This window comes from Triticum urartu, chromosome 3, assembly GCF_003073215.2.
Source record: "Triticum urartu cultivar G1812 chromosome 3, Tu2.1, whole genome shotgun sequence".
NCBI classification, from domain to species: domain Eukaryota; kingdom Viridiplantae; phylum Streptophyta; class Magnoliopsida; order Poales; family Poaceae; genus Triticum; species Triticum urartu.
The window spans coordinates 640,068,889-640,140,977 of NC_053024.1; the positions used below are offsets into that span (position 1 = coordinate 640,068,889).

At 44.5% G+C, this 72,089-nt stretch overlaps 3 protein-coding genes and 1 non-coding gene across 7 annotated transcripts; 1 reads left to right on the plus strand and 3 right to left on the minus strand.

Annotated features, from left to right (window-relative positions):
• Window positions 1-9,753: 9,753 nt before the first annotated feature.
• On the plus strand, window positions 9,754-14,038 carry LOC125545587. Of its 3 annotated transcripts, none has more exons than XM_048709600.1 (3): window positions 9,754-10,333; window positions 11,916-12,036; window positions 12,127-14,038. In XM_048709600.1, exon 3 carries the CDS (start codon window positions 13,261-13,263, stop codon window positions 13,864-13,866), a length of 606 nt encoding a protein of 201 aa, XP_048565557.1. In that variant the 5' UTR covers window positions 9,754-10,333; window positions 11,916-12,036; window positions 12,127-13,260; the 3' UTR covers window positions 13,867-14,038. The 3 variants fall into 3 exon arrangements, with proteins under 3 accessions (XP_048565557.1, XP_048565556.1, XP_048565555.1); XM_048709599.1 differs by having other exon boundaries at window positions 9,755-10,333; window positions 12,116-14,038; XM_048709598.1 differs by lacking the exons at window positions 11,916-12,036; window positions 12,127-14,038 and adding an exon at window positions 10,432-11,631 and having other exon boundaries at window positions 9,897-10,333.
• A 674-nt stretch (window positions 14,039-14,712) lies between these two features.
• On the minus strand, window positions 14,713-14,786 carry TRNAV-CAC. Its single transcript has one exon. It is a non-coding gene; the product is annotated as a tRNA-Val (tRNA).
• A 3,223-nt stretch (window positions 14,787-18,009) lies between these two features.
• Window positions 18,010-38,860, minus strand: LOC125545588 (noroxomaritidine/norcraugsodine reductase-like). Of its 2 annotated transcripts, XM_048709601.1 has the most exons (6): window positions 38,741-38,860; window positions 19,804-19,904; window positions 19,473-19,680; window positions 19,085-19,310; window positions 18,500-18,606; window positions 18,010-18,332 (listed from the first exon to the last, which is right to left on the minus strand). In XM_048709601.1, the coding sequence occupies exons 2-6, from the start codon at window positions 19,887-19,889 to the stop codon at window positions 18,168-18,170; spliced, it is 792 nt and encodes a 263-aa protein (XP_048565558.1). In that variant the 5' UTR covers window positions 19,890-19,904; window positions 38,741-38,860; the 3' UTR covers window positions 18,010-18,167. The 2 variants fall into 2 exon arrangements, with proteins under 2 accessions (XP_048565558.1, XP_048565559.1); XM_048709602.1 differs by lacking the exon at window positions 38,741-38,860 and having other exon boundaries at window positions 19,804-20,091.
• Window positions 36,039-38,867, minus strand: LOC125545589 (noroxomaritidine/norcraugsodine reductase-like). Its single transcript, XM_048709603.1, has 5 exons — window positions 38,630-38,867; window positions 38,325-38,532; window positions 37,632-37,857; window positions 36,981-37,087; window positions 36,039-36,550 (listed from the first exon to the last, which is right to left on the minus strand). Exons 1-5 carry the CDS (start codon window positions 38,713-38,715, stop codon window positions 36,386-36,388), a joined length of 792 nt encoding a protein of 263 aa, XP_048565560.1. The 5' UTR covers window positions 38,716-38,867; the 3' UTR covers window positions 36,039-36,385.
• Window positions 38,868-72,089: the final 33,222 nt, after the last annotated feature.

Here is a 72,089-nt window from a genome sequence, read left to right on the forward strand (position 1 = left end):
CAGTATGGAATTTCTTCATGCGCTTTATACCGATATGACCTAAATGACAGTGCCACAAATAAGTTGCACTTTCATTATCAACTCTGCATCTTTTGGCTTCAACATTATGAATATGTGTATTACTACTATCGAGATTTAATAAGAATAGACCACTCTTCAAGGGTGCATGACCATAAAAGATATTACTCATATAAATAGAACAACCATTATTCTCTGATTTAAATGAATAACCGTCTCGCATTAAACAAGATCCAGATATAATGTTCATGCTCAACGCTGGCACCAAATAACAATTATTTAGGTCTAATATTAATCCCGAAGGTAGATGTAGAGGTAGCGTGCCGACTGCGATCACATCGACTTTGGAACCGTTTCCCACGCGCATCGTCACCTCGTCCTTTGCCAGTGCTCGCTTATTCCGTAGTCCCTGTTTCGAGTTGCAAATATTAGCAACAGAACCAGTATCAAATACCCAGGTGCTACTGCGAGCTCTAGTAAGGTACACATCAATAACATGTATATCACATATACCTTTGTTCACCTTGCCATCCTTCTTATCCGCCAAATACTTGGGGCAGTTCCGCTTCCAGTGACCAGTCTGCTTGCAGTAGAAGCACTCAGTTTCAGGCTTAGGTCCAGACTTGGGTTTCTTCTCTTGAGCAGCAACTGGCTTGCTGTTCTTCTTGAAGTTCCCCTTCTTCTTTCCTTTGCCCTTTTTCTTGAAACTAGTGGTCTTGTTGACCATCAACACTTGATGCTCTTTATTGATTTCTACCTCCGCAGCTTTCAGCATCGCGAAGAGCTCGGAAATAGTCTTGTTCATCCCTTGCATATTATAGTTCATCACGAAGCTCTTGTAGCTTGGTGGCAGTGATTGGAGAATTCTGTCAATGACGCAATCATCTGGAAGATTAACTCCCAATTGAATCAAGTGATTATTATACCCAGACATTTTGAGTATATGCTCACTGACAGAACTGTTCTCCTCCATCTTGCAGCTATAGAACTTATTGGAGACTTCATATCTCTCAATCCGGGCATTTGCTTGAAATATTAACTTCAACTCCTGGAACATCTCATATGCTCCATGACGTTCAAAACGTCGTTGAAGTCCCGATTCTAAGCCGTAAAGCATGGCACACTGAACTATCGAGTAGTCATCAGCTTTGCTCTGCCAGACGTTCATAACATCTGGTGTTGCTCCAGCAGCAGGCCTGGCACCCAGCGGTGCTTCCAGGACGCAATTCTTCTGTGTAGCAATGAGGATAATCCTCAAGTTACGGACCCAGTCCGTGTAATTGCTACCATCATCTTTCAACTTTGCTTTCTCAAGGAACGCATTAAAATTCAATGGAACAACAGCACGAGCCATCTATCTACAAACAAGCATAAACAAGCAAGATACTAATCAGTTACTGAGTTTCATGATAAATTTAAATTCAGTTAATTTACTTAAAGAACTCCCACTTAGATAGACATCCCTCTAATCCTCTAAGTGATCACGTGATCCAAATCAACTAAACCATGTCCGATCATCACGTGAGATGGAGTAGTTTCATTGGTGAACATCATTATGTTGATCATATCTACTATATGATTCACGCTCGACCTTTCGGTCTCCGTGTTCCGAGGCCATATCTGTATATGCTTGGATCGTCAAGTATAACCTGAGTATTCCGCGTGCGCAACTGTTTTGCACCCGTTGTATTTGAACGTAGAGCCTATCACACCCGATCATCACGTGGTGTCTCAGCACAAAGAACTTTCGCAACGGTGCATACTCAGGGAGAACACTTCTTGATAATTTAGTGAGAGATCATCTTATAATGCTACCGTCAATCAAAGCAAGATAAGATGCATAAAAGATAAACATCACATGCAATCAATATAAGTGATATGATATGGCCATCATCATCTTGTGCCTGTGATGTCCATCTCCGAAGCACCGTCATGATCACCATCGTCACCGGCGCGACACCTTGATCTCCATCGTAGCATCGTTGTCGTCTCGCCAATCTTATGCTTCCACGACTATCACTACCGTTTAGTAATAAGGTAAAGCATTACATCGCGATTGCATTGCATATAATAAAGCGACAACCATATGGCTCCTGCCAGTTGCCGATAAATCGGTTACAAAACATGATCATCTCATACAATAAAATTCAGCATCATGCCTTGACCATATCACATCACAACATGCCCTGCAAAAACAAGTTAGACGTCCTCTACTTTGTTGTTGCATGTTTTACGTGGCTGCTACGGGCTTAAGTAAGAACCAATCTCACCTACGCATCAAAACCACAACGATAGTTTGTCAAATAGACTCCGTTTTAACCTTCGCAAGGACTGGGCGTAGCCACACTCGGTTCAACTAAAGTTGGAGAGACAGTCGCCCGCAAGCCATCTATGTGCAAAGCACGTCGAGGGAACCGGTCTCGCGTAAGCGTACGCGTAAGGTCGGTCCGGGTCGTCTCGTCCAACAATACCGCCGAACCGAAGTATGACATGCTGGTAGGCAGTATGACTTGTATCGTCCACAACTCACTTGTGTTCTACTCGTGCATATAACATCAACATAAATAACCTAGGCTCGGATGCCACTGTTGGGTTTCGTAGTAATTTCAAAAAATTTCCTACGCACACGCAAGATCATGTGATGCATAGCAACGAGGGGAAGAGTGTTGTCTACGTACCCAACGCAGATCGACTGCGGAAGCGATGACACGACGTAGAGGAAGTAGTCGTACGTCTTCACGATCCAACCGATCAAGCACCGAAACTACGACACCTCCGAGTTCGAGCACACGTTCAGCTCGATGACAATCCCCGGACTCCGATCCAGCAAAGTGTCGGGGAAGAGTTCCGTCAGCACGACGGCGTGGTGACAATCTTGATGTTCTACAGCAGCAGGGCTTCGCCTAAACTCCGCTACAGTATTATCGAGGTATATGGTGGCAGGGGGCACCGCACACGGCTAAGGAATAGATCACGTGGATCAACTTGTGTGTCTAGAGGTGTTCCCTGCCTCCGTATATAAAGGAGTAGAGGGGGGAGGCTGGCCGGCCAAGGAGGGAGGCGCAGGAGGAGTCCTACTCCTTCCGGGAGTAGGACTCCCCTCCAATCCTATTCCAACTAGGATTCCCCGAGGGGGAAAGAGGGAGAGGGGTGGCCGGCCACCTCTCCTAGTCCTAATAGGACTAGGGGAAGGGGGGAGGCGCGCAGCCCTTGTGGGCAGCCCTTTCACCTTTCCACTAAGGCCCATGTAGGCCCATATGGCTCCCGGGGGGTTCCGGTAACCTCCCGGTAACCCGTAAAATCCCGATTTCACCCGGAACACTTCCGATGTCCAAACATAGGTTTCCAATATATCAATCTTTACGTCTCGACCATTTCGAGACTCCTCGTCATGTCCGTGATCACATCCGGGACTCCGAACAACCTTCGGTACATCAAAATGCATAAACTCATAATGTAACTGTCATCGTAACCTTAAGCGTGCGGACCCTACGGGTTCGAGAACAATGTAGACATGACCGAGACACGTCTCCGGTAAATAACCAATAGCGGGACCTGGATGCCCATATTGGCTCCTACATATTCTACGAAGATCTTTATCGGTCAGACCGCATAACAACATACGTTGTTCCCTTTGTCATCGGTATGTTACTTGCCCGAGATTCGATCGTCGGTATCCAATACCTAGTTCAATCTCGTTATCGGCAAGTCTCTTTACTCGTTCCGTAATACATCATCTCACAACTAACATATTAGTTTTAATGCTTGCAAGGCTTATGTGATGTGTATTACCGAGAGGGCCCAGAGATACCTCTCCGACAATCGGAGTGACAAATCCTAATCTCGATATACGCCAACCCAACATCTACCTTCGGAGACACCTGTAATGCTCCTTTATAATCACCCAGTTACGTTGTGACGTTTGGTAGCACCCAAAGTGTTCCTCCGGCAAACGGGAGTTGCATAATCTCATAGTCATAGGAACATGTATAAGTCATGAAGAAAGCAATAGCAACATACTAAACGATCGTGTGCTAAGCTAATGGAATGGGTCATGTCAATCAGATCATTCAACTAATGATGTGACCTCGTTAATCAAATAACAACTCATTGTTCATGGTTAGGAAACATAACCATCTTTGATTAACGAGCTAGTCAAGTAGAGGCATACTAGTGACACTTTGTTTGTCTATGTATTCACACATGTATTATGTTTCCGGTTAATACAATTCTAGCATGAATAATAAACATTTATCATGATTATAAGGAAATAAATAATAACTTTATTATTGCCTCTAGGGCATATTTCCTTCAGAAGGCACCCCTAGGTGCCTTGGGGGGGAGGGACTCCTCCCTTGGCCGCCGGCCCCCTAGGAGATTGGATCTCCTAGGGCCGGCGCCCCCCCCTTGGCCTCCCTATATATAGTGAGGGAAGGAGGCCCTCTCACCACGCGCCTTGGTGCCTCCCTCTCCCTCTCCAACACCTCCTCCTCCTCCATAGAGCTTAGCGAAGCCCTGCCGGAGTACTGCAGCTCCATCACCACCACGCCGTCGTGCTGCTGTTGGAGCCATCTTCCTCAACCTCTCCTTCCCCCTTGCTGGATCAAGAAGGAGGAGACGTCGCTGCTCCGTACGTGTGTTGAACGCGGAGGTGCCGTCCGTTCGGCGCTAGGATCATCGGTGATTTGGATCACGACGAGTACGAGTCCATCAACCCCGTTCTCTTGAATGCTTCCGCGCGCGATCTACAAGGGTATGTAGATCCACTCCTCCCTCGTTGCTAGATGACTCCATAGATAGATCTTGGTGACACGTAGGAAAATTTTGAATTTATGCTACGTTCCCCAACAGCGTTGTGGTGGGATCGAGAGGGAGGAGGGATCGATGGGATGGGGTTCGGGCGTGGCTTCTCCTGGCGGCATGAGGAGGGAGACGAGGGAAGGGATCGAGGGAGATGGATTAGGTAGCGGCTGGGCCTAGGTTAGATCAGGGGAGAGACTGGGCCTTGGAGGCCGGCCCAGGGAGAGGGAAGTGGCCAGAGGCCTGCTGGAGCTGCGGGAAACCTTGGACCAAATGGGCCGCAGGAGGCCCAAATGGCATGTCTGGGCTCTCTCTCTCCCTCCCTCCTATTTCCTTCTCTTTACAATAACAAAGAAATAAGAGAAAGGAAAAGAGAGAAGAGAAGGTTAGAGGAAGAATTTGGGCATGTGGTTAATTTTCTTGGACTCACAAAAATATGCTCGGTCCGAGAAAATTAGAAAGGCCAGATCGAACGATAAGAATTCAAACTCATTTGAATTTAATTCAAATGGGTTTGAACTAGGACGGGGTTTTAGGAGTATCCAAAAATGTTGAGAATTTTGGTAGAGTTCCGAAAAATGGTAAAAGAATTATTGGCAATGCTAGAGAGTCGAAACTTGTAGAAGAAAAAAAGGCAAGGGATTTAATATGCAAGTGGGTTCATGGGTGATTCCAAAACAATGGAATATTTTATAATATCTCCCTAAATATCGGGAGGGTATGTTATAAAGAGAAACCACCATGTGAGTTCCTTCAGTTTAAATGGATCGAAGATCCATACGGTTTATTTAGTTGAGTTGGAAAGATTAAAGACATGATGACATGATGCAATGCACATGATGCAATGATGAATGCAACAAGCAAAAACAAATCACACAACGAATCTCGGAAACCCTGGAAGGCATCTGAAGCTCCAGTCTTGGGGCGTCACACCTTTGTCATTGGTATGTTACTTGCCCGAGATTCGATCGTCGGTATCATCATACCTAGTTCAATCTCATTACCGACAAGTCTCTTTACTCGTTCCGTAATGCAACATCCCGTAACTAACTCATTAGTCACATTGCTTGCAAGGCTTATAGTGATGTGCATTACCGAGAGGGCCCAGAGATACCTCTACGACAATCGGAGTGACAAATCCCAATCTCGATCTATGCCAACTCAACAAACACCGTCGGAGACACCTGTAGAGCATCTTTATAATCACCCAGTTACGTTGTGACGTTTGATAGCACACTAAGTGTTCCTCGGTATTCGGGAGTTGCGTAATCTCATAGTCATAGGAACATGTATAAGTTACGGAGAAAGCAATAGCAATAAACTAAACGATCATAGTGTTAAGCTAACAGATGGGTTAAGTCAATCACATCGTTCTCTAATGATGTGATCCCGTTCATCAAATGACAACTCATGTCTATGGCTAGGAAACTTAACCATCTTTGATTAACGAGTTAGTCAAGTAGAGGCATACTAGTGACACTCTGTTTGTCCATGTATTCACACATGTACTAAGTTTCCGGTTAATACAATTCTAGCATGAATAATAAACATTTATCATGATATAAGGAAATATAAATAACAACTTTATTATTGCCTCTAGGGCATATTTCCTTCATTACTGAGAGGGCCCAGAGATACCTCTCCGACACTCGGAGTGACAAATCCTAATTTCGATCTATGCCAACTCAACAAACACCTTCGGAGATACCTGTAGAGTATCTTTATAATCACCCAGATACGTTGTAACGTTTGATAGCACACAAGGAATTCCTCCGGTATCCGGGAGTTGGATAATCTCATAGTCGAAGGAATATGTATTTGACATGAAGAAAGCAATAGCAATAAAACTGAACAATCATTATGCTAAGCTAACGAATGGTTCATGTCCATCACATCATTCTCCTAATGATGTGATCCCATTATCAAATGACAACTCATTTCCATGGTTAGCGAACCTTAACCATCTTTGATCAACGAGCTAGTCAAGTAGAGGCTCACTAGGGACATAGTGTTTGTCTATGTACTGACACATGTACTCCCTTCGTCCGAAAATACTTGTCATCAAAATGGATAAAAAGGGATGTATCTAAAACTAAAATACGTCTAGATACATCCCTTTTTGTTCATTTTGATGACAAGTATTTTCGGACGGAGGGAGTATTAAGGTTTCCGATCAATACAATTCTAGCATGAATAATAAACATTTATCATGAATAAGGAAATATAAAATAGCAACTTTATTATTGCCTCCAGGGCATATTTCCTTCGAGAAAGGGTAGCGAGACACGTATATTGCATTGTTGCTACTAAGTATAAAACGGCGGGGTTTATTCATATTGATTGGGTTTACTTTGTCTACATCATGTCATCTTGCTTAAGGCATCACTGTTTGTCATGAACTTAATACCATAGATGCATGATGGATAACGGTTGATTGGTGGAGTAATAGTAGTAGATGCAGGCAGGAGTCGGTCTTCTTGTCTCGTACATGATGCGTATATACATGATCATTGGTAGGAATACGTCATAACTATGCGCTTTTCTATCAATTGCCCAACAGTAATTTGTTTAGCCATTGTATCCTATGTGTTCGAGAGAGAAGCCTCTAGTGAAAACTATGGCCTTCGGGTCCACTTTAATCATATTATAAAATCCAAAAATACCTTACTGCAATTTATTACTTTTTTTTTATTTTGCAATTTGTGTATCTACCACTACAAGATTTAATCCTTGCAAGTAACGAGTTCAAGGAGATTGACAACCCTCTTGCCCGTGTTGGGTGCAAGTATTTATTTTCGTGTGTGCAGGTGTTGTTCATGAGGCTTTGTGTGATTTTCCTATTGGTTCGATAAATCTTGGTTCTCACCGAGGGAAATACTTATCTCTACTCTACATCTCCTTTCCTTTTTGGGGGAAATCCCAAAGCAACTCACAAGTAGCACACGCCCACTCCTCTGCCATCTCCAGCCGCCTCCTTCGGTAGCTGGCCACGAGGCAAGCCGCCGGTGAGCTGCCCCGCCCTCCACTTGCCTCTAATTCCTCCTCATCCTCCTTCTCATCTCCTCCCTGACCTCCCTCCCATCTCTCTCCCCGCCTACGCATGGCACTAGGAGACTGGGCTCTCCCGGAGAACGTAGGCATGACCACGTCCCTTGGGCTCGATCTCGACAAGATCCTGGCGTTGCCGGACCATGGCATTGGTGGCCTGGCCTGCGGATTTGGTAGTGGCCGGTGCTGCATGATGGCGTTTGTCGGGATCCATGGTGGACGGATCGCTGGGCCTGCCGAGGAGGTCGATGCGCCACTGCCTCTGTGCCTCCAAATGTGCATAAATTTTGCATGTCCAGGAGTACATAAATTTGCCCATGTGATAGGTCTAAAAATTTTCATAGTCTTGCCATGTGGACTTTTCAAAGATTTATACACTTTTGTCACGCTTTTTTGGGAAAACAAAATGTTTCTTTTATGAATTTGCCATGTGACCAGATATGAAACTTGCCATGCAGTGAACAAATTTCATAAACTTGCTTTGTGACTAGTACTCCAAAAAATGCATTTTTTCATGATATGTACATTTGCCATCGATGGCATTTTTTTTAGTTTATTGGCATGGCAAATTTTAATTTTCTATTTTACCATGGCAGATTTACCTTTATTGACATGGCAAATTTACCTGAATCGCCATGGCAAAATTTAACTATTATTGAGATGGCAAATTTACATTTTCTTGCCATGGCACATTTGCGTTTAACATACATGTCGAAAATTTGCTATGGAAGATTTAATTTAACGGATCATGGCAAATACAGTAATTGGCCATGTCAACTTTTTATCGTCCTGAACATGGTACAATTGTCTATTTTCTATGGGACGATGGCAAATTTATCTTATGCGTCATGGCATATTTTAGTGCATGGACCATGTCAATTTTTCTAAACTGTGTCCACGGAAAATTTATTTCATATATTTTTAATATACATCAACCATTTTACATTTTCTGGTAATGATTTGTGTTATCCTTACATGCACGGCAAATTTCTTTATACAAGCATGGCAATTTTACTTAAAATACCATGGCAAATTTTAATGTCCAGATGCCATGGAAAAATTTTAGCTCATATTTTTTTGCACTGTTTATTCTAGCTTTTTACACGGTAATTTTTGCCTTGGCAATTTTCCGGATATACTTTTTGCCATGGGAAGAAATTTCCCATGTGAGAATCACTATGGCAATTCTACTTTATTTGTTTGCACCATGGTATATTCATTTTTTGAAGCATGGTAAAGTTATTGTTCAAATTTTACTTTGTTGACCAATGACAAAGTTAATTTTTTGGACCCTAAAAAATTCGTACTTTTAGACCATGGCAGAATTTTCATTTTCGATCATGGCAAATGTACTCTTATTAGTCATAATAAAAATACCGTGCTTCATTTTTTTTTGACTGCAAACATTGTGCTTTATTTCTAGTTTTATTTAATTCACAGTAAAAAGGCATGTAGGGCACTGTGAGGACGGTCGCCCCCCAGTCGAACGAAACGTTCGGTCCAAGGAGGCTAGAAATCTGGCGTTCGTTGCTTATCGATGTCCTAGATATAAGACGTTTCGGCAGTTAAAGTCAAACTGCTAAATCATCCAAAAGGTCTTATATTTAGGAACGGATGTAGTGCCCAGTAATTCAAACTCTAGCAAGTACTACACCCTCCGTTTTAGAATATAAGGTGTATTAACTTTCGTGCGAGTCAACCATTTGAAAGTTTGACCGAGATTGTAGAATAGAATAGAAATATCTGCAATACCTAATAGATAAATAATAAAACTACTTTTTATGATGGCTAAAATGATATAAATTTCATATTGTGGATGTTAATATATTTTCTCAAAACTCGGTCGAACATGCACTTGTTTGACTTTTGAAAAAACAAATACACCTCATATAAAAGAACAGAGGGAGTACATCCATAACAATAAAATTTTGCAAGGACCGAACAGCGAGAGAAACGCAGCGAGCATGACGCACCCGTCAAAGTGGACCAGCATGCAGTGACAAACTGAGCCCAAGATGGCCTAAGAGAGGCTTCCTTACCGGCGGGCCGGGATCGAAGCAAACAGTCTCCAAATCCGACGGGCCCGCCAAGAAATTGGTTTGTAAATAAACTTATAACATACCCTAGATTCTCTTCTCTGTCTCTCATCCGCCGTGCCTGACGGCCGCCACAATCGTCCCCAACGCCTCACGCAAAACCGCGGTAACATATTAGCCGTCCCCGACCTCGCCGTGGCCAGTCATGGCCGGATCCTCCCCGCCTAACCGTACCCGAGCTCGCCGTGGCTCGATCTCGCCCGACCAAGTGAGGCGACGGTATGAACCGACCGGCAGAGGGAGGAAGGGAGGTACCTGCGGTGGTGGTGGCGGCGCCCGGCGACCATCTGGATCTGATTCGGCCGCGTCCGGCTCCTATTCAAGGTCAGGTAGATCTGATTCGACCGCGTCCGACACGGAATCCGGGTCAGGTACGCAATCTTGCCTCCGAATTCGACTACAATTGGGGCTCAAGCCCCAAGCACAACAAAAGATCCAGTCTTTAGGGCTCTATATATACTGCTTGCAGACAGAGGGAGCAGCAGATCGAAAAAAAACCAGGATGTCTAAGCGGCTCCAGGGAGAGGAGAAACACGCAAACTGCGCCCGCAAAAGGTCACGACGTTCTGATCAGAAGCACCTCTATCTGGTACTGGATGACTGGAAAGATGGGTTCAGCATTCACAAGATTGAGGCCGACGACGATGACGCGGACCTTGGCTAGCCACCGGTCCTCCGGTTGGTGTCGCCGGCGCCTGGTTTTCCAATGCGCTTTGCGGTCCTGGGCAGCAACATCGTCATCGTCACCAACCCACGCTGTGGCCAGGCTCCCACACTTTTCTATGATACGAAAAGAACAGGACTCGCCGTCGGCCCTCCACTCCCCGGTCCACTGGTAGGTGACTTCCACACCTCCGTGGCCACTGCGGATATGCTGTATGCGCTGAGTTTTCACCATAGGAATCAGCAGCACTCCTTTGAGGTGATGTCTTGGGAATCTCCAAATCCTCATACCATGAGCTGGTCATGGACAAGTGTGCCCTCACCACCCCCGTTCGAGGAGGATGAATGGATCACCTCCTACGCCGTGCACCCTGATGGACGCACCATCTTCATGTCTGGGGTCAACAAGTACAATCTCAAGCGCCGGACCTTCTCTTTCGACACCGGCTACTGCGAGTGGAGGTTTCATGGTGAATGGGCCTTGCCTTTCCAAGGCCAGGGCTACTATGACAAGACGCTGGACGGATGGGTTGGCCTTCACGAGGATGGCTACATCTGCGCCTGCCAAGTCGCCCCCCGCAGCCGCGCAAGTACCATGCAGCCGGAGTGGAAGATTGTCAAGGGGAAGTTGTTCCACAAGGTCCCGGAGAGGAAACGAGCGGCCTCATATGCCACTCTAACATGCATGGGCAATGCCAGATTTTGCCTTGTGGAGTGTGTGGTACGCGAGGAAGTCGAGTATGAGGACGCCTTAGGTGATTGTGATGGTTGCATGCTCCTTATGACCAAGTTTGGCCTCAAGTACTCTCATAATGGAGAGTTGCAAACCATCAATCGCACCACCAACTCCTATGTGTTGTCCAAGCATATCACCGGGTTTTCTCCTGTAGCGTTCTGGATGTAGGAACTAGCTGGCTGGCTTAGCTGTACGCAATGGATACTATGTCTGTTTCGAGTTTCTGGATGTATATTATGATTTGCATCAATAAAAATTACTTCGTGGCAATCTTGTCGAACCAGTTTATCTTTATTTTTACATGTCTGTCCAGAAAACTCCGAGATATCGATAGGTTTCAGGAACTAAAAAACATGCAAATCATACTAAATGTCGATGGCAGAATTCAAATATATTTTTATTTTCAGCATATAAACAGCAAAAGTAGTTCGTCGCTACAGAAAAGAAATGATAAGTTTACAAACCAACTTGGCCGGTAATTGTGTAGGTCTCTTCAGCTTGATACTTTGTTTCTCTCTAGAACAGATATAGTCTGATCATCTCTTTCAGAACAGATCTGAAGATGATATTGCAGCTAGAGGTTCATTGTCTCCACCAACAAAGAATTTTGGTCGGTTTCCATCCACCTATGAAGCATGAGGTGTCTTTAATTAATCTCCTGCTCCAGGAATCCAGGTATGCCTTGCTTGGCGATTTAATTTGCTTGTGCGGCCTGATTCAAAATTAGGTATATCCCTGCTGATTTTGTGTTCAGTTCAATTGCAGAAAAACGGGAAAGTCTAAAGCATCACTTATTTTGGAACATACGGGCTATATGGCACTTCATCTATCTCGTGATATTGTGGCTGACCTAGTTGTTTGTACATCCTTCATGTTGAATTTTTGAGACCATAAGTTGGTTGTATTAGTGGTGTTGGCCTCAAATGGAACAGAAAAAGGCTAATGAACCATCTCCCTAACATTCATTCTACTTTAAATAATTGTACTGTGAGAAATCCTGGATAATTGATTCAGACATCAACCACCAGACCTTATACCATCATTAAATTTGGCCTGACATTTCCAGGCACATACTGTATCGAAGCACTATATATATAACCACACTACTATGTATGTTGTTGAATATTCACTTGAAAATGATAGAGAAGAAACGTGTGTTAGGTGGTGTGTACAAAGATAGATGTATGGATGTGTAGGCTGTCATTTTATTTCTTGGAATTACAGGCATCGGGAAAAATCTAGCCAGTATCGTAGCATATCACCGTAGTAGCTTGCCTAGATTCATATTCACATGTGTGATTGAGTTTATTGTCGTATAGGATTTCAATATACATTCATAAAATTGTGCAAGGCTACCGCACCACATGCACAAAATGGATTTTGTCCGGGGGCTTAGATAGCTCTAGACAACTGTGCAATAGCAAAGACTACTCTGTAACATTTGATGTTGTGACTTAAACTTATGATGTGTTTGGTCCAAGGTTGTTCTGAGTTCCTTGTAGCTCAAAATAATAAACGGATGTATTCGCTCCATCTTTCTTTTCCTTTTTCAGTTTTAAGAGATGGAATATTTGTGTCCCTTGCAAATACTAATGCTTCTCACCCTTAATTACTAGGCGGTTCACTGTATGTATGGTTGATGCTGATTGTATTCTGCTCAGGGTTTGATACTGGCAGATTCTGACTATTCCATGTAATAGTAGGTAATGGGTCTTCCTCGGCGGGGGGCGGCAGCACAATCTCGTCGGACATTGGGTGAAGGGGCTGCTTGTCCTTGTTGTCAACGGTCGGGAGCACCTCCGTGCCAATCTCATTGCTCTCCTCGATATGCACACAATTCATGGAGTCAAGCACAACACAGAGTTCATGGCTAATTGAAGAGCATGTAGTTAAAACGGCATGACTGTCACTCTTCTCCTCCTCTCAATCCCTCCTATATTTACTCACCCTGCCCACGACTACTTACCCGCCCCCTCTCTTCTCTCACTGACAACCTTCCTCCTCCCCATCGCCATGAGCTCTAGCTCCAGCTCCAACGCCAACCCCTTCCCTTGGGGTATTGGTTGGAGGGCCTTCTTCCTCGGGTGGACGGCTGGTGACCGGACCCAGTTCGAGAACACCATGGAGGTGTGCTCGAACTTCGGCTCCATGCCTGAGATGCAGAAGGAAGCTAATGCAGTGCTCATGAAGGCCACTGCAGAAGAGCTGAAGACGTTGGTTCCTGACCCAACGAAGGGCGTGATGGCAGTTGACATCATTCGCCGGGCCATGAATCAGTCCGTCTCCGACGATGCTAAACAGAGGAAGAAGTGGTGCAAGTACAATACCTACTGGGCTCCTGATGACCGTCGTGCCGCAATGTACTGGGAGACGGCTATCGCGCCACCGGCGGTCATCGACGGGGAGCCTAAGGCGGAGGAGGAAGAAGCGGTGCACAATGCTAGTGAGGGCGCCAGAGTCGGGCCGTCGTACCTGGTAGATCGACCTCGACTCTGCCGAGGATGATGACCCACCGGCCCGCACGGCGATGAAGAAGAAGATGAAGGCCAGCGGCTCGACCAGCCGCTCCGCACGCCGTGAGTCGGCGCGACACGTATGAAAGAACAAATTGTTAACATATTTTTTTTCTAGTTAGTGATATTGGCAATCGATAAAAGATGTATGCAAGTAAACCATGACAAAATATATGCTGTGATACAATTGTTAATGAAAAATATAATGGTGCCATTCACATCTTTTTTAACGTCGTTACTAATTAACTAGTGGTCAAGTACTGTACATACAAGTATGATTATTGATTTTCTACAAGAGTATATGCTTTAGACGAAAGGAGTATATAACATGAATAATTTGAGCAAGTCAATTCTTTAATTCTTGCATATGCCATTAATATAATTTTGTTGGCTTCTTTTTTAGATGAATCATGCATTTAGGAGATTAAATGTGATTAAGTATGATTATTGATTTTCTACAAGAGTATATGCTTTAGACGAAAGGAGTATATAACATGAATAATTTGAGCAAGTCAATTCTTTAATTCTTGCATATGCCATTAATATAATTTTGTTGGCTTCTTTTTTAGATGAATCATGCATTTAGGAGATTAAATGTGATTAAGTATGATTATTGATTTTCTACAAGAGTATATGCTTTAGACGAAAGGAGTATATAACATGAATAATTTGAGCAAGTCAATTCTTTAATTCTTGCATATGCCATTAATATAATTTTGTTGGCTTCTTTTTTAGATGAATCATGCATTTAGGAGATTAAATGTGATTAAGTGGATTAATCTCGAACCAAATTAACGAGCTACTCCTATATGCTTTTTAAAAAACGTTAAAAAAAGGTTGTCTAAGCCCAGGTTCGAACTGGGCACCTTTAGTGTGTGAGACTAACGTGATAAGCAACTACACCACCCAGACAAGTTGTTTTTTTAAGCCAGGTGCTGCTATATTACCAACTGACATACACGCCTGTTGCATGCTTAAACGGTTAAACCAAATAATTACGTTGACTAGATTTTACCCCGCGTATTGCTGCAGGAATTTTTAGTACTGTATAGGAGGATTTATAAAGTGAGAAATAGGGAAACTTATGAAAGGAAATATAAACATATGTCTATTTGAACATTTGAATGGTATAAAAAGTCCGACAAATTAATATATTATAGAGTATCTCCATATTTGCATAACCAAAAGAATGCGTTGCCAACATTAAGAGAACTAACATATATTGGGATGAAAATTTTCTCATAACGATTCAAGATAATATTTGTTAGTAAGCATGTAGTACAGTAGTAGGGCTATAGGCACCATACAGTTAAACTAAATTTCAGAGAGAATGCAAGTATGTTAATAATAGTACTTCATATTTCCTTTCATTTGTATATGCAGGTGATTGTTGTGACAACAGTAGAACCCTACAATTTGGGAAGAACAAAAATGTCAATCACACAATTGTATCACTCGAGTAATAGAACAGAACGAACCATAAAATTCAGAATGGAATACCTGAAAATGAACAAATTACCTGAAAATTATATGATATATGTTGTGAACTTGTGATTCTACAAAATAATCTACCGAGAGCAATAATAGTACAAAATACTAAACTAACATGTGTGAGAGGGGGGAGACGGAGAGATGCGGGATTGCAGTTAGGCACAATATAGCTCGTCAGGTGGACGCCTGGGCGTAGTCTTGGACCATCATAGCTCACACGATGACAGGGATCACCGGGCTTCAGGAGAGGTGAAGATAAAGGGAAGGATCACGAGGCTCTGATCCGGCAGTAGTGCTTGGGTCTCTGATGGTGACGATCGACTTGTGAAAGCTTGGCCGGCCGTGGTGCAATACGAAGAGAAAGAGGTAGAGATAGACGAAACATGGGAAGAACCGATTGGTGTTGTTTCCTTTTCATGAGGGAATAGTTGGAGCTTTATTCGTCCAGGGAGATGAATGAACCTTCGGGGGTTCGTTGATTAGATAAGATTAATAGGGTAATAAGACGGCGGTTCAGGAGATGGCCAATAATATTCCTTCAGTTATGGAAAAAAATAGCGCACACACAGCCTAATCCCTTAAAACTCGTGCAGTTATTGTACTCTTTTCATTTTTTTTTAGTCTGCATATAAGATTTGGTCAAAGTCAAACTTTATAAAGTTTGACCAACTTTGTTGAGAAAAATATCAACATCTACAACACTAAAGCTATATGGTATGAAAATTAATTTCATGATGCATCTGACAATATTGATTTCTTATTGTGAATCTTAATATTTTTTTCTATAAACTTAGCCAAAGTTGATAAAGTTTGATTTTGACCAAATCTTATATGCAAGGCTAAAAAGAAATGGAGGGAGTATGTGCCTTCTTTCTCTCGATTCCTCTCCCTAGCATGATCCACATGCACATGAATAGCACAGTCAGATCCTTCTTTCCCGGGCATGCATTGTTATTTGTGTTGTGCCCCTCATCGCTCCGGATCGAGCTTGCCTGCTCCCTCCCTATGCTCTCATCCGTGCTCCCACTTCATCCTACGGCTGTCCTTTTCCTTTTTTTTCTTTTCTAATCTAATAATCCCTTCCCTGATTTTAAGGAGTGGGGCCGGGTCTTATTTGATTTCAATCAAATCAAGCCACGTATGCGGAAGCACGAATGGGCACACACGCGGGGAGCAGGCAAATCTCGTCTTCAATCAAGGCTAGATTTATTCCTGGCAATAGTGTGCATGCTGCATTAATTCTCTAATTTTCCAGCCCTCTAAATACGGACGTGGCTGGATAGAAGTCTAGTGATAGACATTTTTTTTCCTAATTATTTTCTTGCATCTAGGGTGGAAGGATGCATGTCTCATGAGTGGGTGCATGGATGAGGATGAGGAACTGCTGACGTGGTAGGTTGATGACGTGGACAGTATACATGCTAAGAGAATTGCTAGTAGTGGAAATCAACTTCTTAAAAATGTTAGATAAGTTCTTTACAGTGTTATAAAGGCTTACACCTCAATAGCTTCCCTGGATTATTTAACATACCCCCTAGATTTTATTTACTCTGCATATTTGCTTTTTGTCCTAATTTATGCTTCCCCATCCCATAATGTAAGACGTCTTTTGACACTAGTGTAGTGTTAAAAAATATCTTACATTATGGAATGGAGTAGTACTACTTTACAATATACTCCCTTTATTTTTGTATACAAGGCCACAAACTCATATTACAGGTACCAAAATAGAAATTAATGCCTACTTAAGCCAATGTTGCAAGCTAGTCTTTTCTTCTCGCTTGACGTGTTAATTAATGTGTATTTTTCTCTTCAACGCGAAACAAGACAACCCTCTCACTCATCATTGGTTGATTAATGTGGTACATGAAAACCAATCTTCTCACTCCCACATGCATGCAAGCGGTATTAATGTCCTCGATTGCTAGTACGAAGCAAACCTCATCAATTTTACCTCAATTGATATTAGTGACCTTGTATAGATGCAAATTGTAATTTTGATAGTGGCCTTATATACAAAAATGGAGGGAGTAATAAAGTTTGGCCAAGTTTATAGTAAAAATTTATGAACATTTACAATACGGAATCAATGCCAGTAGATTCATCATCGAATATATATTCACATTATATATATATATATTTGTTATTATAAATTTTAATATTATTTTTATAAACTTTCAAACTTATAAAAGTAAAGTTTCACTTAGGACAAAACTAAAATGCAAAGTAGAAAAAAAGATGGAGTACTAGAGTGGTGAGAAACCTAACTGAAACATATGAGTTGCATCATTGCATAAATAACAGATAAAAAATGGACTTTGGAGCTATTTAAATTTGTGCAATGAATATGCCTCTTCTTTCGCAATATAGTGGTCAAACACAAAAAAAAACGACATTCACGTTCCAACATAACATCAATGTTATAAGGGACCATGGTGCCCGTTGCCTAGATGAGGAGAGCTGAGAGGAGGAGGTACGTAAGAATTTTCATCCATTTTCCAATGAATTTCCGCAAAATACATGTGCACGGATCACAACGTAGATACGTGCCCCTGCGAATTCCGCACGCACGTGCCCCTGCGAATTTTCGCAACATCCAAAATCATGCATCATGTGTGCGTCCACGCCTGCTTAGCTAGTAAAATAGACAAATCTACTTTAGAAATACATTAAAAACTAACAACAATGTAGCAAAATAATTGTACTAGTGGACAACACTCAGGTGCTTGCTAACTACTTGCTACTTTATTACTGAATCTGCATGCACAAGAGTTTAATCGATGAGGCCCTCTTAATAATTAACTACGCACTAATTGTTCGACCACCATCGACAGCGATGACTTGGCCGGTGACGAAAGATGCCGCCGGCATGCAGAGGAACGACACCACTGCGGCCACCTCCTCTGGCTCGCCTGCCCGCCGCATCGGAGTCCTCGCCAACTCGGTCTCTTTAATTTCCGGTGGAAGCTGTTCCACGCACAAATGATCAGTTCTCCAAATGATTTGTTTCTTTGAAAAATGACAGTATAAGAGAATCCTACTATATACGTAAAAAGTCATAACTAATTAGGCTAAATGGTTTTGTTTGTGTATTTTTTGAATGTAATTTTAATGAAGACTCGGTCGGTGCCTACACTGTTTAACATGTCACTCTTGGTCGCGCCCGGGGCGACGCAATTCACTCGGATCTTGTTCTGGGCCCATTCGGTAGCAAGGCTCCTTGTAAGCTGGTTAATTCCTCCTGGTATATTAGAGACAAAAAAGAGATGTCAGTCTTATGCCTCACTTGAAAGTTGGATCGAGTCGTGGTTATGAATACCTTCAGTTAGAGCTTCTTTGAGTTTTTATACAAGTAGTTAGATTGGATAGCTAAAAAGTTATAGTGCGATTTCGTCTCGAAAAAACATTGTCGCTTGAGACAAGGAAAGATTCAAATTTTCAAAATAGTCACTTGACTATCGATATCTAGAAATATTGAGATTGGATTGAACACCTAAAATCATGTGTGTGAATTTGCATCGGAAAGTACACCATTCAATTTTTTGGACTCTACAAACATAGAAATGAAAGCATGGTTGTTGTTTCAGACATTTACCTGATCTTTAAAGTACAAATTAAATCACTATTTTCTGAAACCGTCATTATTTGAAAGTTTCAGTTTTAAAATGGGCGCTATAATAATACTCAAATTTCAAAACAGGAAGACCGGAGGGAGTTACCTTTTGTCATACTGTAAATTGCGAGGCCCGGGAACCCAAGTGTGCCCCCAAGGGAGGATATGTTGACAATGCTCCCTCCTCCAGCGATGGAGGCCCCGAGGAGCAAGGGGTGCGCGAGCTGGCTCAGGTGGAAGCACGACTCTAGGTTGGTTGCCATGAGGTGCGAGTACTCCTCCGATGTCCACTCCACGCCCGGCTTGGCTAGAATCTGCGCCGCGTTGTTCACCTGCATATATACAGTAGGAATGATCCAGCGAAAACACTTAGCCCTTTATGTCCAGACCAACCTCTTTGGATTGGGTGGAATTTTAGAGCCCATTTGCAATCTCAATCCGAAGTTCATCAGATTGAACTGGCAAACTCTGGAGATTTCAGGAAGACGACTTACCAGTATGTCGAGCTTGCCGTCGAAGACTTGCTTGGCCGTCTCCACGAGCTGCTCCCTGTGGGCGCGCAGGGAGACGTCGCAGACGGAGACGGTGACCGGGAGCCCCTTGGCCTCCCACCGGCGGCGGCACTCCTCCAGCTCCGCCGCGCTCCGGGAGCACGTGTGCACCCGCGCCCCGTGCCCCGCCAGCTCCTCCACGATCGCGTGGCTGTTCTCCACCCATCGATAAGCACATGAATATATGCATCGATCGGTCGATCAACGACTATAGTGCAGTAAATTGCATCTTCCTACCTAAGCTAGCCGATTAGATTACAGTATGATCACGTACCCGATCCCTTTGCTGCCGCCGGTGACGAGCGCCGTCGCGCCGGCCAGGCTCCACCTCTCCTCCCTGCTCATGCCACCGGCCGCCATCTCTCTCTCTCTCTCTCTCTCTCTCTCTCTCTCTGCGTGTGTGCGCGTGTTCTGGTACTCTGTGCTGTGGAGTGGGCGAGTGGCGGCGTAGGTAGGGAGAGTTACCTCGCTTCACACGTAGCGTAGGCAGTATGTGGCAGTGTGTGGCAGAAACACATGTTCCACGAGCACCGAGCATCATAGTGTCCAGTCGTATTTGCCTACTCCAGACAGTCAAGCCACACTCCAATTTGTAGACCGATCACTGGTTCACGGTGAATGGGAGATGGATTGGCCATTGGCGGTTGACGATGCATGCAAACGGACGCGGTTGGCGTTTTCTCAAGAATAGCTGCCGTTTCGGATGTCGATTCCATTATTACAGCTTTGACCACTGATGACTTATCCTTGCAAAATTATATACTCCAAAGTTTATTGTTACATGTACTTGTCAGAGCTTTTGGCGGAGTTTGAATCATTGCGTCGCTGTAATCTACTCCCTAAAATTGAGTCATCTATTTTGAAACGAAGGGAGTAGATGATAATTATTGCGCGGTTCTCCGTCCCGGTGGTTTGCGGCTGGAGGCTCCGGTGGTGGTGGGCCCTGATGGTGTACTTTGGGTCTGGGAAAACCTTGGCCAGTCTGGCCGGCCCGGTGGCGGCGACGCCTATAGGCGCCGCTTTCCTTCATGAAGGCGCAACTGAGGGTCCAATCTACCCACCCTGATCCCCGACCGGATGAAAAACTTCAATACTTTACGGATCTGGTGGCAGCGGCGCTTTTCGCGTCGTGATGTTTCTGGAGATGTCGTTAGGGGCACTAGGACTTTGTTGGGAGTGCAGAGGATCTACAAGTGGAGGGGATGGGACCAGTGGTAGCAGGTGGTGTTCGCGAAGAAGGAGCAGCGTTGCATCTGACACGTCGACAACTGCGGGTCTCAGCGGCATGGAGCAGCGGGGTCTCGCTGCTGGGCGTGTGTTGATGGACGAGCGCAGGAAGGTGGCGTTGTCTGGCGTCGTGGTGACGTCGACGGCAGCTAGACTGGGCAAGATTGATGCATCAGTACAACTCTAAAGATGGAGTGGTGGTAGTTGGCGGCGGCGACCTCTGAGAGCGCGCCGGACCGGTGTGTTCCCCATACCCAGCAAATGGCTTGGTTGGGGTCTCAGGTCTTAGATGTTAGGCTTGGTTGCGAGGTCTGTTTCGTATTAGGCCCGAACTATCAACATCTCTTCATCAAATGGATATGAGTAGCGACAGATGTTGCCTAAACGGTGACTTCAGACTTACTGTTGTATTTCTTTGTAAGATCTTTTAAAAATAATTAATAAAATGATAGCATGCATCGTCCAGATGCAGAGGCCGTGGGCCTTTCTCCTTTTTTTAAGAAAGCTCTCTTGACGTGCCTTTTAGGAAAAGCTGTCGTTGCGACTTTATTCAAAATGGCATAAAAATTGCATCATTTGTTAGTTGTGCGAATATTACATCAGGTGGTTCATGTTGTTGCCACAGAATAGCACTAAAACTCTTAGAATTACGAGCTAAAAACTGCGCTAACTTGATTGGCTTCTCTAGGTCAGTGATCGAACTTGACAATAGCAAAACCTCTACAAAAGGAAGGATTCTTCTTCATAAACTGCAGCAGCGACACCGATTGAGTCTCCATAGTTATCCATCGTGTCAATAACATCCATACAGTTAGAGTGTACCAAAAGCTTGTTGCATGCTTGCCCTACTAGGATTAGACCGTTTCTCAATGCTATCGGCTCCGTCATCACGCAAGAGAATTCAAATCTATCTGCAATAAATTAAGTTGTGAATTAATATTAGTTTCCTTATTCACGTATGTTATCCCCCTCCCCCCTCCCCAACATCGAGAGGGTTGAACGATCATCTTAAGGATGTTTCTACATGGAAGATTAGCTCTAGCCGATGTTGTCCTTTTGCCTTCTAGATAAGTATACAAGGTGCCACACATGCTTACTCTATGAGTTTATCTTCCATGGGTAGAAATTGAGGCATGTAAGTAAGTAGGCACACAACTTTTGCACATAATAGCAACATGTACTTTATTTGCATGCTAACCTGATATATTCAATCTTTTATGTACCTTGATCTTGGGTAGTACGTCACGTCATACACAAGGGAAACCCTAGGCCCCCGCGTCGTTGAAGGAAATATGCCCTAGAGGCAATAATAAAGTTATTGTTTATTTCCTTATATCATGATAAATGTTTATTATTCATGCTAGAATTGTATTAACAAGAAACATAATACATGTGTGAATACATAGACAAACAGAGTGTCACTAGTATGCCTCTACTTGACTAGCTCGTTGATCAAAGATGGTTATGTTTCCTAACCATAGACATGAGTTGTCATTTGATTAACGGGATCACATCATTAGGAGAATGATGTGATTGACTTGACCCATTCCGTTAGCTTAGCACACGATCGTTTAGTATGTTGCTATTGCTTTCTTCATGACTTATACATGTTCCTATGACTATGAGATTATGCAACTCCCGTTTACTGGAGAAACACTTTGTGTGCCACCAAACGTCACAACGTAACTGGGTGATTATAAAGGTGCTCTATAGGTGTCTCCGAAGGTACTTGTTGGGTTGGCGTATTTCGAGATTAGGATTTGTCACTCCGATTGTCGGAGAGGTATCTCTGGGCCTACTCGGTAATGCACATCACTATAAGCCTTGCAAGCATTGCAACTAATGAGTTAGTTGCGGGATAATGTATTACGGAACGAGTAAAGAGACTTGCCGGTAACGAGATTGAACTAGGTATTGAGATACCGACGATCGAATCTCGGGCAAGTAACATACCGATGACAAAGGGAACAACGTATGTTGTTATGCGGTTTGACCGATAAAGATCTTCGTATAATATGTAGGAGCCAATATGAGCATCCAGGTTCCGCTATTGGTTATTGACCGGAGACGTGTCTCGGTCATGTCTACATAGTTCTCGAACCCGTAGGGTCCGCACGCTTAAAGTTCGATGACGGTTACATTATGAGTTTATGTGTTTTGATGTACCGAAGGAGTTTGGAGTCCCGGATGAGACCGGGGACATGACGAGGAGTCTCGAAATGGTCGAGACGTAAAGATCGATATATTGGATGACTATTCGGACATCGGAAATGTTCCGAGTGATTCGGGTATTTTCAGGAGTATCGGGGAGTTATGGGAATTCGTATTGGGCCTTAATGGGCCATACGGGAAAGGAGAGAAAGGCCTCAAAGGGTGGCCGCACCAACAAATATCTACTTAATGAAGCACAAGTCTGAAACATTTGAAAAGTTCAAAAACTTCAGAGTGAAGTGGAAAATCATCGTGACAAGAAAATAAAGTTTCTACGATCTGATCGCAGAGACAAATAATTGAGTTACGAGTTTGGTCTTCAATTAAAACAATGTGGAATAGTTTCACAAACTCATGCCATCTGGAACACCACAGCATAATGGTGTGTCCGAACGTCATAACCGTACTATTATTGGATATAGTGCAATCTATGATGTTTCTTACCGATTAACCACTACAGTTTTGAGGTTATGCATTAGAGACAGTTACATTCACATTAAAAAGGGCACCATCGAAATCCGTTGAGACGACGCCTTATGAACTGTGGTTTGGCAAGAAACCAAAGTTGCCGTTTCTTAAAGTTTGGGGTTGCAATGCTTATGTGAAAAAGTTTCATCTTGATAAGCTCAAACCCAAGTCGGAGAAGTGCATCTTCATAGGATACCCAAAAGTAACTGTTGGGTACACCTTCTATCACAGATCCGAACGCAAGATATTTGTTGCTGAGAATGGATCCTTTCTAGAGAAAGAGTTTCTCTCGAAAGAAGTGAGTGGGAGAAAAGTAGAACTTGATGAGGTAACTGTACCTGCTCCCTTATTGGAAAGTAGTTCATCACAGAAATCTGTTTCTGTGACTATTACACCAATTAGTGAGGAAGCTAATGATGGTGATCATGTAACTTCAGATCAAGTTACTACCGAACCTCGTAGGTCAACCAGAGTGAGATCCGCACCAGAGTGGTACGGTAATCCTATTCTGGAGGTCATGTTAATTGACCATGACGAACCTACGAACTATGAGGAAGCGATGATGAGTCCAGATTCCACGAAATGGCTTGAGGCCATGAAATCTGAGATGGGATCCATGTATGAGAACAAAGTGTGGAGTTTAGTTGACTTGCCCGATGATCGGCAAGCCATAGAAAATAAATGGATCTTCAAGAGGAAGACGGACGCAGATAGTAGTGTTACTATATACAAAGCTAGACTTGTCGAAAAAGGTTTTTGACAAAGTTCAAGGTGTTGACTATGATGATATTTTCTCACTTGTAGCGATGCTTAAGTCTGTCCGAATCATGTTAACAAATTGCCGCATTTTATGAAATCCAGCAAATGGATAAACAAAACTGCATTCCTTAAAAGATTTATTAAAGAAGGTTTTGTCAATCCTAAAGGTGCTAACAAAATATGCAAGCTCCAGCGATCCATCAATGGACTGGTGCAAGCATCTCGGAGTTAGAATATACGCTTTGATAAGTTGATCAAAGCATATAGTTTTATACAGACTTACGGTGAAGCCTGTATTATTCAAGAAAGTGAGTGGGAGCACTACATCATTTCTGATAAATATATGTAAATGACATATTGTTGATCGAAAATAATGCAGAATTATTCTGCAAAGCATAAAGGAGTGTTTGAAAGGAGTTTTTCAAAAAAGACCTCGGTGAAGATGCTTACATATTGAGCATCAAGATCTATAGAGATAGATCAAGACGCTTGATAAGTATTTCAATGAGTACATACTTTGACAAGATTTTGAAGTAGTTCAAAATGGAACAGTCAAAGAAAGAGTTCTTGCCTGTGTTACAAGGTGTGAAGTTGAGTAAGACTCAAAACCCAACCACGGCAGAAGATAGAGAGAGAATGAAAGTCATTCCCTATGCCTCAGCCATAGGTTATATAAAGTATGCCATGCTGTGTACCAGACCTATTGTATACCCTGCCCTGAGTTTGGCAAAGGAGTACAATAGTGATCTAGGAGTAGATCACTGGACATTGGTCAAAATTATCCTTAGTGGTATAAGGATATGTTTCTCGATTATGGAAGTGACAAAAGGTTCGTCATAAAGGGTTACGTTGATGCAAATTTTGACACTGATCCAGATGACTCTGAATCTCAATCTAGATACATATTGAAAGTGGGAGCAATTAGCTAGAGTAGCTCTGTGCAGAGCATTGTTGACATAGAAATTTGCAAAATACTGTTGGGTTTCGTAGTAATTTCAAAAAATTTCCTACGCACACGCAAGATCATGTGATGCATAGCAACGAGGGGGAGAGTGTTGTCTACGTACCCAACGCAGACCGACTGCGGAAGCGATGACACGACGTAGAGGAAGTAGTCGTACGTCTTTACGATCCAACCGATCAAGCACCGAAACTACGGCACCTCCGAGTTCGAGCACACGTTCAGCTCGATGACGATCCCCGGACTCCGATCCAGCAAAGTGTTGGGGAAGAGTTTCGTCAGCACGACGGCGTGGTGACGATCTTGATGTACTACAGCAGCAGGGCTTCGCCTAAACTCCGCTACAGTATTATCGAGGAATATGGTGGCAGGGGGCACCGCACACGGCTAAGGAATAGATCACGTGGATCAACTTGTGTGTTCTAGGGTGCCTCTACCTCAGTATATAAAGGAGCCAAGGGGGGAGGGGGCGCCAGCCAGGGAGAGAGGCGCAGGAGGAGTCCTACTCCTTCCGGGAGTAGGACTCCCCCCCCAATCCTATTCCAACTAGGATTCCCAAGGGGGGAAAGAGAGAGAGGGGGGCCGGCCACCTTCTCCTAGTCCTAATAGGACTAGGGGAGGGGGAAGTGGCGCAGCCACCTTGGCCTGCCCCTTTCTCCTTTCCACTAAGGCCCATGAAGGCCCATATGGCTCCCGGGGGGTTCCGGTAACCTCCCGGTAACCCGGTAAAATCCCGATTTCACCCGGAACACTTCCGATGTCCAAACATAGGCTTCCAATATATCAATCTTTACGTCTCGACCATTTCGAGACTCCTCGTCATGTCCGTGATCACATCCGGGACTCCGAACAACCTTCGGTACATCAAAATGCCATAAACTCATAATATAACTATCATCGTAACCTTAAGCGTGCGGACCCTACGGGTTCGAGAACAATGTAGACATGACCGAGAAACGTCTCCGGTCAATAACCAATAGCGGGACCTAGATGCCCATATTGGCTCCTACATATTCTACGAAGATCTTTATTGGTCAGACCGCATAACAACATATGTTGTTCCCTTTGTCATCGGTATGTTACTTGCCCGAGATTCGATCGTCGGTATCCAATACCTAGTTCAATCTCGTTACCGGCAAGTCTCTTTACTCGTTCTGTAATACATCATCTCGCAACTAACTCATTAGTTGCAATGCTTGCAAGGCTTATGTGATGTGCATTACCGAGAGGGCCCAGAGATACCTCTCCGACAATCGGAGTGACAAAACCTAATCTCGAAATACGCCAACCCAACATGTACCTTTGGAGACACCTGTAGTACTCCTTTATAATCACCCAGTTACGTTGTGACGTTTGGTAGTACCCAAAGTGTTCCTCCGGTAAACGGGAGTTGCATAATCTCATAGTTATAGGAACATGTATAAGTCATGATTCTAACACCCATGGATTTGGTGCTGATCATGTTTTGCTCGTGGAAGAGGCTTAGTCAACGGGTCTGCAAACATTCAGATCCGTATGTATCTTGCAAATCTCTATGTCTCCCACCTGGACTAGATCCCGGATGGAATTGAAGCGTCTCTTGATGTGCTTGGTTCTCTTGTGAAATCTGGATTCCTTTGCCAAGGCAATTGCACCAGTATTGTCACAAAAGATTTTCATTGGACCCGGATGCACTAGGTATGACACCTAGATCGGATATGAACTCCTTCATCCAGACTCCTTCATTTGCTGCTTCCGAAGCAGCTATGTACTCCGCTTCACATGTAGATCCCGCTACGACGCTTTGTTTAGAACTGCACCAACTGACAGCTCCACCGTTTAATGTAAACACGTATCCGGTTTGCGATTTAGAATCGTCCGGATCAGTGTCAAAGCTTGCATCAACGTAACCTTTTACGGTGAGCTCTTTGTCACCTCCATAACGAAGAAACATATCCTTAGTCCTTTTCAGGTATTTCAGGATGTTCTTGACCGCTGTCCAGTGATCCACTCCTGGATTACTTTGGTACCTCCCTGCTAAACTATAGCAAGGCACACATCAGGTCTGGTACACAACATTGCATACATGATAGAGCCTATGGCTGAAGCATAGGGAACATCTTTCATATTCTCTCTATCTTCTGCAGTGGTCGGGCATTGAGTCTTACTCAACTTCACACCTTGTAACACAGGCAAGAATCCTTTCTTTGCTTGATCCATTTTGAACTTCTTCAAAATTTGTCAAGGTATGTGCTTTGTGAAAGTCCAATTAAGCGTCTTGATCTATCTCTATAGATCTTAATGCCTAATATGTAAGCAGCTTCACCGAGGTCTTTCATTGAAAAACTTTTATTCAAGTATCCCTTTATGCTATCCAGAAATTCTATATCATTTCCAATTAGCAATATGTCATCCACATATAATATCAGAAATGCTACAGAGCTCCCACTCACTTTCTTGTAATACAGGCTTCTCCAAAAGTGTATAAAACCATATGCTTTGATCACACTATTCAAAACGTTTATTCCAACTCCGAGAGGCTTGCACCAGTCCATAAATGGATCGCTGGAGCTTGCACACTTTGTTAGCTACCTTTGGATCGATAAAACCTTCATGTTGCATCATATACTCTTCTTCCAGAAATCCATTCAGGAATGCAGTCTTTACATCCATTTGCCAAATTTCATAATCATAAAATGCGGCAATTGCTAACATGATTCGGACGGACTTAAGCATCGCTACTGGTGAGAAGGTCTCATCGTAGTCAATCTCCTTGAACTTGTCAAAAACCTTTTGCGCACAAGTCGAGCTTTGTAGACAGTAACATTACCATCAGCGTAGTCTTCTTCTTGAAGATCCATTATTTTCATGCTTGCCGATCATCGGGCAAGTCAACCAAAGTCCACACTTTGTTCTCATACATGGATCCCATCTCAGATTTCATGGCCTTCAAGCCATTTTGCGGAATCTTGGGCTCACCCATCGCTTCTTCATAGTTCCGTAGGTTCATCATGTCTAGTAACATGACTTCCAGAACAGGAATTAACCGTACCACTCTGGTGCGGATCTTTACTCTGGTTGATCTATGAGGTTCAGTAGTAACTTGATCTGAAGTTTCATGATCATCATCATTGTTTCCTCACTAATTGGTGTAGGTGTCACATGAAACCGGTTTTCTGTGATGTACTACTTTCCAATAAGGGAGCAGGTACAGTTACCTCATCAAGTTTTCTACTTTCCTCCCACTCACTTCTTTCGAGAGAAACTCCTTCTCTAGAAAGGATCCATTCTTAGCAACGAATTTCTTGCCTTCGGATCTGTGATAGAAGGTGTACCCAACAGTTTCCTTTGGGTATTCTATGAAGACACATTTCTCCGATTTGGGTTCGAGCTTATCAGGTTGAAGCTTTTTCACATAAGCATGGCAGCCCCAAACTTTAAGAAATGACAACTTTGGTTTCTTGCCAAACCACAGTTCATAAGGCGTCATCTCAACGGATTTTGATGGTGCCCTATTTAACGTGAATGCAGCCGTCTCTAGAGCATAACCCCAAAACGATAGCGGTAAATCAGTAAGAGACATCATAGATCGCACCATATCTAGTAAAGTACGATTACGACGTTCGGACACACCATTACGCTGTGGTGTTCCAGGTGGCGTGAGTTGTGAAAATATTCCGCAGTTTTTCAAATGTACACCAAACTCGTAACTCAAATATTCTCCTCCACGATCAGATCGTAGAAACTTTATTTTCTTGTTACGATGATTTTCAACTTCACTCTGAAATTCTTTGAACTTTTCAAAATGTTTCAGACTTATGTTTCATTAAGTAGAATACCATATCTGCTTAAATCATCTGTGAAGGTGAGAAATACGATATCCGCGAGCCTCATTCATTCGGACCACATACATCGGTATGTATGATTTCCAAAATCTGTTGCTCTCTCCATAGTTACCGGAGAATGGTAGTTTTAGTCATCTTGCCCATGAGGCAGGTTCGCAAGTACCAAGTGATTCATAATCAAGTGGTTCCAAAGTCCATCAGTATGGAGTTTCTTCATGCGCTTTACACCGATATGACCTAAAACGACAGGTGCCACAAATAAGTTGCACTATCATTATCAACTCTGCATCTTTTGGTTTCAACATTATGAATATGTGTATCACTACTATCGAGATTCAACAAAAATAGACCACTCTTCAAGTGTGCATGACCATAAAAGATATTACTCATATAAATAGAACAACCATTATTCTCGGATTTAAATGAATAACCGCCTCGCATCAAACAAGATCCAGATATAATGTTCATGCTCAACGTTGGCACCAAATAACAATTATTTAGGTCTAAAAACTAATCCCGAAGGTATATGTAGACGTAGCGTGCCGATGGCGATCACATCGACTTTGGAACCATTTCCCACGCGCATCGTCACCTCGTCCTTAGCCAGTCTTTGCTTAATCCGTAGTCCCTGTTTCGAGTTGCAAATATTAGCAACAGACCCGGTATCAAATACCCAGCTGCTACTGTGAGCTCTCATAAGGTACATATCAATAACATGTATATCACATATACCTTTGTTCACCTTACCATCCTTCTTATCTGCTAAATACTTGGGGCAGTTCCGCTTCTAGTGACCGGTCTCCTTGCAGTAGAAGCACTCGGTCTCAGGCTTAGGTCCAGACTTGGGTTTCTTCTCTTGAGCAGCAACTTGTTTGTTGTTCTTCTTGAAGTTCCCCTTCTTCTTTCCCTTTGCCCTTTTTCTTTGAAACTAGTCTTTTGACCATCAACACTTGATGCTCCTTCTTGATTTCTACCTCCGCAGCTTTTAGCATTGCGAAGAGCTCGGGAATTGTCTTTTCATCCCTTTGCATATTATAGTTCATCACGAAGCTCTTGTAGCTTGGTGGCAGTGATTGGAGAATTCTGTCAATGACGCTATCATCCAGAAGATTAACTCCAGTTGAATCAAGTGATTGTTATACCCAGACATTTTGAGTATATGCTCACTGACAGAACTATTCTCCTCCATCTTGCAGATAGAACTTATTGGAGACTTCATATCTCTCAATCCGGGCATTTGCTTGAAATATTAACTTCAACTCCTGGAACATCTCATATGCTCCATGACGTTCAAAACGTCGTTGAATCCCGGTTCTAAGCCGTAAAGCATGGCACACTGAACTATCGAGTAGTCATCAGCTTTGCTTCTGCCAGACGTTCATAACATCTGGTGTTGCTCCTGCAGTGCAGGCCTGGCACCAGCGGTGCTTCAGGACGTAATTCTTCTGTGCAGCAATGAGGATAATCCTCAAGTTACGGACCCAGTCCGTGTAATTGCTACCATCATCTTTCAACTTTGCTTTCTCAAGGAACGCATTAAAATTCAACGGAACAACAGCACGAGCCATCTATCTACAACAACATAGACAAGCAAAATACTATCAGGTACTAAGTTCATGATAAATTTAAGTTCAATTAATCATATTACTTAGAACCCCACTTAGATAGACATCCCTCTAATCCTTCTAAGTGATCACGTGATCCCCAAATCAACTAAACCATAACCGATCATCACGTGAAATGGAGTAGTTTTCAATGGTGAACATCACTATGTTGATCATATCTACTATATGATTCACGCTCGACCTTTCAGTCTCAGTGTTCCGAGGCCATATCTGCATATGCTAGGCTCGTCAAGTTTAACCTGAGTATTCTGCGTGTGCAAAACTGGCTTGCACCCGTTGTAGATGGACGTAGAGCTTATCACCCGATCATCACGTGGTGTCTAGGCACGACGAACTTTGGCAACGGTGCATACTCAGGGAGAACACTTTTCATCTTGAAATTTAGTGAGAGATCATCTTATAATGCTACCGTCAACAAAGCAGATAAGATGCATAAAGATAAACATCACATGCAATCAATATAAGTGATATGATATGGCCATCATCATCTTGTGCTGTGTGATCTCCATCTCCGAAGCACCGTCATGATCACCATCGTCACCCGGCGCGACACCTTGATCTCCATCGTAGCATCGTTGTCGTCTCGCCAATTTATGCTCCACGACTATCACTACCGTTTAGTATAAAGTAAAGCATTACATCGGATTGCATTGCATACAATAAAGCGACAACCATATGGCTCCTGCCAGTTGCCGATAACTCGGTTACAAAACATGATCATCTCATACAATAAAATTCAGCATCATGCCTTGACCATATCACATCACAACATGCCCTGCAAAAACAAGTTAGACGTCCTCTACTTTGTTGTTGCATGTTTTACGTGGCTGCTACGGGCTTAAGTAAGAACCAATCTCACCTACGCATCAAAACCACAACGATAGTTTGTCAAATAGACTCCGTTTTAACCTTCGCAAGGACCGGGCGTAGCCATACTTGGTTCAACTAAAGTTGGAGAGACAGTCGCCCGCAAGCCACCTGTGTGCAAAGCACGTCGGGAGAACCGGTCTCGCGTAAGCGTACGCGTAATGTTGGTCCGGGTCGTCTCGTCCAACAATACCGCCGAACCAAAGTATGACATGCTGGTAGGCAGTATGACTTGTATCGTCCACAACTCACTTGTGTTCTACTCGTGCATATAACATCAACATAAATAACCTAGGCTCGGATGCCACTATTGGGTTTCGTAGTAATTTCAAAATTTCCTACGCTCACGCAAGATCATGTGATGCATAGCAACGAGGGGGAGAGTGTTGTCTACGTACCCAACGCAGACCGACTGCGGAAGCGATGACACGACATAGAAGAAGTAGTCGTACGTCTTCACGATCTAACCGATCAAGCACCGAAACTACGGCACCTCCGAGTTCGAGCACACGTTCAGCTCGATGACGATCCCCGGACTCCGATCCAGCAAAGTATCGGGGAAGAGTTCCGTCAGCACGACGGCGTGGTGACGATCTTGATGCACACAGCAGCAGGGCTTCGCCTAAACTCCGCTACAGTATTATCGAGGAATATGGTGGCAGGGGCACCGCACACGGCTAAGGAATAGATCACGGGATCAACTTGTGTGTTCTAGGGTGCCTCTACCTCAGTATATAAAGGAGCCAAGGGGGGGGCGCCGGCCAGGGAGGGGGGCGCAGGAGGAGTCCTACTCCCTTCCGGGAGTAGGATTCCCCCCCAATCCTATTGGAATAGGATTCCAGGGGGAAAAGAGAGAGAGGGGGCCGGCCACCTCTCCTAGTCCTAATAGGACTAGGGGAAGGGGAGGCGCGCAGCCCATGTAGGGCTGCCTCTTCTCTTTTCCACTAAGGCCCATCATGGCCCATTTAGCTCCCGGGGGGTTCCGGTAACCTTCCCGGTACTCCGGTAAAATCCCGATTTCACCCGGAACACTTCCGATATCCAAACATAGGCTTCCAATATATCAATCTTTACGTCTCGACCATTTCGAGACTCCTCGTCATGTCGTGATCACATCGGGACTCCGAACAACCTTCGGTACATCAAAATGCATAACTCATAATATAACTGTCATCGTAACCTTAAGCGTGCGGACCCTACGGGTTCGAGAACAATGTAGACATGTAGACATGACCGAGACACGTCTCGTAATAACCAATAGCGGGACCTGGATGCCCATATTGGCTCCTACATATTCTACGGAGATCTTTATCGGTCAGACCGCATAACAACATACGTTGTTCCCTTTGTCATCGGTATGTTACTTGCCCGAGATTCGATCGTCGGTATCCAATACCTAGTTCAATCTCGTTACCGGCAAGTCTCTTTACTCGTTCCGTAATACATCATCTCACAACTAACATATTAGTTATAATGCTTGCAAGGCTTATGTGATGTGTATTACCGAGAGGGCCCAGAGATACCTCTCCGACAATCGGAGTGACAAATCCTAATCTCGAAATACGCCAACCCAACATCTACCTTTGGAGACACCTGTAATGCTCCTTTATAATCACCCAGTTACGTTGTGACGTTTGGTAGCACCCAAAGTGTTCCTCCGGTAAACGGGAGTTGCATAATCTCATAGTCATAGGAACATGTATAAGTCATGAAGAAAGCAATAGCAACATACTAAACGATCGGGTGCTAAGCTAATGGAATGGGTCATGTCAATCAGATCATTCAACTAATGATGTGACCTCGTTAATCAAAAATAACAACTCATTGTTCATGGTTAGGAAACATAACCATCTTTGATTAACGAGCTAGTCAAGTAGAGGCATACCAGTGACACTTTGTTTGTCTATGTATTCACACATGTATTATGTTTCCGGTTAATACAATTCTAGCATGAATAATAAACATTTATCATGATTATAAGGAAATAAATAATAACTTTATTATTGCCTCTAGGGCATATTTCCTTCAAATACTTACGGATCTGAATGTGGCAGACCCGTTGACTAAATTTCTCTCACAAGCAAAACATGATCACACCTCAGTACTCTTTGGGTGTTAACCACATAGCAATGTTAACTAGATTATTGACTCTAATAAACCCTTTGGGTGTTGGTCACATGTCGATGTGAACTATGGGTGTTAATCACATGGTGATGTGAACTATTGGTATTAAATCACATGCCGATGTGAACTAGATTATTGATTCTAGTGCAAGTGGGAGACTGAAGGAAATATGCCCTAGAGGCAATAATAAAGTTATTATTTATTTCCTTATATCATGATAAATGTTTATTATTCATGCTAGAATTGTATTAACCGGAAACATAATACATGTGTGAATACATAGACAAACAGAGTGTCACTAGTATGCCTTTACTTGACTAGCTCGTTGATCAAAGATGGTTATGTTTCCTAACCATAGACATGAGTTGTCATTTGATTAACGGGATCACATCATTAGGAGAATGATGTGATTGACTTGACCCATTCCGTTAGCTTAGCACACGATCGTTTAGTATGCTGCTATTGCTTTCTTCATGACTTATACATGTTCCTATGACTATGAGATTATGCAACTCCCGTTTACCGGAGAAACACTTTGTGTGCCACCAAACGTCACAACATAACTGGGTGATTATAAAGGTGCTCTACAGGTGTCTCCGAAGGTACTTGTTGGGTTGACGTATTTCGAGATTATGATTTGTCACTCCGATTGTCGGAGAGGTATCTCTGGGCCCACTCGGTAATGCACATCACTATAAGCCTTGCAACTAATGAGTTAGTTGCGGGATAATGTATTACGGAATGAGTAAAGAGACTTCCCGGTAACGAGATTGAACTAGGTATTGAGATACCGACGATCGAATCTCGGGCAAGTAACATACCGATGACAAAGGGAACAACGTATGTTGTTATGCGGTTTGACCCATACAGATCTTCGTAGAATATGTAGGAGCCAATATGAGCATCCATGTTCCGCTATTGGTTATTGACCGGAGACGTGTCTCGGTCATGTCTACATAGTTCTCGAACCCGTAGGGTCCGCACGCTTAAAGTTCGATGATGGTTATATTATGAGTTTATGTGTTTTGATGTACCGAAGGAGTTCGGTGTCCCGGATGAGATCGGGGACATGACGAGGAGTCTCGAAATGGTCGAGACGTAAAGATCGATATATTGGACGACTATATTCGGACATCGGAAAGGTTCCGAGTGATTCGGGTATTTTCAGAAGTACCAGGGAGTTACGGGAATTCGTATTGGGCCTTAATGGGCCATACGGGAAAGAAGAGAAAGGCCTCAAAGGGGGGCCGCACCCCTCCCCATGGGCTGGTCCGAATTGGACTAGGGAGGGGGCGCCCCCTTCCTTCCTTCTCCTTTTCCCTTCCCTTTCCTTCTCTCCTACTCCTACTACTTCGAAGGGATTCTAGTTCTACTAGGAAAGGGGGAATCCTACTCCCGGTGGGAGTAGGACTCCCCTAGGGCGTGCCATAGAGAGGGCCGGCCCCTCCCCTCCTCTACTCCTTTATATACATGGCCAGGGGGCACCCCATAGACACAACAATTGATCTCTTAATCTCTTAGCCATGTGCGGTGTCCCCCTCCATCATAATCCACCTCGATCATAACGTAGCGGTGTTTAGGCGAAGCCCTGCGTTGGTAGAACATCATCATCGTCACCACGCCGTCGTGCTGACGAAACTCTCCCTCAACACTCGGCTGGATCAGAGTTCGAGGGACGTCATCGAGTTGAACGTGTGCAGAACTCGGAGGTGCCGTGCGTTCGGTACTTGATCGGTCATATTGGGGCACGCGCCTCCTTCCCCACGATGGGGATTGGCATGGAATGCTGGTGTGCGCCATTTATGGCCGCCGGGTGGCGTGATGACGAAGAGCATGGAGCTCGATCTTGGGTTTGCCCTTCGACCTGATTTGAAGATGGCGGTCCTCTCCCTCATTCATCGGTCTTCCCTACCGGCCTGGGATGCTCGCGACCTCCTGTTTGTCCGAATCCGGTTGTTGGTTTGGGCATTGGTGTTGGGGGATTTGAATCAGACGAAATCATTAGATATTTTATTTTCGTCGTTGCGCGTAATTCTTTAGCATGGTGGTAGTAATAATTTAAATCTTTTGGGCGACTGGGTGCTCCTACAGTAAGGGCATAGGAAGCTTTTATGCATTGGATGGTCTTGTGGCAAGGACAGCGTTTAAGCTTTCCCATGGAGAATTTTTCTTTTTTTTTGGCATGACAATTCAAAGATTTGTCCTTGATTATATGCCTCTTTATGGTTTAATAGTTATGTGAACCATATATATGTAGGTGCGTATCCGGGGCAAAATTGAATACCCCTGTTAAGATCCAATAGTTGTGTTCAATTGTGCCATGGTTAATTACCTTTTAAGTTTAGGGAAAAAGAATTAATTATATGTATTATACCAAAGATCAATAATTAAGAGGCTTCACTCTATGTGATGAATATCACCACTATATGGTGCTCTATATCGGTTCGGTTCCAAAATGTACACATCTTTATAACTTGTACAACAAAAGTACACAAGGCACAATAACGGCAATGCCAGCATCCAAGATCATGCATCATGGGTGCGGCCACGCTTGCTTGGCTAGTTAAATACGCAAATCTACTTTAGAAATACAATAAAAACTAAAAACAAATCAAAAATGTAGCAAAATAATTATACTAGCGGACAACACTCAGGTCCTTGCTAACTCCTCCTTTTGTCTCATAATATAAGAACGTTTTTCAAGCTAACGGGACGGAGGTAGTACTCACCGGCTACTTTATAAATTGATCAACATGCACACGATTTTATCGGTGAGGTGCCGTTAATTAACTAGGCACTAATTGTTCGACCACCATCGACGGTGATGACCTGCCCAGTGACGAAGGATGCCGCTGGCATGCAGAGGAATGACACCACTGCAGCCACGTCCTCTGGCTCACCTACCCGCCGCATCGGAACCTTCGCCAACTCCTTCTCTAAAATGTCGGGTGCGACCTGTTCCACACACAAATGATCAGTTCTCCAAATTATTAGTTTCTTAGAAAAACCGATACTAAAGAGTTGTGTAGTAGGATTCTGCGAACTCGTCGTCTCTAATCACCAATACTACCTCCGTCTAGATGAATAAGTCATTCGCGTAGTTCTAAATCATCGATTTGAGAAATTAAATATGTGTTATATGTAACAAAAAATATATATTTAGAAACTACATCCGTGTAGAAATCTAGTGATATACTTTTCATGACATACAACATATATTTAATTTCTCAAACCGATGACCTAGAACTATGCGAATGACTTATTAACTTAGACGGAGGTAGTACTATACACGTAAAAAGGTCATAACTCATAACTAATTTGGTTAAATAGTTCTGATTGTGTATTTTCTTTAATGTACTTTTAAAAAGACACGGCTGGTGCATACACTGTTTAACATGTCACTCTTGGTCACGCCCGGGGCAACGCAATTCACTCGAACTTTGTTCTGGGCCCACTCGGTAGCAAGGCTCCGCGTGAGCTGGTTGATCCCTCCTGCATGTCAGGCGGTAAAATTAGAGGCAAAAAACATATGTGAGTTTTATGCCTAAGTTGAAATTTGGATCAAGTTGTGGTTATGGCGATGAGCACCTTCAATTAGAGCTTCTTTGAGTATTTATTTTCACAAATAGTTAGATTGGATAGTTAAAATGTTGTAGTGCGGTCGTCTCGAAAGAACATCATCGTATGAGGCATGCAAAGACTCAAATTTTCAAAATAATCAATTGACTGTTGGTATCTAGAAATATTGAGATTGAACACCTAAAATCATGCATGTGAATTTGTATCGAGAAATACAACATTCATTTTTTGGACCTTACAAATATATTAAATGAAAACATGACCTCTGTTTTGGACATTGACAGGATCTTTAAAGTACGAATTAACCCACTATTTTTTAAACTGTCATCATTTCAAAGTTTCATTTTTAACATGGATGGATGATGTAATTTTGAAGTATCCCTCCGACTATTTATCGAGATAATAATAGTACTGGAATTTCAGAAGTAGGAAAACTGGAGGGAATAGCGCATACTACCTTTTGTGATACCGTAAAGTGCGTAGCCCGGGAACCCAAGCGTGCCCCCAATGGAGGATATGTTGACGATGCTACCTCCTCCGGCGATGGAGGCCCCGAGGAGCAAGGGGTGCGTGAGCTTGCTGAGGTGGAAGCACGGCTCTAGGTTGGTCGACATGAGGTGCGTGTACTCCTCCGATGTGCACTCCACGGCCGCCTTGGCAAGAGCCTGCGCCGCGTTGTTCACCTGAATATGTACAGTAGGAATGGTCAGCCCCGTAAAGTGTAAAACCTATATGAACCTCTTTGGATTGGGTGGAATTTTAGAGCCCAATTGCAGTCTCTGGACGGCTGGCCTGATCTCAATCTAAACTTAATCAGGTTGAACATACGAACTCTGGAGATTTTAGACTAGTCATGGGTAGTAAGATTAGCATATGTTACTACTCTATATTACTATCTTGGAGTAACATATGTGTGGTGTCATGTAACATTTTATTTATTAGGTTGTAGACTCATCTTGTCTTAGTATATTTGATGTTGCAGTAACTAACTATGTTATTACATACTTATATTTTCTCATTAATTACTCGTCACATTCTCCATCTATTTTGCCTAGAGATATGTGATTTTACCATCTATCTATGTTACTCCTATTGTAAGTACTCTCAGAAAGAGGGCCAAGTACAAGTCCATGTAGTTATTATTAGTTACCAGTATGTCGAGCTTGGCGTCGAAGACTTGCTTGACCGTCTCCACGAGCTGCTCCCTCTGTGCGCGCAGGGAGACGTCGCAGACGGAGACGGTGACCGGGAGGCCCCTGGCCTCCCACCGGCGGCGGCACTCCTCCAGCTCCGCCGCGCTCCGGGCGCACGTGTGTACCCGCGCCCCGTGCCCCGCCAGCTCCTCCACGATCGCGTGGCTGCGTTGCATCGATCGACACCATGATGCACAGAAGCACATGAGTATACGTGTACATAGCATGTGTGTACGTAAGAAGGTTATATAGAATTGCGCACCCGATCCCTTTGCTGCCGCCGGTGACGAGCGCCGTCGCGCCGGCCAGGCTCCACCTCGCCTCCCTGCTCATGCCACCGGCCGCCATCTCTCTCTCTCTCTCTCTCTCTCTCAGGTGCGGGTGCGGGTGCGTGTGCGTGTGCGCGTGTTCTGATACCTTGTGTCGTGGGGTAGCAAGAAGATATCCTCGTAAGTCGACTAGGGCCGTACGTAGCGAGAGTGCACTCGCCCCACACGTAACGTAGATCCCTGTGTGTGGCTGTCTGGCTGAGACGCATGTTCCACAAGCAGAGCAGAGTGTCCAGTCGTACGTACGTATTTGCCTACTGTACGCACGCCACAAGGCCCACAACCACACACTGGCACGCACTGCGGCACTGGTACCTAGTACCTCGCAGAACGCAGAGGATAACACGATAAGTCCAGGCAGTGTACGCGTCGTCCTATCACGTTCACATCACGCTCCATTTTCTTTTTTTGAGGGGCACATCACGCTCCATTTTGGAGCTGCACTTAAGCCACCAATGCGTTGTTGTCATATATGTGGGCCGGGCCACATCGTCAGGCAGCGAAGTACTAGCTCTCTACAGGATTGTCTCAAAAACAAAAACAAAAAAGCTCTGTACGCGTCAGGCAGTGAACTCATCTTGTCGTTTTTTTCCCACGAGCTTCTCGAATGTTCAACCTTCATCAAATTTTCCACCGGCATCATGCACATGAGCATCTTGCAAAAAAAGTTCTTTTTTGAAATTTATTTACTACTCCCTTCGTCCCAAAATCCTTGTTTGTCTAAACTAGTAGTGAACTCGTCTTCGGATTTTTGCCGTGAGCTTCTGGAGTGTCCAAACTTCACAAAAAAAAGGTTTTTTCTTTTTCTTTTTGAATTTGTTTATTACAACTCCATTTGTCTCAAAATTTTTGTCTTAGATTTGGCTAAATGCGAATGTGTCTAGCCACATGTTTAAGTGTTAGATCCTTCCATATCGAGATAAATCTAAGATACGATTTTGGGATGGAGGTAATATTTCAAATGATTTTACTGTTCACACCCGGGCTCATATGAGCCCGGGTGCAGAATAGCCGCATCCTTAGACTGATCATGTTCATGTTAAGCTAACATTCAAAATCAAAAATTATTTTATTATTATCTACATGCTTGGAGATGATCAGACATTAAACTTAGGGACGCTGATATGTTCTAGGCATATTTATTAAAAAATTGTTTCCTGTTACAATCATACTATATTGTATAGTTTGGCACCACCTTTTATTATTATTTTGACTAACCTATTAATTCATTGTCGAATGAAGTTTTAGTTTTTTGTTGCTTTCAAACTTTTTAGAAAAACAATTTTCAGGAGAGCAAAAATATCAGAAAAAATATGTCGGTGATTGTCAAGTCCAAAAGGTACAAGGAAGCACCAGAGGGCTGGATGGTGATGCCCGTGAGCCCCACGTGCCCCTAGCTCGCGGCTAGGGGTGCGAGCCAGGGCTGCATGGGTCTCATAAGCACCCTTCCACCACCTATTGACGCCCCTGGTTTTATATTGGCCCAAAACCCTATGTCATATTTATCAAGGAATTTTTCTGCCACCGAACCTCTCTATTCTGCAGGCTCTAATCGATCTACAAATTACAAAAAGGAAGTACCATTTTTCTCAATACGGAATTCTTGCCTGCGATCCATTTTGGAGGTTTTTTCTGCACTCTGTCGGAGGGGGAATTCATCACGGCAACCATCTACATCAACGTTGCTGCCACTACCAACTAGATGACGATCTCTGCCTTGTTTTTCTATACAATGATCACATGAGCTGTCCTACATTGATTTTGATATATCTAGTGTAATCTTTATGATGTGTTCTTTGTGGTGTGATAAATTATCATTTTATGATCAGATTTATCTATGTTATTCATGGATTCATATGAGTGATTTGCTGCATAATTTATAGACTTATATACTCTGTGATTTATTAGTTTTGCACTCGCCATGTTTAAATGAACGATCTTCAAGAGGGAGTTGTGTATGTTAGTTGGGGTTCAATCAAGCAATCTACCACATTGGCAGAAAGTGATAAAGGTTTTTATTGTGTCGTTGCCACTGAGGATAAAAAGATAGGTGTGATAAAGCAATCTACGCATGGTGAAAATAATATAATATCTACATCATGTCATCGGGCTTAATGTAATTTTACTTAATAGTTTAATGCATGCTTGATATCGATATCATTATGGAATATTCACTATATATGTTATTGGATTATTGGAATTACCCTGAAAGAAGAAAAGAAAAGAAAAAAACAAAAAAAAATCAAAACAATGAAGTTTTCTATGAAAAAATGAATTAGTGCCATTGGTATTAACCTTTAAATAAGATGGAAAAAAATATAAAGCAAACAATGGATTTTTTAAAATATGCCAGAATAAACATATGATAGTAGAATTTTTCACAAAAAAATAAGTTTCCTACAAAAACATGAATTAGTGACATTGGTATTATCCTTAAAGAAGAAATAAAAAATAAAATTTAAATAATAAAGCTTTACAAAAAAGAACGAATTAGTAGCAATAGTATTATCCTTTAAGAAGAAACAAAATAAAAAATGTAAAAAATAGTTGCATACAACTTTGCACTGAAATTGTGCTTTTTTTAATATGTGAAAACTAATCATATAACAATGCAATTTTGGATGTATAGTATTTGTGCGTAAATATTTACACTCACCCAACATTTCATAAATACCTTGAAAATAAATATGAAAATAAGTTAATAAAATAAAAAATTGAAAATGAAATCAGATAAAAAACAGAAAAAACAAAAGAAGAGAAAAACAAAGGGAGAAATGGGAAGGTTGGGTCGCACCTAGTAATGGGCTTTGGCCCATTAAGAAATCAACTGGCCCAAACATGTGGTCGGTCAATTTAATAACGATCAACAACATATAAAATCGACTGACCCAAAATTAAATTCCAGGTGACTTACATGTAGCTAAATTGCTTATTTAGAGCGCATAGATGATTGACATAACTAATTAAGGAACACAACTTCGATGTAGATTTATTTACAGAGCATACATGATTGACATAACTAATGATAGAAATCATATGGATTTATTTACAGAGAATACTTACTTAGAAAGACTACTGTGTGTGCATTGAACACGGAAATAACGAGGGGGGGGGGGGACTGCTCGGTGGTGAAATAACAAGGATCGTCGGCGCTAACAGATGTGTGCCCCCGCCTACTGCGTACAAGATGAATATCTCAGTAAGCCGCCCAGCCTACTGCGTGCAGGTTGAGTGGTGCATTTAGCCACACGGTGGTAGGAGCTAGAGTGGTCGAATTGATATAAAAAATATTTACACCAGAAATGCAACATTTCAACATACTAGGAGAGACGGAGCTATGTGTTAAGATGAGGGAGGCAATCCCCCCTTTCCCTAGCTTTGAACTAATTTATGAAAACAACATGGGAGGGCTTAGATGGGAATTTTTTAGCCATTGTTCTCCCCCTCCCCCTCCCCCAAACACTCATGCTTTGTCTTTTGCCAACAGCAGGAAAAGATATCGGGTCTGTTTGGTTTGGCACCCTATGAGCAACCTGCCTAAATATTTGGTGTTGACTTCAATGCTGGTCTCCGTTTGGTTCTCGTCCAATATTTTGGTTTGCCCTAGCCCCAACAACATTCTTAGTTGGTTTCTTAGCCAATATTTTGGTGACTGGCTGGCAGGCGAATCCGCTGCCAGTTATTTTTGTGCGCCAATATTGGCATGGAAAGCACAAGAAGGATCCAAACGAACCCATCGTCTAGCTCCACCACTGCATACTAGTATAGAATTTATGAAAATAATATATCCGTAAGTTTAATTTTTCAAGAACTCTATAATAAAAAGGTTTAATTTTTAATTATCGTTTTGAATGAACCCATAACCATCATAGTCAGTTGGCTTCATTTATCCATTTTGAGTTTCTATTTGTAATCACAGATAAACCTTAAAGGCAAAATCATACTTTGAATTGAGAATGAAAATTATAGTTTAAATTGGAATGATGTGAGGTCAGTGGAGTTCCTACCTCGGTGGCTTGATCTGCCCCGTGCACACGTTACTAGCCCTGCCTCACACTCCTTCGCCCTATGTTTCCCATGTGTCATCGGCTTCTACATCGCTGAACGCTAGGGTTCGCTATCACGGTGTGGTCGATTGGAGACTTCGAGTCATCAAGTCCATCCTCTAGCATACAAGGAAACATATTTTAAGCACGCGATGGAACTTTTCTTGGGAAAGGCGTATACCTAGAACATAGGAAGGAATGAGGGAGCTAGCTATAGATTGTGCAGTCGTACTTTTTGAAGTTAGTCCTTTGACGTGCGTTGCGGCCTACCAATTTTATTTTGCGGGTATAATGAAGTACTGGGCCGATGTACAGGGTGGTCCTAGTCCACCCTCCAACTACGCCACTGCAACCTAGGAACATGGGCATCATATTTCATGTCACTAGGGTTCCTCACCTCCACAGGTTGCGCTAGCGGTGGGAGGGAGGGCACCTCATGCATGTTTAGTTATGTAGTGTCTTCATCAATTCTTTGGTTGTCCACGACTTATGCTTCGACGGTCGCAATGCTGGCATCAAATAAGTTTCCTCCCGATTTTTCATCGAAGTGATGGTTTTCTTAGCTATTGTTGTCGGGTCTGGGAGGTGGTGTCTATGACGTATGCGGTCCTTGGGATCTAAGCGGGCGCTTCGTGTGTCTTCGTGTTAGTATCAAGGTAATGATCTTCTTCTTCCCACTCTTTGTGGTGCTAGTGTTGCAGGCAACTAGCGACTTCGGAGGCAGAAGGCCGACCCTTGTGGATGTGGGTGATGTTCTCCTGGTTGTTTTTGTGGCAACGGCGAGGCTTTTTCCTCCTTTTCTCTCCTTGGGTGTCTCCTTTATGCGACACAATGTTCTCTTGTGGTTCATGTTTCCTCTTAGTCATGGAGATGCTCTCTCTGTCGTCGTTGCAGATCTGACGAAAGGTTTGTGTTCGGACATGGTTTGGCTCTGAGATATTTATCTACACAAGGCTTCTACGATGACGACTTTTTCTCCGAGGTGTTGGTCCAACTGGATCTTAGCATGATGACTTCCCGACTGCAGGATACAACGTCAGGATGGCTTCGACGATGAAGCGACAGCGGCTCCAACTGGACCTTAGCATTTTTTTTCCGATAAAGGGATGAAAGTGCAACTATCCCTGGGTGGTTTTGGTAATTCCTAACAACATATAGCTCATTGAGCTAATACTATTTCAAGATAAATATTTCAGGAAAGCTCAATGATTGGCATGGCATGGATTAGAAATGTGGACTCCTTAAAATACTAAGGACAAAAGATTGGCTCAAGCTCTAAAGCTCAAGACTCTACATTTTACCTTTTAGTGATCCAAGATCACATTGAGTCCATAGGAAAAGCCAATACTATCAAAAGGGGATGAGGTGTTGCTTAATGGGTTACTTGCTCAAAATGCTTAGTGATATGCTCCAAAAACCTCAACCACTTTCATATATCCACATATGTCCCAAACCAAAAGTCAAACTCGGCCCCACCAAAACTTTCTATCTGGCGCCATCGAGTTCAGTTGACATAGCCACTGCCACAAAACCCTAGTCATTTCGGTCTCACCGATAGGGATCTCGGTCTCACCGAGATGGGATTGCAAACTCTCTGTTTCCCTTCGTAACGTTTTGGTCCAACCGAAATGAGCGATCGGTCCCACCGAGTTCGCAATGCAAACTCTCTGTTTCCCCTTCATAACGTTTCGGTCTCACCAAGATGAGCGAGTCGGTCCCACCGAGTTTGCCTGACCAACTCTCTGGTTAGCTTATTACCAAAATCGGTCCCACCGAGTTTGTGTAATTGGTCTCACTGAGATTACGTTATGCCCTAACCCTAATGAAATCGGTCTCACCGAGTTGACATGTTGGTCCCACCGAAAATCTTAACGTTCACATTTTGAACTAAATCGGTCCAACCGAGTTTCATTATTCGGTCCCACCGAGTTTGGTGATTTGTGTGTAATGGTTAGATTTTGTGTGGAGGCTATATATACCCCTCCACCCACTCTTCATTCGTGGAGAGATCCATCAAAACACGCCTACACTTCCATCATACATTTTCTGAGAGAGAACCACCTACTCATGTGTTGAGGTCAAGATATTCCATTCCAACCATATGAATCTTGATCTCTAGCCTTCTCCAAGTTGCTTTCCACTCAAATCATCTTTCCACCAAATCCAAATCAGTGAGAGAGAGTTGAGTGTTGGGAGACTATCATTTGAAGCATAAGAGCAAGGAGTTCATCATCAACACACCGTCTATTACCTTTTGGAGAGTGGTGTCTCCTAGATTGGTTAGGTGTCACTTGGGAGCCTCCGTCAAGATTGTGGAGTTGAACCAAGGAGTTTGTGCTGGAATTTTGTCTATTTTGGGCCTAGTCCAATAGCAGTTTCAGAAATTCCTAATAAATACTAAAGGCCCATGCAGCTCATTAGTGCAAGGCAAGAGGTGGAACTAAAGTTTAGTCCCACATTGCTAGTTCAGTGGGAGTTGGACCTCCTTATAAGGGAGGTTCTTTCCCCACTTGTATGAGCATGAGAACAAGAGGGATATCCACGCGCGCTCCTCCTCCACCGCCCGCCTCGCCACGCCACGCCACGCCTCGTCACGACGCGCCGCGGTTTGCGGCTTGCGGGTTGCAGGAATGAGCCGAGCCGATGTCTAAATTTTTGCCACGCACTACGGGTATACGAAAGGTCACTCAGGAGCTGGAAAGTTTTTGCTGTAGTGGATATTGAATACGAACGCTGCACCCTTCGGCTGTTGTCTATTCGTTTCGTCTCCCGCGTTCCCTTCAGCTCCCGGCGCAGCCTCTCGCCTCCTTCTCTTGCGCCTATAAAAGGGTGGTCGCTCCTCTCAGAGAGACACACCAGAACTTCTCCTTCCTCTCGCCACCGGTTCCAATCTCTGAGTTGTTGCTGTCTTCCTCATCCCAGCTTGCGGCGTGCACCGCGAGTCGGGACTGTAGGCCTCCGAAACTGCACCTCTTTGAGTCCTGTACGGGAGAAGGGTGATAAGGTTTTTGGGGAGCGCTTAGCGCGACTACTGACTTCTTTGTCACGGACGCCCCGGACTCCGACGACTACTTCCCCGATGACGACTACTTTCCCAACATCGACAACCTCCTCAACGACATGGCTGGCAAGGACATCGACCCCAAGTCCAGTACTGCTGCTGCTGCTGTCACGTATGTGTTCTTCTCCTTTCTGTTAGATGCCCTGCCACAGTTTCTCGTACTAGTACTTGCCCTAGATGTGTTAGGTTCTACTCCATATATGCAACTAGCTCTACTTCCTGCTCTAGATATGCTAGGCTACAGTTCATATATGCAGATGTTATTTACCTTCTCTTTGTCAAAACGCATGACTTGTTTTATCTCTACTATATTAGTCATGCTTTATCTAGTATTTCTGTTAATACAATCATTTGGTAAATTGCTCATATTTTCAACAATCCAAAAACCTTATAATAGGAAATTTACCCCAAGTGGTTTTGTAGCTTCCATGAGACTTCCTATGTTTGAGGGTATCCACTATAAGAGGTGGCGTGTGAGAGCAGTCTTATGGTTTCAAACCATGAGTTTCTATGACGCCACAGTTGGCAAGCCTGAAGGGGAGTTTGTGTTGGGGATCGTAGCAGAAATTTAAAATTTTCTACGCATCACCAAGATCAATCTATGGAGTAATCTAGCAACGAGGGGAAGGGGAGTGCATCTACATACCCTTGTAGATCGCTAAGCGGAAGCGTTGCAAGAACGCGGACGAAGGAGTCGTACTCGTAGCGATTCAGATCGTGGTTGATTCCGATCTAAGCACCGAACCACGGTGCCTCCGCGTTCAACACACATGCAGCCCGGTGTCGTCTCCTACGCCTTGATCCAGCAAGGGGAGAAGGAGAGGTTGGGGAAGACTCCGTCCAGCAACAGCACGATGGCGTGGTGGTGGTGGAGGAGTGCGGAACTCCAGCAGGGCTTCGCCAAGCACTACGAGAGACGAGGAGGGAGAGAGGTAGGGCTGCGCCAAGAGGGAGATGATCTCGCGTGTCCATTGCAGCCCCAATACCTCAAGTATATATAGGGGAAGGGGAGGGGCTGCGCCCCCATCTAGGGTTCCCTCCCTAGGGGTGGCGGCAGCCCCAAAACCCATCTAGGGTTGCGACCAAGGGGGAGAGAGGGGGGCGCACCTAGGGTGGGCCTTAAGGCCCATCTGGACCTAGGGTTTGCCCCCTCCCACTCTCCCTTGCGCCTTGGGCCTTGGTGGGAGGCGCCCCAGCCCACCTAGGGGCTGGTCCCTTCCCACTATTGGCCCATGTAGGCCTCCCGGTCTGGTGGCCCCACCTGGTGGACCCCCGGACCCCTCCAGTGGTCCCGGTACACTATCGGTGATGCCAGGAACACTTCCGGTGGCCAAAACCATACTTCCTATATATCAATCTTTACCTCCTGACCATTTCGGAACTCCTCGCGACGTCCGGGATCTCATCAGGGACTCCGAACAACATTCGGTAACCGTGTACATACTTTCCTATAACCCTAGCATCATCGAACCTTAAGTGTGTAGACCCTACAGGTTCGGGAGTCATGCAGACATGGCCGAGACAACTCTCCGGTCAATAACCAACAGCGGGATCTGGATACCCATGTTGGCTCCCACATGCTCCATGATGATCTCATCGGATGAACCACGATGTCAAGGATTCAATCAATCCCGTATACAATTCCCTTTGTCCATCGGTACGATACTTGCCCGAGATTCGATCGTCTATATCCCGATACCTTGTTCAATATCGTTACCGGCAAGTCTCTTTACTCGATCCGTAACACATCATCCCGTGATCAACTCCTTGGTCACATTGTGCACATTATGATGATGTCCTACCGAGTGGGCCCAGAGATACCTCTCCGTTTACACGGAGTGACAAATCCCAGTCTCGATTCGTGCCAACCCAACAGACACTTTCGGAGATACCTGTAGTGAACCTTTATAGCCACCTAGTTACGTTGTGACGTTTGGTACACCCAAAGCATTCCTACGGTATCCGGGAGTTGCACAATCTCATGGTCTAAGGAAATGATACTTGACATTAGAAAAGCTTTAGCATACGAACTACACGATCTTTGTGCTAGGCTTAGGATTGGGTCTTGTCCATCACATCATTCTCCTAATGATGTGATCCCGTTATCAACGACATCCAATGTCCATGGTCAGGAAACCGTAACCATCTATTGATCAACGAGCTAGTCAACTAGAGGCTTACTAGGGACATGGTGTTGTCTATGTATCCACACATGTATCTGAGTTTCCTATCAATACAATTCTAGCATGGATAATAAATGATTATCATGAACAATGAAATATAATATAATAATAACTAATTTATTATTGCCTCTAGGGCATATTTCCAACAGTCTCCCACTTGCACTAGAGTCAATAATCTAGTTCACATCGCCATGTGATTAACACTCATAGGTCACATCGCCATGTGACCAACATCCAAAGAGTTTACTAGACTCAATAATCTAGTTCACATCGCGATGTGATAAACACTCAAAGAGTTCTGGGGTTGATCATGTTATGCTTGTGAGAGAGGTTGTAGTCAACGGGTCTTGCCATATTCAGATCCCTATGTATTTCGTAAAACTTTATATCGTAGATGCTGCTACCACGTTCCACTTGGAGCTATTCCAAATTGTTGCTCCATTATACGTATCCGGTATCTCTACTCGGAGCTATCCGAACAGGTGTTAAACTTGCATCGACATAACTCTTTACGTTGAACTCTTTATCACCTCCATAACTGAGAAACATTTCCTTATTCCTCTAAGGATAATTTTGACCGCTATCTGGTGATCTACTCCTAGAACACCTTTGTACCCTCTTGCCAGACATGTGGCAAGGCACACATTAGGTGCGGTAGTTCAGCATGACATACCGTATAGAGCCTATGACAAGAGCATAGGGGACGACCTTCGTCCTTCTTCTTTCTTCTGCCGTGGTCAAGCTTTGAGTCTTACTCAACTTCACACCTTACAACTCAGGTAAGAACCCCTTCTTTGACTGATCTATTTTGAACTCCTTCAAAAACATGTCAAGGTGTGCGTTCTTTGAAAGTATCATCAGGCGTTTTGATCTATCTCTATAGATCTTGATGCCCAATATGTAAGCAGCTTTATCCAGGTCTTCCTTTGAAAAACACTCTTCAAACAACCGTTTATGCTTTCCAGAAATTCTACATCATTTCGAATCAACAATATGTCATCCACATATACTTATCAGAAATGTTGTAGTGCTCCCACTCACTTTCTTGTAAATACAAGTTCCTAGCAAACATTGTATAAACCTAAAAGCTTTGATCACTCCATCAAAACATATATTCTGATTCCGAGATGCTTGCTCTAGTCCATAGAAGGATTGCTGGAGCCAGCATACCTTTTAGCATCCTTAGGATCGACAAAACCTTTTATTGTATCACATACAACTTTTCTTACGAAAACTTGGTAAGAAAACTTGTTTTGACATCCATCTGTAAGATTTCATAATCGAAAAATACAGCTAATGCTAACATGATTCCGACGGACTTAAGCATCGCTACGGGTGAGAAATTCTCATCGTAGTCAACTCCTTGAACTTGTGAAAAGACTCTTTCCCACAAGTTGAGCTTCATAGACGGTAACATTACCGCCCACGTCCGTCTTCTTCTTAAAGATCCATTTATCTCAATGGCTCGCTGATCATCGGGCAAGTCCACCAAAGTCCATACTTTGTTCTGATATATGGATCCTATCTCGGATTTCATGGCTTCTAACCATTTGTCAGAATACGGGCCCACCATCGCTTCTCCGTAGCTCGTAGGTTCCTTGTTGTCTAACAACATGATATCTAAGACAAGATTACTGCACCACTCAGGAGTAGTACATATCCTTGTCGACCTACAAGGTTCGATAGCAACTTGATCCGAAGCTTCATGATCACTATCATTAACTTCCTATTCAACAGACGTAGGCACCACCGAAAACATCTTTCTGTGTTGCATCACTCTCTGGTTGAAGTAAAGGTTCGACAACCTCATCAAGTTCTATCTTCCTCCCACTCAATTCTTTTGAGAGAAACTCCTTCTCGAGAAAGGACCCGTTCTTAGCGACAGACAATTTGCCCTCGGATCTGAGATAGAAGGTATACCCAACTGTCACCCTTGGGTATCCTATGAAGATATGTTTGTCCGCTTTGGGTTCGAGCTTCTCTGGCTGAAGCCCTAAGCATCGCATCCCCAAACATTAAGAAACGACAACTTTGGTTTCTTGCCAAACTAATGTTCATATGACGTCGTCTCAACGGACTTAGATGGTGTCCTATCTAAAGTGAATGCAGCTGTCTCTAACGCATAACCTCAAAATGAAAACGGTAGATTGGTAAGAGACATCATAGATCGCATCGTATCTCATAGGGTTCGACTACGACGTCCGGACACACCATTACCTTGTGGTGTTCCAGGTGGCTTCAACTATGAAACAATTCCGTAATGTCTTAAGTGATTGCCAAACTCATAACTCAGAATATCCCCTTTTGATCAGATCGTAGGAACATGATCTTATTGTTATGATGATTCTTAACTTCACTCTGAAATCGCTTGAACTTTTCAAACGTTTCAGACTTGTGCTTCATTAAGTAAATATACCTATATCTACCCAAATCATCAGTGAAGATGAGAAAATAGCGATATCCACCGCACGCTTCAATTCTCATTGGATCACACGCATCAGCATGCATGATTTCCAACAAGTCACTTGCCCGTTTCATTGTACCTGAAAACGGGGTCTTAGTCATCCTGCCCATGAGGCATGGCTCGCATGTGTCAAGTGATTCAAAATCAAGTGACTCCAAACATCCATCAACATGGAGTTTCTTCATGCATCTTATGCCAATATGACCTAAGCGGCAGTGCCACAAGAAAGTGGTACTATCATTATTAACTCTACATCTTTTGGCGTGAACATGTGTATTACCACGACCGAGATTCAATGAACCATTCACATAGGGTGCATGACCATGAAAGGTATCATTCATGTAAACATAATAACCATTATTCTCTAACTTAAATGAATGACCGTATTGCAATGAACATGATCTAATCATATTCATGCTCAACGTAGACACCTAATAACATTTATCTAGGTTCAATACTAATCCCGAAGGCAGATGGAGCGTGCGATGGTGATCTCATCAACTTTGGAAACACTTCCAACACACATCGTCACCTCGCCCTTAGCCAGTCTCCGTTTAGTCCGTAGCTTTTGCTTCAAGTCACCAATAATAGCAACTGAACCGGTATCCAATACCCAGGTGCTACCAGGAGTACTAGTAAGGTACACATTAATAACACATATATACTTTGTTGAAGTTGCCAGCCTTCTTATCTACCATGCATTTGGGGTAATTCCGCTACCAGTGACCGTTCCCCTTACAATAGAAGCACTTAGTCTCGGGTTTGGGTTCAACCTTGGGTTCCTTCACTGGAGCGGCAACTGGTTTGCCATCCATGAAGTTTCCCTTCTAGCCCTTGCCCTTCTTGAAACCAGTGGTCTTGTTAAACCGTCAACACTTGATGCTCCTTCTTGATTTCTACCTTTTGCGGTCTTAAGCACCGCGAACAGCTCCGGGATCAACTCCATCCCTTGCATGTCATAGTTCATCACGAAGATCTAGTAGCTTAGTGATAGTGGCTAGAGAACTCTATCAATCACTATCTTATCTGGAAGTTTAACTCCCACTTGATTTAAGTGATTTGTAGCACCCAGACATTCTGAGCACATGCTCACTAGCTGTGCTATTCTCCTCCATCTTGTTGGCAAAAGAACTTGTCAGAGGTCTCATACCTCTCAACACGGGCATGAGCCTGAAATCCCAATTTCAGCTCTTGGAACATCTCATATGTTTCTATGCGTTCAAAACGTCATTGGAATCCCGATTCTAAGCCGTAAAGTATGGTGCACTAAACTTGTTGGGTAACGTAGCATAAATTCAAAATTTTCCTACGTGTCACCAAGATCTATCTATGGAGTCATCTAGCAACGAGGGAGGAGTGGATCTACATACCCTTGTAGATCGCACGCGGAAGCGTTCAAGAGAACGGGGTTGGATGGAGTCGTAACTCGTCGTGATCTCAAATCATCCGATGATCCTAGCGCCGAACGGACGGCACCTCCGCGTTCAACACACGTACGGTCAGTGACATCTCCTCCTTCTTGATCCAGCAAGGGGAAGGAGAGGTTGAGGAAGATGGCTCCAGCAGCAGCACGACGGCGTGGTGTTGATGGAGCTGCAGTACTCCGGCAGGGCTTCGCCTAAGCACTATGGAGGAGGAGGATTGTGTTGAGAGGGAGAGGGAGGCACCAAAGGCGTAGTTCAGAGGCCCTCCTTTCCCCACTATATATAGGGAGTCCAAGGGGGGGGGAGCCGGCCCTAGGAGATCCAATCTCCTAGGGGGGCGGCGGCCAAGGGGGAGTTCCCTTCCTCCCAAAGGCACCTAGGAGGTGCACTTCCCCTCTTAGGACTCTTCCCCTAGGGTTTCCCCACCCTTAGGCGCATGGGCCCTAGGGGGAAGTGGCGCCCCAGCCCACTTTGGGCTGGATCCCTTCCCACTTCAGCCCATGGGGCCCTCCGGGATAGGTGGCCCCACCCGGTGGACCCCCGGGACCCTTCCGGTGGTCCCGGTACAATACCAGTGACCCTGAAACTTGTCCTGATGGCCGAAATAGCACTTCCCATATATAATTCTTTACCTCCGGACCATTCCGAAATTCCTCGTGACGTCCGGGATCTCATACGGTACTCCGAAAAACATTCGGGTTACTGCATATACATATCCCTACAACCCTAGCGTCACCGAACCTTAAGTGTGTAGACCCTATGGGTTCGGGAACCATGTAGACATGACCGAGATGACTCTCCGGCCAATAACCAACAGCGGGATCTGGATACCCATGTTGGCTCCCACATGTTCCACGATGATCTCATCGGATGAACCATGATGTCAAGGACTTAATCAATCCCGTATGCAATTCCCTTTGTCTATCGGTACGATACTTGCCCGAGATTCGATCGTTGGTATCCCGATACCTTGTTCAATCTTGTTACCGGCAAGTCTCTTTACTCGTTCCGTAACACATCATTCCGTGATCAACTCCTTGATCAAATTGTGCACATTATGATGATGTCCTACCGAGTGGGCCCAAGATACCTCTCCGTTTACACGGAGTGACAAATCCCAGTCTCGATTCGTGCCAACCCAACAGACACTTTCGGAGATACCCGTAGTGTACCTTTATAGCCACCCAGTTACGTTGTGACGTTTGGCACACCCAAAGCACTCCTACGATATCCGGGAGTTGCACAATCTCATGGTCTAAGGAAATGATACTTGACATTAGAAAAGCTTTAGCATACGAACTACACGATCTAGTGCTATGCTTAGGATTGGGTCTTGTCCATCACATCATTCTCCTAATGATGTGATCCCGTTATCAACGACATCCAATGTCCATGGTCAGGAAACCGTAACCATCTATTGATCAACGAGCTAGTCAACTAGAGGCTTACTAGGGACATGGTGCTGTCTTTGTATCCACACATGTATCTGAGTTTCCTATCAATACAATTCTAGCATGGATAATAAACGATTATCATGAACAAGGAAATATAATAATAACTAATTTATTATTGCCTCTAGGGCATATTTCCAACAGTCTCCCACTTGCACTAGAGTCAATAATCCAGTTCACATCGATATGTGATTAACACTCAAGGTCACATCCCCATGTGACTAACACCCAAAGAGTTTACTAGAGTTAATAATCTAGTTCACATTACCATGTGATTAACACTCGATGAGTTCTGGGTTTGATCATGTTATGCTTGTGAGAGATGTTATAGTCAACGGGTCTGAATCTTTCAGATCCGTATGTACTTCGCAAATCTCTATGTCATCTTGTAGATGCAGCTACTACGCTATATTTGGAGCCATTTCAAATAACTGTTCTACATGGAGCTATTCTAAATTGTTGCTCCATTATACGTATCCGGTATCTCTACTCAGAGCTATCCGGATAGGTGTTAAGCTTGCATCGACGTAACTCTTTACGTCGAACTCTTTATCACCTCCATAATCGAGAAAATTCCTTAGTCCACTAGTTACTAAGGATAACTTTGACCGCTGTCCTGTGATCCATTCTTAGATCACTCTTGTACCCCTTGACTTACTCATGGCAAGGCACATTTCAGGTGCGGTACACAGCATAGCATACTGTAGAGCCTATGTCTTAAGCATAGGGGACGACCTTCGTCCTTTTTCTCTATTCTGCCGTGGTCGAGCTTTAAGTCTTAACTTCATACCTTACAACTCAGGCAAGAACTCCTTCTTTGATTGATCCATCTTGAACACCTTCAAGATCATGTCAAGGTATGTGCTCATTTGAAAGTACCATTAAGCGTTTTGATCTATCCTTATAGATATTGATGCTCAATGTTCAAGTAGCTTAATCCAGGCTTTCCATTGAAAAACACTTTCCAAATAACCCTATATGCTTTCCAGAAATTCTACGTCATTTCTGATCAACAATATGTCAACAACATATATTTATCAGAAATTCTATAGTGCTCCCACTCACCTTTTTGGAAATACAAGTTTCTCATAAACTTTGTATAAACCCAAAATCTTTGATCATCATCAAAGCATACATTCCAACTCCGAGATGCTTACTCCAGTCCTTAGAAGGATTGCTGGAGCTTTACATACTTATTAGCATCTTTCAAGATTGACAAAACCTTCCGGTTGTATCACATACAACCTTTCCTCAAGAAAATCGTCGAGGAAACAATGTTTTGACATCCTATCTGCAAGATTTCATAAATAATGCAGTAATCGCTAATATAATTCCAACAGACTCTTAGCATCGCTACGAGTGAGAAAGTCTCATCGCAGTCAACTCCTTGAACTTGTCGGAAAACATCTTAACGACAAGTCGAGCTTTCTTAATGGCGACATTTACCATCATTGTCCGTCTTCCTTTTAAAATCCATCTGCACTCAACAGCCTTACGACCATCGAGTTGTTCTGCCAAAGTCTACACTTTGTTTCCATACATGGATCCTCTCTCGGATTTTATGGCCTCGAGCCATTTATCGGAATCCGGGCCCACCATCGCTTCTCCATAGCTCGTAGGTTCATTGTTGTCTAGCAACATGACTTCCAAGACAGGATTACGTACCACTCTGAAGTAGTACACATCCTTGTCATCCCACGAGGTTTGGTAGTGACTTGATCTGAAGTTTCATGATCACTATCATAAGCTTCCACTTCAATTGGTGTAGGTGCCACAGGAACAACTCCCTGTGCCCTGTCACACACTAGTTGAAGAGACGGTTCAATAACCTCATCAAGTCTCCACCATCCTCCCACTCAATTCTTTTGAGAGAAACTTTTCCTCGAGAAAGGACCCGATTCTAGAAACAATCCCTTATTGCTTTCGGATCTGAGACAGGAGGTATACCCAATTGTTTTGGGTGTCCTATGAAGATGCATTTATCCGCTTTGGGTTCGGCTTATCAGCCTGAAACTTTTCACATAAGCGTCGCAGCCCTAAACTTTTAAGAAATGACAGCTTAGGTTTCTCTAAACCATAGTTCATACGGTGTCATCTCATCGGAATTATGTGGTGCCCTACTTAAGGTGAATGTGGTTGTCTCTAATGCCTAACCCATAAACTATTGTGGTAATTCGATAAGAGACATCATGGTATGCATCATATCCAATAGGGTGCAGTTATGATGTTCGGACACACCATCACACTATGGTGTTCCAGGTTGTATCAGTTGTGAAACAATTTCCACAATGCCTTACATTTGTGCCAAACTCGTAATTCAGATATTCATCTCTATGATCATATCATAGATCTTCTATCCTATTGTCACGACGATCTTTCAACTTCACCCTGAAATTACTTGAACCTTTCAATAATTTAGACTCGTGATTCATCAAGTAAATATACTCAACATCTACTCAAATCATATGTGAAGTAAGAACATAACGATATCCACTACATGCCTCAGCACTCATTGGACTGCACACATCAAAATGTATTACTTCCAACAAGTTGCTTTCTAGTTCCATTTTACTGAAAACGAGGCTTTCAGTCATCTTGCCCATGTGGTATGATTTGCATGTCTCAAGTGATTCAAAATCAAGTGAGTCCAAACGGTCCATTTGCATGGAGTTTCTTCATGCATATACACCAATAGACATGGTTCGCATGCCTCAAACTTTTCAAAAACGAGTGAGCCCAAAGATCCATCAACATGGAGCTTCTTCATGCGTTTTATACCGATATGACTTATGTGGCAGTGCCACAAGTAGGTGGTACTATCATTACTATCTTATATCTTTTGGCATGAACATGTGTATCACTATGATCGAGATTCAATGAACCATTCATTTTAGGTGCAAGACCATTGAAGGTATTATTCAAATAAACAGAGTAACCGTTATTATCCTTAAATGAATAACTGTATCAAGATAGACATAATCCAATCATGTCTATGCTCAATGCAAACACCAATCTCGATGGTAGAGGGAGCGTGCGATGCTTGATCATATCAACATTGGAAACACTTCCAATACATATCGTCAGCTCACCTTTAGCTAGTCTCCGTTTATTCCGTAGCTTTTATTTCGAGTTACTAACACTTAGCAACCGAACCGGTATCTAATACCCTGGTGCTACTAGGAGTACTAGTAAAGTACACATCAACATAATGTATATCCAATATACTTCTATCGACCTTGCCAGCCTTCTAATCTACCAAGTATCTAGGGTAATTCTGCTCCAGTGGCTGTTCCCCTTATTACAGAAGCACTTAGTCTCGGGTTCGGGTTCAACCTTGGGTTTCTTCACTAGAGCAACAGCTAATTTGTCATTTCATGAAGCATCCCTTTTTGCCCTTGCCCTTCTTGAAACTAGTGGTTTCACCAACCATCAACAATTGATGCTCCTCCTTGATTTCTACTTTTGTGGTGTCAAACATCGTGAATATCTCAAGGATCATCATATATGTCCCTGATATATTATAGTTCATCACGAAGCTTTAGCAGCTTGGTGGTAATGACTTCGGAGAAACATCACTATCTCATCTGGAAGATCAACTCCCACTTGATTCAAGCGATTGTTGTACTCAGACAATCTGAGCACAAGTTCAACAATTGAGCTTTTCTCCCTAAGTTTGCAGGCTAAGAAAATCATCGGAGGTCTTATACCTCTTGACGTGGGCACGAGCCTGAAATCCCAATTTCAGCCCTCGAAACATCTCATATGTTTCGCGACGTTTCAAAACGTCTTTGGTGCCTCAATTCTAAACCATTTAGCATTACGCACTGAACTATCATGTAGTCATCAAAACGTGTATGTCAGATGTTCGCAACATCCACAGACGACGTTCGAGGTTCAGCACACTGAGCGGTGCATTAAGGACATAAGCCTTCTATGAAGCAATGAGGACAATCCTCAGTTTACGGACCTAGTCCGCATAATTGCTACTATCAACTTTCAACTAAATTTTCTCCAGGAACATATCTAAACAGTAGAACTAAAGCACGAGCTACGACATAATTTGCGAAGACCTTTTGACTATGTTCAGGATAATTAAGTTCATCTTATGAACTCCCACTCAGATAGACATCCCTCTAGTCATCTAAGTGATTACATGATCCGAGTCAACTAGGCCGTGTCCGATCATCACGTGAGACGGACTAGTCAACATCGGTGAACATCTTCATGTTGATCGTATCTGCCATACGACTCATGCTCGACCTTTCGGTCTCTTGTGTTCCGAGGCCATGTCTGTACATGCTAGGCTCGTCAAGTCAACCTAAGTGTTTTGCGTGTGTAAATCTGGCTTACACCCGTTGTATGTGAACGTAAGAATCTATCACACCCGATCATCACGTGGTGCTTCGAAACGACGAACTTTCGCAACGGTGCACAGTTAGGGGGAACACTTTCTTGAAATTTTAATGAGGGATCATCTTATTTACTACCGTCGTTCTAAGCAAACAAGATGCAAAAACATGATAAACATCACATGCAATCAAATAGTGACATGATATGGCCAATATCATATTGCTCCTTTTGATCTCCATCTTCGGGGCTCTATGATCATCAACGTCACCGGCATGACACCATGATCTCCATCATCATGATCTCCATCATCGTGTCTTCTTGAAGTTGTCTCGTCATCTATTACTTCTACTACTATGGCTAACGCTTTAGCAATAAAGTAAAGTAATTACATGACGTTTAAGTTGACACGCAGGTCATAAATAAATAAAGACAACTCCTATGGCTCCTGCCGGTTGTCATACTCATCGACATGCAAGTCGTGATTCCTATTACAAGAACATGATCAATCTCATACATCACATATATCATTCATCACATCCTTTTGGCCATATCACATCACATAGCATACCCTGCAAAAACAAGTTAGACGTCCTCTAATTGTTGTTTGCATGTTTTATGTGGCTGCTATGGGTTTCTAGCAAGAATGTTTCTTACCTACGCAAAAACCACAACATGATATGCCAATTGCTATTTACCCTTCATAAGGACCCTTTTCATCGAATCCGATCCGACTAAAATGGGAGAGACAGACACCCGCCAGCCACCTAATGCAACTGGTGCATGTCAGTCGGTGGAACCGGTCTCACGTAAGCGTACGTGTAAGGTTGGTCCGGGCCGCTTCATCCCACGATGCCGCCGAATCAAGATAAGACTAGTAATGGCAAGCATATTGAACAAAATCAACGCCCACAACTATTTTGTGTTCTACTCGTGCATAGAAACTACGCATAGACCTAGCTCATGATGCCATTGTTGGGGAACGTAGCATAAATTCAAAATTTTCCTACGTGTCACCAAGATCTATCTATGGAGTCATCTAGCAATGAGGGAGGAGTGGATCTACATACCCTTGTAGATCGCGCGCGGAAGCGTTCAAGAGAACGGGGTTGATGGAGTCGTACTCGTCGTGATCCAAATCACCGATGATCCTAGCGCCGAACGGACGGCACCTCCGCGTTCAACACACATACGGAGCAGCGACGTCTCCTCCTTCTTGATCCAGCAAGGGGGAAGGAGAGGTTGAGGAAGATGGCTCCAACAGCAGCACGACGGCGTGGTGGTGATGGAGCTGCAGTACTCCGGCAGGGCTTCGCTAAGCTCTATGGAGGAGGAGGAGGTGTTGGAGAGGGAGAGGGAGGCACCAAGGCGCGTGGTGAGATGGCCTCCTTCCCTCACTATATATAGGGAGGCCAAGGGGGGGCGCCGGCCCTAGGAGATCCAATCTCCTAGGGGGCCGACGGCCAAGGGAGGAGTCCCTCCCCCCCAAGGCACCTAGGGGTGCCTTCCCCTCTTAGGACTCTTCCCCTAGGGTTTCCCCACCCTTAGGTGCATGGGCCCTAGGGGGAAGTGGCGCCCAACCCACTTTGGGCTGGATCCCTTCCCACTTCAGCCCATGGGGCCCTCCGGGATAGGTGGCCCCACCCGGTGGACCCCCGGGACCCTTCCGGTGGTCCCGGTACAATACCGGTGACCCCGAAACTTGTCCCGATGGCCGAAATAGCACTTCCTATATATAATTCTTTACCTCCGGACCATTCCGAAATTCCTCGTGACGTCTGGGATCTCATACCGGACTCCGAAAAACATTCGGGTTACTGCATATACATATCCCTACAACCCTAGCGTCACCGAACCTTAAGTGTGTAGACCCTACGGGTTCGGGAACCATGTAGACATGACCGAGATGACTCTCCGGCCAATAACCAACAGCGGGATCTGGATACCCATGTTGGCTCCCACATGTTCCACGATGATCTCATCGGATGAACCACGATGTCGAGGACTTAATCAATCCCGTATGCAATTCCCTTTGTCTATCGGTACGATACTTGCCCGAGATTCGATCGTTGGTATCCCGATACCTTGTTCAATCTCGTTACCGGCAAGTCTCTTTACTCGTTTCGTAACACATCATTCCGTGATCAACTCCTTGATCACATTGTGCACATTATGATGATGTCCTACCGAGTGGGCCCAGAGATACCTCTCCGTTCACATGGAGTGACAAACCCCAGTCTCGATTCGTGCCAACCCAACAGACACTTTCGGAGATACCCGTAGTGTACCTTTATAGCCACCCAGTTACGTTGTGACGTTTTGCACACCCAAAGCACTCCTACGGTATCCGGGAGTTGCACAATCTCATGGTCTAAGGAAATGATACTTGACATTAGAAAAGCTTTAGCATACGAACTACACGATCTAGTGCTATGCTTAGGATTGGGTCTTGTCCATCACATCATTCTCCTAATGATGTGATCCCGTTATCAACGACATCCAATGTCCATGGTCAGGAAACCGTAACCATCTATTGATCAACAAGCTAGTCAACTAGAGGCTTACTAGGGACTGGTGTTGTCTATGTATCCACACATGTATCTGAGTTTCCTATCAATACAATTCTAGCATGGATAATAAACGATTATCATGAACAAGGAAATATAATAATAACTAATTTATTATTGCCTCTAGGGCATATTTCCAACAAGCGCCGCCTGGACAACTCCGCCCCCACAACCCTCGTGCTCGTCTCCCTCTCCTTCTCTCGCGCCACCGCCATGCCGTGGTCTGCCGCCCTCCAGCCGCGGGACAGTGCTGCCTCCCACCTACCGCCGAGCGTCGCCCCTCCTCTGCCATGGCCTTCTCCTTCAGCGCGCGCCTCTGCCTCCCGCGACCATGGACGTGCACGTGTCCACTCGACCCCGTTGCCTCCGTCTACATCATCGTGCCGCCCATGCTCCTCCTCACCGGTCAACAGCAACAGAGTACCCCGTGCCCTGCCAACTCCCAGCACCACCCCATCGATCCTGCGCTCGGATTCGTGCCGCCCCTCGCCGTCCTCACCCATCTCCGGCCAAACCCGACGCCCATGGACCGGATCCGCCCTTCCCCGTTGTCTCTCCATCTCACCGGAGTCCCAGCGCTGCCGCCGCGAGTACCCAGCGCCGCCTGCTATTGCCGTTCTGCTCGGGAACGAGCGAGCGAGCCTGGCGCACCTACAGCGGCTCCATGGATCGCTCGCCCGGCGCGTGGGCCGTGCCCTTCCCCCTGCATAAGCAGCCTTCGTGCCCCTTTTTTTGCTTTGACTTCCTGCCCGAGTTTCGTTTCCGTCATGAACGTGGGGGAGCAGCTGAATGATATGTCCATTTCGTATCATGCTTTTATATCGATATTTATTGCATTGTTGGCTGTTACTACACATTATCACAATACTTATGCATATTCTCTCTTATTTTATAAGGTTTACATAAAGAGGGAGAATGCCGGCAGCTGGGATTTTGGGCTGGAAAAGGAACAAATATTATAGACCTATTCTGCACAGCTCCAAAAGTCCTGAAACTTCACGAAAGTCATTTTCAGAATATATAAAAAATACTGAGCACAAGAAGTTCCGGAGGGGGGCACACCCTGCCCACGAGGGTGGGGGGCGTGCCCTGATACGTCTTCAACGTATCTATAATTTATGAAGTATTCATGTTATTATATTATCAACCTTGGATGTTTTATATGCATTTATATGCTATTTTATATGGTTTTTGGGACTAGCCTATTAACCTAGAGCCCAGTGCTAGTTTCTGTTTTTTCCTTGTTTTTGAGTTTTACAGAAAAGGAATATCAAACGGAGTCCAATTGACGTGCCAATTTTGGACGATTTTTTATGGACCAAAAGAAGACCCCGGAGTAAAAGAGTTGGGCCAGAAGAGTCCCGGGTTGTCCACGAGGGTGGGGGGCGCGCCCACCCCCTAGGCGTGGGCCCCTGCCTCGTGGACGCCTCGGGCACCTCCTTGACGTGAGACCAACGCCAAAAATTCCTATAAATACAGAAACCTCGGAAAATTAACCTAGATCGGGAGTTCCGCCGCCAGAAGCCTCCGTAGCCACCAAAAACCAAGCTAGGCCCTCTCTGGCACCCTGTCGGAGGGGGGTGTCATCACCGGAGGGCATGGAGGAGGATCCCGGAGGGGCCATCATCACCATGAAGGCCAAGGACCAGAGGGAGAACCTCTCCCCATCTAGGGGGAGGCCATGGAGGAGGAAGCGCAAGGGGGAGAACCTCTCCTCCTCTCTCTCGGTGGCATCGGAGTGCCATCGGGAGGGGAATCATCGCCGCGGTGATCTTCTTCATCAACATCACCATCATCATCATCATCACCCTCATCTCTTTTACGCGGTCCACTCTCTCGCACCCCGCTGTAATCCCTACTTGAACATGGTGCTTTATGCCACATATTACGATCCAATGATGTGTTGCCATCCTATGATGTTTTGAGTAGATATATTTTGTCTTTGGGGTTATTGATGATCTAGATTGGTATGAGTTGTATGTTTTACTTTGATGCTGTCCTATGGTGCCCTCCGCGTCGCGCAAGCGTGAGGGGTTCCCGCTGTAGGGTGTTGCAATACGTTCATGATTCGCTTATAGTGGGTTGTTGAGTGACTGAAACACAAACCCGAGTAAGGGGGTTGTTGCGTATGGGAATAAAGAGGACTTGATGCTTTAATGCTATGGTTGGGTTTTACCTTAACGATCTTTAGTAGTTGCAGATGCTTGCTAGAGTTCCAATCATAAGTGCATATGATCCAAGTAGAGAAAGTATGTTAGCTTATGCCTCTCCCTCATATGAAACTGCAATAGTGATTACCGGTCTTGTTAATGATTGCCTAGGACAATTCCACACACCGATCCACCATTATTCCACACTCGCTATTTATAATATTTAGTAATATATTCTAACTTCATGATAACATCACCTACTTTTATATTTTAGCTCTCCGATATCATACAAAGTTATCCTCTTCATACCCACAACCTAGTTTTATTTCTCTTTGCTAGTTGGAAGCAAATGTTTGGTGTATGTAGAGTCGTATCAGTGGAAGATAGGGCTTGAGAGAATATTGATCTTACCTTTAGCTCCTTGTGGGTTCGACACTCCATACTTATCACTTCCACCTTTGAAAATTGCTACGATGATTCCTTGCACTTGGGGATTATCACGCCCTACCCCCTAGGCGCGCCCCCTGCCTCGTGGGCCCCCTGGTGGCCCTCTGATGCCCATCTTCTGCTATATGGAGTCTTTCGATGAGGAAAAAAATCGTAAGCCAGCTTTCGGGACGAGACTCCGCCGCCAAGAGGCGGAACCTTGGCGGAACCAATCTAAGGCTCCGGCGGAGGTGTTCTACCGGGGAAACTTCCCTCCGGGAGGCGGAAATCATCGCCATCGTCATCACCAACGATCCTCTCATCGGGAGGGGGTCAATCTCCATCAACATCTTCACCAACACCATCTCTTCTCAAATCCTAGTTCATCTCTTGTATCCAATTCTTGTCTCTAAGTCTGGGATTGGTACCTGTGGGTTGCTAGTAGTGTTGATTACTCCTTGTAGTTTATGCTAGTTGGTTTATTTGGTGGAAGATCATATGTTCAGATCCTATATGCATATTAATACCCCTCTGATTATGAAAATGAATATGCTTTGTGAGTAGTTATGTTTGTTCCTGATGACATGGGAGAAGTCTTGCTATTAGTAGTCATGTGAATTTGGTATTCGTTCGATATTTTGATGAGATGTATATTGTCTTTCCTCTAGTGGTGTTATGTGAACGTCGACTACATAATACTTCACCATTATTTGGGTCTAGAGGAAGGAATTGGGAATTAATAAGTAGATGATGGGTTGCTAGAGTGACAGAAGCTTAAACCCTAGTTTATGCATTGCTTCGTAAGTGTAACATCCCAAATTTTCAATTTGGAATGTTATACACTAGATCATCATTGCATATCATATTTTATTTCATTTTGGTTGATCCTAGAAAATCTACGCAACTCAAGGACCCTCAGAGAGAGTTGGGGATTTCGTTATTTTCATATTTGAGTTTTTCTCAAATTTTGAAAATAGGATCATTTGATTTTATTTATTTTATCTTCAATTATTTCTATTATAAAAATATGAGAGAGGGAATAAGATGACTTTCCCAAAATAAAGAAATATTGAGGATTTAATAAAAAATCAAATAAGATTTTATTTTGGTTTTATTTGCTATTTTATTTGAATTTAGGAAAAATGCGCGTTTTTCAAAATTGCATTTAGGCCCCAAATAAATGTTCATCCTGTGCGGCTTGATTTTAGAAGCCGGCGAAAATTTATTTCGGGATTTTTGGAGTCCGTTTAGTATTCCTTTTGTTTTTTTCTGAGCGTAATTATTTAAAAAAAAGTCCGAACCGACTCTGGGCCGTAACCGGCCAGGACTCCGCCTGGCCGGGCCTTTTTATAGCGCCGCCGAGGCCTGAGGCCAGCCCAGCCGCGCCCCGCCCCAAACCCTAACCCTAGAGCGCCGCCGCCGCCGCCCCGCGCCGCCACCGCACCGCCTCGCCGCGCCGCCGCCGGATCCGCCGGTTTTTCTCGCCGCCGTTTTTTTAGAAAACCGATCGATTTTCCGTCGGTTTTGTTCGGTTTTTTTAGATTTGGTTTTTTTAAATAGATCGGGTTTTTCCGCTTTATTTAATTAGCGAGCGTTCGCCTGTTCATTCGTTTTAACGAACGTTCGTCGTTTTTCTTTTTCTCAGATTAAATCCGCGATTTTTCTGATCGCGATTCCTGATCCGATTTTCGTTTTAGTCTAACTTTTCGCTCGTTTATCGGAATCAGGCGATTCAAGCGCCTGGAGTTTCGTCTCGAAACCCTCTTTTCGTTTAACCAACTCAAACCAGTTTTTGCCACAGTAAAAATTGCCCTAGATCCAGAATAGTAAACGAAGCCTGTTTCTTTTGTCGTTTGTCTTTCGTTGCTTCGGATTTGATTCTTTTTGCCAACCGGAGTTCTTAAGTTGAACTTTCTGGTTAGATCTCTTATTTGAGTTTTACATGTGCATTAGTTGAGTGCTTATTGTATGCTTGTTTGTTTGCGATAGAGTACCCGGAGTGCGCCGCTTGCTACTTCGAATCGCTAGGTTTTGCGGATCATCAGCAAGGCAAGTAACACTTTGATCATACTTCCAACTACCTAGTTTTTATTGCATTAGATCAACCCTCACACATTGCATGATTAGGATCTAATTAAATTGTGAGTTTGGGAAGTAGTGGAGGTAGAACCTATTACCTGTTTATTATCAAACCTTGGGAGTTACTTCTACGTTTGCTTATTATGCCATGCTATGCTAGTAGACGTGGATTGGGTAAGTGTATCCATGACGGATGTGAGATTGTTAATTTAATGGTTTATCTAAGGTGGCAACTTAAACACACATCTGGGTGGATTAAGGCACCTGGGTATTCCAGTGATTGCCTGTTTTTCTTTTGGACCGCCACCCAGGCTCAAAGGGATCATGAGATTATTCATGCTAGAAACTTCCGTGTGCAGCCACAAGCTACTATGGGCTCTAGCATAGTTGAGTAGGTTGTGCAAAGTCTTACAGTGGTAGACTAGCAGATGTAGGGGAAAGTAGGTGTAACGGTCTACCCGATCGTAAGGTGCTAGCGCTTCTAAAAGACTATGTCTCGGTCATTCGTTTCTCAAACACCATGTAGTGCGAGAAATCTAACGGAGGCGATCGAGTCTTGTGGGGAAAAGTGCGCAAACCTCTACAGAGTGTATAAAAAAATCATGATTAGCTGTGTCCCCGGTTATGGACATCTTGAGTATCTAGTACTTGGATTATCATGTGAATCTCATCATGTTACTCTAAAATTTATTTGTTGGGTTTTGTTTAATGATGATGCTTAATTGGGATTGAGAATGCTTTCAACCATTCTCAATGTTTAACAACTACCACGATAGTTAAATAAAATTTATTCCTTTGCAGTAGGTAAAAATTGGCTTTACGCAAAACTATAACCATAGAGCTTTCCACCAGCCAAATATGCATATAGTATAGCCTTATTCTTTCATTGCTCTCTATGTGTTACATTGCCAACATATTCCATGTGCTGACCCGTTTCGGGCTGCAACGTTAATGTTGCAGACTTTTCAGACGACGATTAAGGTGCTTTTAGGTCGTGGTTCTATACTCAGTGATGCCGTTGGAGTTGATGGACTCACTTATCTTCCAAGCCTTCCGCTGTTATCGTTATTAGATGACCTTAAGCCATATTTATGTAATAAGTTCTCTTTTGAGACACTCGATGTAATAAGTGTGTGATTGCTACTCTGTTATAAATCCTTCAAGTACTGTGTGGTGTCAGCATTACTGATCCAGGGATAACACCTGAGCACAGAGATTGGACCGTCTGAGGTCTGGTCGCTACAAGATGGTATCAGAGCACACACTGACTGTAGGACACGGCCACTAAGCTAAAAGACCTAGACCACTACTCACTCTCTTCTCATTCTGACTTCTCATCTTTTCTACTCTTTTAGGATGGCAGATGCAAGGAACAAGTTCACGCAACCGGACGAAGATACACCCTTTGGATGACACTTGAAGGAAGTCGCTAGATATCTGAACATAGGAGTACCAAGCTTCACAGGAACCTACAACGCCACTCTACCTGAAGAAGAGCACTGGATGATTCAAGTTCAAGTTCCAGGAAGGACGTTCATGCCAGTCACTGAGCCCATAGAGTTTTCTTTTGATGCACCAACTTGGAGTCTAGGAAAGAGCATGGCAGCTCACATCGCCATGGGACGCATTGGAGAAGTTTACCGCAATGATCTCAAGGATACTATCTACCAGATTTGTGGGCGCCGAGATGAGCACTGGGAGATGATCAACACCAGGAAGGATAGATCAGTTGTAGCTTTTATCCACGAGTTAAACCAACACATTCGACGTCAGGAGAACCAGATGTGCGCCGACATGATAGATCTGAAGAAGGCAAGGACAAGAATCAAGGAACTGGAGGAAGAACTCAAGGCTACACGTGAAGATTATGAAGAGGAAATCGAAGTATTAGTGGAGAAGAATGACGATCTGATCAAGAAGATTGGAATATTTATGGGAGGCCCTACACCAGTAGAGGAAGACGAAGAACCCAAGGAGATTCGCCCGAAAGACTACATCATCATCGACGACACCGACTCGGATCCAGATGATAGTGATGATGACTATGTTGATGAAGCTGAAGCAGATATCATGGAGTCTGCAACCGAAGAGTATTTCTAGTAGACCACCCCATCAGTAGTAGTAGTCCACCATGTAAATATAGTAGTCCGAGCACTTTTGCGATAGTTAGATCGATTGTATGCCCTTGTTTGATTGAGTGAATGAAGTGAATTGTTTGATTTTGCCTCATGTGCATATGGGTAGTGTTTTCTCTTTAGACCCCCTCTATTCTTAAATCTCATCTTTTCTAAACCCTCATATGCCTCCGAGATGTGACCCTGGATTTACCTTCCCACCGGAGCTCACTCAGTTGATCCAGCAGCAGAACACATTGATGAAGTTGCTAGTCCAGAATCAGAATCAGGGGAACAACAACAACAACAACCCACCACCACCACCTGTTGATCACTTAGCCCATTTTCTTAGGCTGAATCCGCCGGTGTTTTCCAGTAGCACCGAGCCGATAGTAGCAGATGATTGGCTCCGCAAGACAGCTAGAGAGTTGACCACGGCAGGATGCACAGATGCGGAAAAGGTGAAGTTTGCCGCACATCAGCTGGAAGGACCCGCAGCATCATGGTGGGAGAATTTCACAGTCACTTTCCCTGTCGACACGGTCACGTGGGATCAGTTTCAGCAAGCTTTTCATACTGCCCATGTTTCAGCAGGAGCTATGGCCATGAAGAAGCGAGAGTTTTGCAACTTGCGCCAAGGAGGACGGACAGTTGGCCAGTATGTGGAGGACTTTAGTAAGTTAGCACGTTATGCCCCAGATGACGTTGCTACGGATGCAGCTAAGTAGGAGAAGTTTCTGGAAGGACTGAATGATGAGTTGAGCATGCAGTTGATGGTAGCAACCTTCAACAACTACCAGGAGTTGGTAGATCATGCTCTCATGATTGAAGGGAAGCAGCAGCAGATTGAGAATCGCAAGAGGAAGTATGAACAAGGGAAGTACAATTCAGGAGCTCAACACAAGCCACGTTTTACCCCTAGATCGGGAGGACATTTTCAGCATACCCATGGAGGAGGTAGCTCGCACAACCACAATGGCACCAAGAATGGTAATGGGAATGGAGGAAGCAACGGCCAGAACCGCACCAACCCATCAACCCCAGGCAAGAGAGACCTGAGCCAAGTCACTTGTTTCAAGTACCAAAAGACCGGACATTATGCCAATGAATGTCCTGAATCACAAAATGGTAATGGCAATGGAAGCTCTGGAAAGAAGCCGAACCCTTTCAACAGGGGACAGGTGAACCACGTTAACGTGGAGGAGGTTGAAGAGCAGACGGATGCAGTAATCGGTAAGTTTTTGGTTAAGTCATTTACTGCCCTCGTTCTTTTCGATACTGGTGCATCACATTCATACATATCAAGGGGATTTGTGGATAAGTATAACTGAGGGAGTCCTGGATTAGGGGGTGTCCAGATGGCCGGACTATACCTTCAGCCGGACTCCTGGACTATGAAGATACAAGATTGAAGACTTCGTCCCGTGTTCGGAAGGGACTTTCCTTGGCATGGAAGGCAAGCTTGGCGATACGGATATGTAGATCTCCTACCATTGTAACCGACTTTGTGTAACCCTAACCCTCTCCGGTGTCTATATAAACCGGAGGGTTTTAGTCCGTAGGACGACATACACAACAACAATCATACCATAGGCTAGCTTCTAGGGTTTAGCCTCTCCGATCTCGTGGTAGATCTTATCTTGTACTACCCATATCATCAATATTAATCAAGCAGGACGTAGGGTTTTACCTCCATCGAGAGGGCCCGAACCTGGGTAAAACTTCGTGTCCATTGCCTCCTGTTACCATCCGGCCTAGACGCACAGTTCGGGACCCCCTACCCGAGATCCGCCGGTTTTGACAATGACATTAGTGCTTTCATTGAGAGTTCCTCTGTGTCGTCGCCGTCAGGCTTGATGGCTCCTACAATCATCAATGGCGATGCAGTCCAGGGTGAGACCTTCCTCCCCGGACAGATCTTCGTATTCGGCGGCTTCGCACTGCGGGCCAATTCACTTGGCCATCTGGAACAGATCGAAAGCTATGCCCCTGGCCGTCAGGTCAGATTTAGAAGTTTAAACTACACGGCTGACATCCGCAGGGACTTGATCTTCGACGGATTCGAGCCACTGCCGAGCGCGCCGCACTGTCACGACGGGCATGATCTAGCTCTGCCACCGAACAGTGCCCTGGAGGCCGCACCCGCATCGGCTTCGACCCTTAATTCGGAGCCAACTACGCGGATCGAGGATGGGTGGTTGGACGCCGCCTCGGGGGCTGCGATCCCAACAGCGATCGAGCCGAACACCAGCCCTGCACTCTGCGAGACTCGTGACTCCAAGGAGCCGGACTCCGAACCCTCCACGCCCCTGCTGATCGAATCCGATTGGGCGCCGATCATGGAGTTTACTACCACGGACATCTTTCAGCACTCGCCTTTCGGCGATATTCTGAAGACACTGAAGTCTCTCTCTTTATCAGGAGAGCCCTGGCCGGACTACGGTTAGCAAGGTTGGGATTCGGATGATGAAGAAATTCAAAGCCCACCCACCACCCACTTTGTAGCCACTGTCGACGACTTAACCGGCATGCTCGACTTCGACTCCGAAGACATCGACGGTATGGACGCCGATGAAGGAGACGAAGAAGAACCAGCGCCTATCAGGCCCTGGAAAGCCACCTCATCATATGACATATACATGGTGGACACCCCAAAAGAAGAAGATGGCGATGGGACAGCGGAGGATGACCCCTCCAAGAAACAGCCTAAGCGTCGGCGTCAGCGGTGCCGCTCAAAATCCCGCCAAGACAAATACGGTGATTCCAGCACGGGAGGTAATAATACTCCGGAAAGTGCCGAAGAAAACCCCCTCCAGCAAGAATTAGCACAGGAGGATGGAGAAACCAGCCCTCATGAGAGAGCGGCAGACAGAGAGGTCGAGGACGATAATTATATGCCTCCCTCCGAAGACGAGGCAAGCCTCGACGACGACGAATTCGTCGTGCCAGAGGATCCCGTCGAGCAAGAGCGTTTTCAACGCAGGCTTATGGCCACGGCAAGAAGCCTCAAGAAAAAACAGCAACATCTCAGAGCTGATCAAGATTTGCTAGTCGACAGATGGACTGAAGTCCTTGCGGCCGAAGAGCATAAACTCGAACGCCCCTCCAAGAGCTACCCAAAGCGCAGGTTGCTACCCCGATTAGAGGAGGAAGCACTTGATGCGGCCGACCGGCCACCTCGTGGCCGCGACAGAGAGGCCTCTCGGCCCTCCACTCAAGCTGCACCCCGTACCAAGGCACGGGAATATGCGCCGGACTTACGAGATATGTTGGAGGACAAGGCAAGGCAAACAAGATCGATCTACGGATCGCGTGGGCACCCCACGGCTCGAGACGGTAACCGTCACGCCGGTCACAAATTTGGCACGGCCGAACACAGTAGACAAAGCTCATTGGAGCTACGTCATGATATAGCCCAGTACAGAGGGGCCGCACACCCACTATGCTTCACAGACGAAATAATGGATCATCAAATCCCCGAGGGTTTCAAACCCATAAATATCGAATCATATGATGGCACAACAGATCCTGCGGTATGGATCGAGGATTATCTCCTTCATATCCACATGGCCCGCGGCGATGATTTCCACGCCATCAAATACCTCCCACTTAAGCTTAAAGGACCAGCTCGGCATTGGCTTAACAACTTACCAACAGGATCAATCAGTTGTTGGGAGGACCTGGAAGCTGCATTCCTCGACAATTTCCAGGGCACTTATGTGCGACCCCCAAATGTCGATGACCTAAGTCACGTAATTCAGCAGCCAGAGGAATCGGCCAGGCAATTCTGGACACGGTTCCTAACAAAGAAAAATCAAATAGTCGACTGTCCGGACGCTGAGGCCCTAGCAGCCTTCAAGCACAATATCCGTGATGAGTGGCTTGCCCGGCACCTTGGACAGGAAAAGCCGAAGTCTATGGCAGCACTCACGACACTCATGACCCGCTTTTGCGCGGGAGAAGACAGTTGGCTTGCTCGTAGCAACAATATGACCAAGAACCCTGGTAATTCGGATACCAGGGACAGTAGTGGCAGGTCGCGTCGCAACAAGCAGAAGCGCCGCATTAACGGCGACAATGCTGAGGATACGACAGTTAATGCCGGATTCAGAGGCTCTAAATCCGGTCAGCGAAAAAAGCCATTCAAAAGGAATCCTAGGGGCCTGTCCAGTTTGGACTGAATACTCGACCGCTTGTGCCAGATACATGGCACCCCCGAAAAGCCGGCCAATCACACCAACAGGGATTGTTGGGTGTTCAAGCAGGCAGGCAAGTTAAATGCCGAAAATGAAGACAAGGGGCTGCATAGCGATGATGACGAGGAGCCCCGGCCGCCGAACAATAGTGGACAGAAGGGTTTTCCCTCACAAGTGCGGACGGTGAACATGATATACGCAACCCACATCCCCAAGAGGGAGTGGAAGTGCGCGTTGAGGGACGTATACGCGATAGAGCCAGTCGCCCCAAAGTTCAACCCATGGTCCTCCTGCCCGATCACCTTTGATCGAAGGGACCACCCCACTAGCACCCGTCATGGAGGATTCGATGCATTGGTTCTAGACCCAATTATTGACGGATTTCATCTCACTAGAGTCGTTATGGACGGCGGCAGTAGTCTGAACCTGCTTTACCAGGATACAGTGCGGAAAATGGGCATAGATCCCTCGAGGATTAAGCCCACCAAAACGACCTTTAAAGGCGTAATACCAGGTGTAGAGGCCAACTGTACAGGCTCAGTCACACTTGAAGTGGTCTTCGGATCTCCGAATAATTTCCGAAGCGAGGAGTTAATCTTCGACATAGTCCCATTCCGCAGTGGCTATCACGCACTGCTCGGGCGAACCGCATTCGCAAAGTTCAATGCGGTACCGCACTACGCATACCTTAAGCTCAAGATGCCAGGCCCTTGAGGAGTAATTGCGGTCAATGGAAACACCGAACGCTCCCTCCGAACAGAGGAGCACACGGCGGCCCTTGCAGCGGAGGTACAAAGCAGCCTCTCCAGACAGTTCTCCAGTCCGGCCATTAAACGTCCGGACACCGTCAAGCGCGCCCGGAGTAACCTACAACAAGACCGCCTG

Coding starts and splice junctions, on each gene's coding strand:
- LOC125545587 (XM_048709598.1), top strand. CDS start 10,669: ATGCGCTTTGCGGTCCTGGGCAGCAACATCGTCATCGTCACCAACCCA.
- LOC125545589 (XM_048709603.1), bottom strand. CDS start 38,715: ATGGCGGCCGGTGGCATGAGCAGGGAGGCGAGGTGGAGCCTGGCCGGC. Junction 37,858..38,324: donor ACGCCAAGCTCGACATACTG/GTAACTAATAAT, acceptor GTACATATTCAG/GTGAACAACGCGGCGCAGGC. Junction 37,088..37,631: donor ACTTTACGGTATCACAAAAG/GTAGTATGCGCT, acceptor CCTGACATGCAG/GAGGGATCAACCAGCTCACG.
- LOC125545588 (XM_048709601.1), bottom strand. CDS start 19,889: ATGGCGGCCGGTGGCATGAGCAGGGAGGAGAGGTGGAGCCTGGCCGGC. Junction 18,607..19,084: donor AATTTACAGTATGACAAAAG/GTAACTCCCTCC, acceptor CTAATATACCAG/GAGGAATTAACCAGCTTACA. Junction 18,333..18,499: donor AGAGTGACATGTTAAACAGT/GTAGGCACCGAC, acceptor TGCGTGGAACAG/CTTCCACCGGAAATTAAAGA.